General features: G+C 38.1%; 1 long non-coding RNA gene and 1 pseudogene across 1 annotated transcript; one reads left to right on the top strand and one right to left on the bottom strand.

Annotated features, from left to right (window-relative positions):
* Nucleotides 1-16118: 16118 nt before the first annotated feature.
* On the top strand, nt 16119-20790 carry LOC126727512 (probable disease resistance protein At5g66900; annotated as a pseudogene).
* An 18179-nt stretch (nt 20791-38969) lies between these two features.
* LOC126727511 (uncharacterized) lies at nt 38970-41167 on the bottom strand. Its single transcript, XR_007656257.1, has 3 exons — nt 40971-41167; nt 40309-40362; nt 38970-39266 (listed from the first exon to the last, which is right to left on the bottom strand). It is a non-coding gene; the product is annotated as an uncharacterized LOC126727511 (long non-coding RNA).
* Nucleotides 41168-60948: the final 19781 nt, after the last annotated feature.

Below are 60948 nucleotides of genomic sequence, written 5' to 3'. Positions count from 1 at the left end.
AGAGCATAGACGAGGGAAGCCATTTGGACGATCTACAGGAAACCTTGAAACACTTAGGCGATATAAGATGAAATTGAACCCAAGTAAGTGTGCATTCGGAGTATCGTCAGGAAAGTTTCTGGGGTTCATGGTTTCGCAAAGAGGAATTGAAGCGAATCTAGACAAGATCCAAGCCATATTGGACATGGAACCACCGAAGAATATCAAGGAAGTCCAATCCCTCACTAGGCGAGTTGCTGCTTTGAACAGGTTTGTTTCGAAAGCCACAGACAAATGTTTACCTTTCTTCAAAGTCCTCAGGAAGGCATTCGAATGGACGGACGAATGTCAAAAGGTCTTCCAAGATCTGAAAGACTATCTCACTACAGCTCCACTATTAAGTCCGTCCGTGCAAGGAGAGGAACTGTATCTGTACTTAGCGGTGTCTCCACATGCCGTAAGTTTAGCTCTAATCAGGGAGGAAGGAAAAGTGCAAAAACCCGTGTACTACACTAGCCGAGCACTTAGAGGAGCAAAAGGAAGGTGCCCACTGATAGAGAAACTGGCTTTTGCACTAATAATAGCTTCTAGAAAGTTAAGACAATACTTCCAAGTTCATGTCATCAATGTCATGACGGACCATCCGCTCAAGAAGGCAATGAACAAGCTGGAAGCTACAGGACGACTGATTCAATGGGCGGTGGAACTTAGTGAATTTGACATTTGGTACCAATCGAGAAATGCAATAAAGGCCCAAGCCTTAGCAGATTTCATTGCAGAGTTCACTCCAAGTTACGAGGATTTAGGTGAAAGAGAGTACAGTAAAAAATGGGTCGTCCATGTAGATGGATCGTCTACATTGCATGCTGGAGGTATAGGAGTTGTTCTACAGTCACCAGAAGGAGACAAATTAAAGTACAAGGCTCGTTTGCAATACCAAACCACTAATAATGAAGTGGAGTATGAAGCCCTTTTAAAGGGGCTGGAGTTGGCTAAATCTGTAGAAGCAGACTCAATACTTGTCTTGGGAGACTCTCAGTTGGTCATAGGCCAAGTAAATGGGATACGTGAAGCCAAGGAAGACAGAATGAAAAGATATTTAAAGAAGGTAGTATGCCTTGTGAAGAAATTCATAGAAGCTGATTTCATTCAAATCCCAAGGGAAGAGAATGTGGAAGTAGATACTCTGGCAAAGGAAGCCTCCGCAAATGAAGCAATGGACGAGTTGGATGCAGTACAGTACATGCTGAGTATAAACCTTCCAGAGATACTGCAGATAGAGGGTGATGAAAATTGGATGATCCCAATAGTGTCATACTTGAAGGACGAAGCCAGGAAGCTCAGGGTCAAATCAGCCAGGTACATACTTATGAAGTGTTATACAAAGGAGGTTTTTCCCACCCTCTCCTGAGGTGTTTGGCTCCGGACGAGGCAAATTACATATTGAGGGAGGTTCATGAAGGAGCATGTGGTAACCATTCAAGAGCCAGGTCACTCGTCCATAAAGTCATCTGTAGCGGATTCTATTGGCCAACCATCCAAGCTAACGCTAAGGCATATGTTAAGGTATGTGATCAATGTCAGCGCTTCAGTAACATTCCTAGACAGCCAACAAAGTATCTTACGCCAATGATGGCCCCTTGGCCTTTCGCGCAATGGGGACTGGGTATTTTGGGGCCCTTTCCAACTGGAACTCGGCAAATGAAATTTTTGGTGGTAGGAATAGATTACTTCACAAAATGGGTGGAAGCCGAACCCTTGGCAAAAATTACACAACAGAATGTCAATAACTTCGTCTGGAAGAACATTGTATGCATATTCGGGGTACCTAGGGTACTAGTGTCTAACAATGGACGACAGTTCGACAACACACCTTTCAGGGAATTTTGTGAACAGCTTGGAATCAGGAACCATTACAACTCACCCTCCCACCCACAGGCCAATGGCCAGGCAAAAGTAGCAAACCGATCCTTGTTGAAGATCATCAAGACTCGGCTTGAAGGGGCAAAGGGAGTATGACCAGATGAGTTACCAGGTGTTTTGTGGGCTTACAGAACGACAGTGAGAACTCCCACAAAGGAAACTCCTTTTAAACTAGCCTATGGAAATGAGGCAGTTATACCGGCAGAAGTATATATGGCCAGCCACAGGGTGAGGAAGTATCAGGCTGAAGAAAACAAAGAACAGCTCCGTCTTAACCTTGACCTTATGGACGAGGTCAGGATGGATGCAGAACAGAGAACAGCAAGGTACAAAAATCTTATGGCAAGACAATATGATGCCATGGTGAAGCCCAGGCGCTTCAACATTGGGGATCTCGTCCTAAAGAAGGTTACCTTGGCAACAAGAAACCCAACCTACAGGAAACTGAGGCCAAATTGGGAAAAACCTTATAGGGTTATCAACTGCAAGAGGCAAGGATCCTACTATTTGGAAGCTTTAGATGGACGGAGGCTAGAACACCCTTGGAATGTTGAGCACCTAAGGAAATACCATCAATAAATGCTAACTCTGGACCAAAGTGGCCACGGACAAGATACCTGGACGAGTGGAAGAATTCTCGTGTTTGTTTGTTTACTACTACTATGCGTTTTAAGTATTTCAATAATCCCCTAGAAAGTACATTAGTGTTTTCACTTTTGTACTATTCATGGATGAGTTGGTTTGTATTTTTAATTCCCTGAGGCACTAGCTCTCAAGCATGTGCCATGCCTGTGGACGAATCTTTGCATAAGTTTGGATTTTCAGATATATATATGATGTATTTTCAAGTATATTGTATAGGAATCCTTTATTTTTGTATATTCATTCAGAATGATCCACAAAGAAGCAAGCAAACATGGACGAATAAAATCCTTGGACGCAAGGATGTATCGTCCATAAGCTTTCCTTAAAGGAAAAATAGGAAAAATAAAACAAGGTATATCCGTCTAAAGCTTAAGACGAGATGAAACCTGAGAAATGATCGTCCAAAACATGGACGAACAAAGATTGTGCAAAAGCACAAGCCCATAAATGAATCTAACCAGCGTAACAATCCAATGCATGGACGAAAAATTGCTGGGAACAGTTTTATCAAGGACAGAAATATGATCGTCCCTAAATTTGAATAACGAATAAAAGCTAGCCAAGAAGAACGTCATTCATAGACGAACTGTACTTGATAGCTAAAGGATTCAATTTGCTCTATTTCGATGATGTAATAAGAAATTCACCCCTATACTCAAGATGAGGCAAGCTGATTTCCTGAGTGGACGAACCACATAGCCATAAAAGTGATATGAATAATGAAAATAAATTTCATATATAAAGCTGGAAATGTATGTATTCAAACACAATGGAAGGTGAAAATAGAAAATATTCATTTGTTTATGGAATTTAAAGAAGGGTGGATGACCCACGTCCAAAAAACCCTTAAAAGTTATGAAAGTATAACTGATTGTATATAAGACTCGTCCATAATCTTAGACGAGATAATTGTACTGGGATAAACTTGAATAAAAGGAGTAAGAACAAAGCCCAAAACAACGGGCACTTCCAAATAAAAGTAAAATAAAATTTTCTAAGGAAAATGTAATCACTTGGGCAAGCTAGTCTTGGGGTCGTCTTGGGTCACTTTAGTGTTAGCATCGTCCATTATGTTAACGTCCTCAGAACTCGTCTGCAACAAGGAACTTTCATTAGCGAGGGGAAGCTTGAAAGAATCGAAGTCCAAGTCAGGATATGTTTCCTTAGCATCAGCACGAAAGTCTTCATAGCTAGCAGCATAGTGGCTATCTAGACGATTCTTGTACTCGTCAGACTTCTTGAAGGCTGCTGTGGCTTCTTCACGTGCTTTCTCTAAGGACGAGACAAACTTAGAGACTTGTCATTCAAGATAGACGATACGAGTATCCTTTTCTATGTTATCAGCTTTAAGCTCTTCCACCTCATTCTTCAGCTTCGTTTCACTTCCTTGTAGACGATTAAAATCTTCAGTCAACCTAAGGACCTCCCCATTTTTTAGCAGAATTTCATTGTTCAGCTCCTTAGCTTTGTCCTTAGCCGTCTTAGCCTCTGTAGCAAGCTTCTTAGCCTGGCAGGTTGTTGTATAAAATTTTGACATAGCCTGCATATGGACGAAAGGGAGTTGGACATCCTATTCAAAAAAAAAAAAAAAAAAAATTACACGCAAGGACGAGGGAAAGACTTACCTTAAAAAGGTCATGGATGCCAGAACGCTCAAATTCTTTCACTGACATGTTGTAGCATTCATTAACTTCATGCTCAGTGATGATTCCTTTGAACGTCCTCTATGCGTAGCCCTCATCCAGAACCAGATTGGAAGGACGATCAGGGGGCTCTGACAAATTAGGCTTGCGAGAAGCTTTGGCTGGAGGGGGAGGAGGATCAGTCTGGATGGGATGGATTGTTTGGACGGGCTCCACATCCACCGGAGGGTCGTCCAGGTTCACCGTCGGAGGTGTAAACTTGGGAACCTTGGGATGAGAAGTCTTACCAGGCTTTTGCTTCTTGGGGCCTTGACGACTTGAAAGGTCGTCCAGGTCCACAGCACTAGATATCGACTTAGACTTCCTCTTCCCTACCTAGACGGAAGTCACTTGGACGACTGGTGGTGCAGTTGGAGGTGCAGTAACATCCTCGTCCCCACTAGTTATTGTTTTTTCTTTGTTTTCCCTCATTGTAGTTATCCCTCTGACGAGGAAAATCAAATTTTAAGAAAAAAAGAAAAGAAAAAGAAAAGAAATGAAATCAAGTGGACGATACTTACTTCGACGGGTAGTCTCTTCGTGACTGAGGTTTTCAGCAATAGGTACTAGGTCGAGCCCCCAAGCTGCTAGACGACTGAGAGTAACCAAATCATGAAAAGTTCTCCTAGGGAAGGTACGAACCTCGTCTATCCGATCCAAGTAAAATTTGTCCAAACGTGGACGGACAACAGCTGCATCACCAAGAGAAAGGGTTAGACGATTGAAAGATAAAAAACATGTAAGGAAAAACGAAATAAAATGGAAAGGAAACATACCCTCAGGACGAAAACGACCTAGAGGGCTGGTAAAAGGTGGGAAGGGGGGATTACCCACATCAGCTGGGTCCCCAGCCCAATTTCCAGAAATAATAAAAAATTCTTTTTTCCAGAGCCGGTCAGACGAGCTACGGCCCTTTATTAAACTGTAATAAGAGCCCCTGGACGAGAACTGGTAAAAACCAACAGATTTCTTTATCTTCGAGGGCTTATAACAGTAAAGGAACTCATCCACCGTAATTGGACGGTTCCCTTCCAGTGCCTCACGCCATAGCACTTGCATGGCAACTATCGTCCTCCAACCATTGGGGTTGAGCTGGTTAGGTCCAATACCCAACCTTTGGAAAAGGTCTCTGTAGAAGGAATTTAGAGGAAACCTAAGGCCAGCTAAAAGGTAGGAAGTGTATACCCCTAAACCAGAGGAAGGAGAACAACACCATTCTCTAGCCTTGGGTAGACGAGGGTTAAGCTCTCTAGGAATCTGGTATCTATCTACAAGAGTTTTTAACTTGGCAGCGTCTAAGGTGGATGCTACCTCTGGGGCACAACTATAAATGACATCCTCCTCGTCCTCTTCCTCGTCTTGAGGAGGGCTAGGTGGCAGTCTGGATGAGCTAGCCCCAGATCCAGAAGCCATCCTACGTTGTAGTTCCTGAAATTCCTCCAAGAGAATGCTAGGAACCCCAGACGAATAATGCTCGTCTGAGGAATCGCTACAGGACGAGCTATCTACACTACTCTCATCACTACCCTCACTCCTAGAAGAATCGTCCTGGTACTCGTCTATCTCCTTCTCTAAACTACTAGACGAAGACATGGTTGAAATGTAGAAAGATTTAAGATGAAAGCCTAAAAAGAAAGAGGAAATACCTGATAGAACTAGGAGGAGAGCTAGACGAGGCTCTTGGACGAGATGGTAGAAGGGAAAATGAGAAGAAAGTAAGGGGCATGAAAGAGAATGCACTATTTATAGGCCCCAGCAACAGGGTTAGTGAAACGACGCTCACCACTCAAAAATTGACACGTGGCGGTTCCTTTGGGAAACGAGATCGACACGAGTGGCCAACCAACAGCTTCGCGACACGTGGCTCACAAAAAAGTAAAATTTTGTTAAAATCACGACAATATCCTGGACGACCCTTTGAACAAAGGGGCAACTGATGGGGAATTGAAAAATTAGTCCAACTCCAGTTCGTCCAAAAGGATTGTCCAGAGCCAATAGAGCAAGCAAGATCAAGAATCATCCCAAAAGAAGAAAAGATGTTCATGGACGATAATATCGCTCTTGAACAATGAAGTCTCCCATGGACGATAAACACGTCCATAAAGGTCGTCCATGGACGATTATCAGATGTCCAGGGACGACCAAATCATCATACAATGGACGGACGAATGCGCAACACTTAGGAAACTTTCGACTCTTTGTAGCGGTTACTAAACCCGTAGCTATCGCCATGAATCCCTCGAATGAGTTAACTTCCGTTAGCGGTTACAACTTTAGTAGCCGTTGAGGAAGTTATCTTCGGACTTATTGGCTTCCACAAATCTTGAGGAGGTTATTTGACAAATAACCGTCCCCAGGGTCTCTATATAAAGGACCGGTCTAAACCAAATGAAGGTAAGAACATTCTGAGACTTGACTCCCAAAAAGTTGGAATTCCATTCCTATGAGAGACTAACTTTTCCATCGGAAGGGGTTTGGCCAGTCTTCTCCGGTCTCCTTTTTGACAGCGTGTTTGCTTTTGTAGGCCTTCCACCGCTCAGTAGCCCACCGAAGCCAGAGCGTTCAACCTATTGATTCTAAGTGATATCAAAGTTCACTTTCAAGTTCTTGGATTATTGACCGGTATCTCCTAATAATAGCTCCAAACTCTTATTGGCACGAGGGGAATGGATTGAGAATTCGTAGTGTGACCCTGCAGTATCATCTATCAATCCGTAGTTGCTGGGTCCTGGCCTTTTTGTTTAGTCTTTTCTTACTTTTATATAAAAAATTCTATCTTCTTTTTCAAAAGAAATAATAAAATAATAAGGTTATTAATCAAATATTGTGAATGGACCAAAACAAACACAATTTTAATGAGAGTTAACGGACAATTTAATGAAATGTTAACTAAGGTTTTAACTGAAAACTTTTGAAACTGAATGAAAGCAAAGTTAGAGAATTGAAATGAATTATAGTGAAACTTAGAGGACGCATTTTGTATTTTAGCCTAAATTATAATAAGGACTCTTTCTCCTAATCAATGTAGTTAAAATTCATTTAAATCATTTATATTACAGTCCAACGACAATAAGTGAAATTGTTTAAGTATGCTTATTCATTAATAAGATTGGTTATAAAACGTTGTCGCACTAGGTAGCAAGCTTTAATAGGCTTATGTGAAACGGTGTTGCGTTGGTTTCAAAGATCTATAATTACATTTTTGAAAATGCAAACAAATAAGGAATAAATAAAATAAAATAAAAAACTCAGTCATAGAAACCACAAAAATCAAAGATCAGAATCCAATCAGATTGCGAGACCTGCAAGAAAGAAACCGTGTATTCTGAATACATATGAATTCATAAGTGTGATATAACCAAAAGGATTTTAAAATTACACCAATTAGAACGTTATATTTATATTTAAAACTCAAAAATCTTGAGTCTTTCTAACAATCTTTTGAACACAATGGCTTTTTAGTGACGTTTTTAGTAATTTTGCTTGTAGTTACTTAACCAGGTTTGCTTTTTATTTTTTTTAATAATTTTTTTTATGAGTAAACTTAACCAGGTTTACTAATCATGATGATATCCCCAACACTCCAAAGACTCTTGTATAAGGCAGTCGGTATATTAGCAAATTAACTCCCGTTAACGAGTCTCTGAGTATGAACTCTTGGGACTCATCTTTGACACTTTCATCATTCCTTATCACTCAGTAACATATAGATGATACGTGGTGAAATCACTCAGTACGTTCTTGAGCGAAAACCTCAATGTGGAAAGTTAAGGCACTGACTGACTCATATTAATTGTTTAGGTAGTTGTTTGGAAGTTGGAAGTAAATAATGAGGATGTAGGCCTGCTCAGTCTTTGTCATTGCAGAATTGAATGTATAGTATTTCTTTAGGTTTCAATTTTCAAAAACGATCACTTTAAAGTTCTTGTATTACAGACTGGTATCTTCTAATAATAGTTCCAAACTCTTAATGACTTTAATTTAGGTAAGAAAACACATAATTTATCAGATATTATTGGCACTAGGGGGAATGGATTGAGAGTTCGACTTCTTAGGTTATTTGGTACACTTGTTCCTCAATTCATAGTGTGAACCTGCCGAATCATCTAGCAATTCGTTCAGCTTGTCATTCTCTCAATTCCTACTGAAAATAAAGAATCTTAAAACACTTATAAATTACAATAAGGACTCTTTCTCCTAATCAATGCAGTTTTTTTTTTTTTAATACACAAACACTCACTTCTTGTTTAAATTGATAATTTTTTTTAATTAATTCATTTTTTTATTAAAGAAAATGATAACTGGGGTGGAAGAATTTGAACCATGTTATCTTCATTAGAAGCACCAAGAAGTGTCATCAGAAAGTGCCAATTGACATATAAGGATCTTGATATTTAAAAAAAAAAATTTAATTAATTCCCCCAAAAGATGCCTCTGAATTATCCCTAGTTGATAAGAATAACTTGTTAAATGTATTATCAAATGTTGTGTGAAATTCATTAAAAAAAAAAAAAAAAAAAAAAGCTTTCAGAATATATACTTAATTGGTCTAAAATAAAAGGGAAGTAACATTCGTGGGGCTGCCACCTTTACTCCCAAATCTTCATTCTCCATTTTTCTGCTGCCATTGACTTGACTCAGTGAGTGTTTGGATTGCGTTGAAACAAAGAGCACGGCTGCGTTTGTGCATTTTGCTGTAAAAATGTGGGTCCCACAGCACTGTTCATGGACCCACAAAAGTCATCCAAACATAAATTTCAATATAAATTTGGGTCCCACAACACTATTCACACATTTAAAAATTATTTTACTATAGTGTTTTCAGTAATAAGTGATATCCAAACAGACCCTCATTGTCACTTGGTTTCCTAGAGTTTAATTCAATTTAAACAATGTAATTTTGACTTATGGATAATACTTAATTTTGCATAAGAATTAGCAATCAGTAGGTTGGATATTTACTTAAATCCACCCAAAATTGTTGCTAATCATTACTCAAAGGCCACAACTAGTCTTATAAGTCTATCTAAGTAATTATTCAATACTCATGAATTATAGAGATGTGATATTTCTTCGACTCACATAATAGATGGTTTTACACATTAAATTCTTGATGAGAGTCATCAATCATGTGAGAAATAGGAGTTTCCGTATACTTTGAGTACCAAGTAATTTTTCCTTGGCCTTAGGGATTTGCACAAAGTCTAGGCTGTCAAAGTGCTGTGAGAGTCGTTGGATGATTTTCAAGTACTTCTGCATCCTCTCTTCCTTGGCTTCATAATCTCCCTTCACTTGTCCAATTATTAGCTAAGAATCATCTTGGACGATAAGATTCTTTGCTCCTAGAGCTTTTGCTAGACTTAGTCCTGTTTATTCGTTGCTGAGAGTTGCAATCTAACTGCACATTTCAATGTTTCTCCTTCTGGAGATATGAGCATTACTCCTACTCCTCCCACTTTCTTCGTGGTAGACCCATCTATTTGGACAGTCCATGTTTCCATAGGGGGTTCTTCTTCCTTATAGGGTAAGTGAATTTGGCAATGAAGTCCGCTAGCACTTGGGTCCGCTAGCACTTGGGCTTTGATTGTTGCTCGTGGCCGATATTCTATGTCAAATTGGCCTAATTCAATTGCCCATTGAATTAGTTGTCTTGGCTGCATCTATCTTGTTCATCATCTTTCTTATGGGTTGGTCTGTCATAACGACGATTGAGTGTGCTTGGAAGTAAGGACGGAGTTTTCTGGAAGCGACCAATAATGTGAAAGCTATCTTTTCCATCCTTGGGCAACTTGCCTCTACTCCCTAAAATGCCTAGCTGGTATAATAGACTAGCTTCAAGACGTTCCCTTCTTCTCTGATCAGTGCCGAACTTACTGTAGTGTTGGATACTGCTAAGTAGAGGTATAGCTTCTCTCCCATCACCGAGGGGCTTAGCAGTGGTGGTTTCGTCAAGTACTCTTTTAACTTGGCAAAGGCTTCCTCGCATTCGTCAGTCCACTGAAAGGTCTTTTTCAATACCTTAAAGAATGGCATGCACTTGTTCATTGCCCTAGAGACGAATCTGTTTAAGGCTGCAACCTTTCCTGTTAAGCTTTGCACCTCCTTCACTGTTTTTGGTGATTTGACCTCGATTATTGTTTTTACTTTGTCTAGATTTGCCTCTATACCTTGTTGGGACACCACTTTGCAGGGTTTAATTTCATATTGTACTTATGTAGTGTATTGAAGGTTTCTTTTAGATCATCTAAGTGGTTGGCTTCGTCCATGCTTTTCACCAGCATATCATCTACATACACCTCCACATTCCTTCCAATCTAGTGAGAGAACATATGGTTTACCAATCTTTGGTATGTGGCTCCTGCATTCTTCAATCCAAATGGCATAACTTTGTAGTAGTACAACCCTTGGCTGGTCACAAATGAGGTCTTCTCTTGATCATCTTCGTCCATAAGAATCTAGTTATATCCAAAAAATGCGTCCATGAAACTTACGAGCTTGTGTCCAACAGTTGAGTCTACCAATTGATTAATCCTTGGCAAGGGGAAGCTATCCCTTGGGCATGCTTTGTTCAAGTCTATGAAATCGACGCACATTCTCCATTTGCCATTGCTCTTCTTTACCATGACCACATTTGCTAGCCAATCTGGATAAAAGCCTTCCCTGGTGAAATCAACTTCTAGCAGCTTCTCTACTTCTTCAGTTACAGCTTTGTTGCGCTCTGGTGCAAATACTCTCCGCTTCTGCTGTACAGGTTTGTATTTTGGGTTGACGTTGAGATGGTGCTAAATGATCCGAGCATATCCTCGTGTTTCCAGGCGAAAACATCTTGGTTTGCCCTTAAGAAGGAAATCATCTTTTCTTTCTCTAGAGTTGGGAGTGATGATCCTATCTTCAATACCTTCGTCGAATCTCCTAGGACGATCTCAACTTCTTGTGGTGTTTCATACAGTTCGAGAATGGGTTCCGGTTCATTGATCACCCATGTGTGGTTCTCCCCATATGCCAAGGCAGCTTGGTAGCACTCTCGTGCCAGAACTTGGTCTCCTCTTATTTCTCCTAGTCCATGGGCTGTTGGAAACTTCACCTTCAAGTAATATGTTGATGTCGTTGCTTTTAGCCTGTTGAGTGTAGGTCTTCCTAGGATGATGTTTTATGTTGAAAGGTAGTCAATTATGAGGAAATCAATTTCCTTGGTGAACTGTGCTGGATGCGTGCTTGCAATTACAGTCAGAGTGACGATGCCCCTAGGGACGATTTCGTCCCAAGTGAAGCTTACCAGAGGAAAGGTGAAAGGCCTAATCCTTTTCTTATCTAGTTTTGTCTGCTGAAATGCAAGCAAGTAGATGATATATGCTAAGCTTCCGTTATCAATGAGCACCCGGTGGATGTTAAATTCTTCTACTCTGAGCATGATTACTAGTGGATCGTCATGGGGTTACCTGATGCTGTGACCATCTCTCTCTAAGAAAACAATATTAGGCTTGTCATTCTTTGGCATCTTCATTGGAAGGAGCCGCGAATGGACACTATTTAATTCTTCCTATAGGCTTTTTTCCTATTAGTCCTCCTGAGATCATCTTTTTCTCTCCTGCAAGAGGTTTGCTATCTTTTTTCGGGGACTTTAGTGTAAAGTCAGTGAACTTTGGCTTCCTATCCGAAATTTCCTTCTTTTTCCCTGTGGTCTGCCCAATACTTCGGGTCTCTTTCTTCTTATCGTGACTGCTGCTTGTTCCTTCATCTCTCTTCCTTTTTCCTTTCATTTCTTTTGCGAGCACCGCGTCTTCTGCAATCATATACTTCTGAGCTTTTCGAAGCAACTCCACTACTGTTTTTGGTGGACTTTTAGTGATTAAGAAGAAGAAATCCTCAGGCAACAACCCTGCTTGGAAAGTTGTTAAGAAGACTTGATCTTCAGCTTCGTCTACCTATAGTATCTCCTTATTGAATCGGGTAACGTACTGTCTTAGTGATTCTCCTTCTACTTGTTGAATGTTAAGAAGATGGCCAGTTTGCTTTTTGTGACTTTACCCCCCAATGAAATGATGAACAAAACCCTTACTAAGTTGTTCGAAATCCGCAATAATTCCAGGGGGTATCTTGCTGAACCATACTCTGGCTGCTCCCTTTAGTGTTGTTGGGAATGCCCTACACATCACATCGTCTGGGGTCATCTGCAATAGCATCAGTATCTTAAATGATTCAATGTGATCCAAGGGATCCTTGGAACCGTCTTCTGACTCCAACTGTGGGAGATAGAATTTTGGTGGGAGGGGACGGTTCAGTACTTCAGTAGTGAATAGTGAGTTCGTCCTTCAAATCATCCTATCTAGATTCTCTTCGCCTTTGTCCTTCATAGCACTTTTTAGTTCGTCCATCTCCTTCCTCATGCTGCGAAGCTCATTCTCCATTCTAGTGGAATCTTCTCCTGAGGTCCTGTCTCGTCTGTTGGCTTAAGAGTTTGATTCTTCTTCATTTTGATTTTCACCTGTCCGCCAACGTTCTGAATTTTGGGATTCCATTGTCTTTCGTAGTTCTTCGTTTTGGTGAGTCAGCTCTTCCACATTAGCCAAGAGGGCTTGGATTTGTTATTGTTGAATAGCGTCTAGCTGAGGTACAGTTTATGCTTCCATCTCGTACTTCGAGGAACTCTTTTGTCACTGGGAAAGATAGCTTGAATGATTAGCATTCCCATAAATGGCGCCAAACTGATGATGCAAAAAAATCAGCAGTTGAGCTCCTCATCGTAGCAGATGGACGAAGCTGTGATTGGGGTCATCTATGTTGGAGGAAAACCTGCAAAATGAACTGGGTGGAAGAGTAACACAGCGGTGTGATGTTAGCCAAACTGTCTCTGATGCTTAAGTTAGTATGAGAGAAAGATTTTATAGAGAAATAGACTAGAGAGTGATTTTCGTAGAGTATTTGTGTGTCCTTTTCACTGTTGTTGCCTTCTCTTTTATAGTTGTGTGCCTAATCAATGGGCAATGAATTGCTGTATTTATGTTCAACGGCTAGTGTGTTACAAAATCTTTGTTTGAAATTTACAGCTCAGTCTATGACCATTGCTTCGTCCACTACAACAAGTAGCTCAACTGTTGATTTTTTTGCATCATTAGTGTCTATCCAAAGTGTTATTTTCCCTTAAGAGAAGTCTATCCAAAGAAGAGATTGATATATTATTAAATTATTAAGTTTTTGTGTTCATCAAACATTATCCAAAGAGGTGATAAAGTAGTAGACAAAATTCTGATAATAACAAATAATTTTCCCAAGATGTACACTTTAATTAAAAATCATATATAACTTAAACAAAAGATAACAACAATTAAGTTTTTGTATTTATCTAAAAAATTGATAGAGATGTATATTATTTATATTTAAAAATCTAATAAAATTTCTACAATTTGATGAAGTCATGTGGCGCAACTAAAGCCCAATTTGGTGAAGCCACATGGCGCAACCACGGCTTCTAAGCCTAACTTTTATTATATATAATACTAGTCGCTAACCCGTGCGATGCATGAAAAAACTATTGACTTTGGAAAAACAATTTATCAATGAGTAAATAGACATTTTGCTAGATAGTATTTGTTTTTTAAAAAAAATGAAGAAATATTTAACTTCTATACTTTTCCATAATTTAGAAGTGTTGTCTAACATTGAATGTTATTGAGTTGCAAGTGCATAGTTACCGAAACCTACAAAGTAATTTACAATTCTTAAATTAATAAAACAAAACTCTCAATAGTTATATATACACACAGACTCAAAACTAATATAAACTGTAAATATATAAACAAAGACTGTGATATGAGGAAGACACATAAAGTTTCAAATTTGAGTAGCAATATGACTTTCTCATAGTAAAAACAATATAAACAATTCAAAACATGGAACAATATCAAAATTATAATACCTAATTCCATTATCTTTTATATTGAATCCAAACAAATAATTAATCAACCAAAAATCATAAATTTTAATAGGAAAACAAAAAATCACATCAACGTAAATAAAAAGCATTTAAGGTTGTTAGGACATATGTGGAACTTGTTAGCACATATGTTATTGTAAATTGGCTAATCCTTTGACAAAACTCACTTTACTTATAATTGTGTAGATCTAGGTTGGGTTTAGTACTTCAAGGAACAAGAGTTCAAGTCTAGTATTGAAACCATGTAAAGCTGTCCAAGAAATAAGTGAAGAAGTGTTGTTCATTAAAACTCAACAGATAAATCTATCGAGGTTTAATGTTTAATTCTCGACAGCTCTCGATAAAAGCTGTATCTATCGAGAATTACAAAATTTAGATTTCCAAATCTGTTTTTCACTCTTATTTAAGTTATTTGTGTAGGGTTTCTTTTCTCACAACCCTAGACATATATAAGGATTATTTTAAGAGCTGTCTAAGGAGATGCAACTTGATGCAAAGTAATTATTCACTCAAATTGTGACCGGAGACAATCTGCCCTAGTTCATCTTTCTCTTGTAGAAGCTGTTGCATCTTTACACCAAGGGTTTTGTAACCAAGGAGCTTCTTAATCTTCATCGTCTTGATGAACTGAAGAACTTTGCAGCCAACATCTTTCTCAAGTTGGTGTGTTAGTCACCTATTGGGATCCGTGCATTGATTGGTTAGTCATGTACTTGGAGCCGTGTATTGAAAGGAGAGATTGTCACTACATTACAAGTCCAATTGTGTATTGGGTAAGGGTTCAACTGTAGGTTAGTATTAGGTACTGGGATTCCTTTTACTTGTAACCGCTTATTTTGATAATAATGGATTCTCGGGAGTGATGACCTTAAATTCACCCGGTGGGGTTTTGCCTCAGTGGTTTTCCCCATTTATAAACAAATCACCTGTGTCAAATTTACTTTCCGCTGTATTTAATTTAGTTGGTGATTTGTTTGTGCTACCACGCTTATTGCATGTAATTGAATTTAATTAATTTCACTTGGCCAATTAATTGATTAAGTTACCAAAGGGGTCAATACATTCTTGGCCTATCAAAGGTGAAGAATTAAGATCAAATTTCAAAATTTATAGAATCCTCAAATTCTACTTCAAAACCAAACCAAATTCAACAAATTTATATATAACATACCAAATAAAAATTTATCGTTCCCTAGGCTGGAAGACATAGGTTGCAGCTTTGATTTTTCTCCAAAAAATAGAGATGTTTTTTCTACCATATACAATATAAAAAAATAATTAGTAAAAATTTCAACCCAAAAACCAAACCCATGAAAACAATGTCAATATAAATATAGAAATTAACCCAAATACTTAAAAGAAAATCAATTCTAAACATAACAAAAGAATAAGATAGAAATAAAATCTTAAATATAAACAAATATCGACATATATTGAATTGAAATTTTATTAATAATAACAATATAAAAAAATTTGACATAAAATTCATTAGTCAAAGAAGAAAGTTGAATTAGATTGCTTGCATTTGTTTTTTTTTTTTTTTTTTTTTACATTAGTCTCTGTTATATATATATATATATATATATATATATATATATATATATATAGATTATCAACATTTAAGTTGGAGTTTAAGTTGGATTTATTAAAGAGATAGAGTTTTACTCGTTAAGTTTGGATTAAGCAAAAATAATTTTGTTTAAAAAAAATGATAATGATGAATTTGAGTTCAAGTTGGACTTGTTAAAAAGATAGAGTTTCACTTCTTGTTAAATTTGGACTAATAATTTTATTTAAATATTATGCTGATGTGGAAAATTATGAAAGTTTCAGAAGTTTCGGTTATATATATATATATATATATATATATTTCAGGCACCAACATATGAACAATATATATTTAATAGCTTAGCATCTTCCTATGGTTTATGCCTTGCTACCCTTTAAGTCAAGTTAAAAAAAACATTGAAGTCAATGTGCTCAAACTTGGAAACTTCTAGGTTTGTGCATGATTTGACTTGCGCATTGTGGATAGAAGTACAAATCTGTTACTTCAGATTTAAGTCTTTTATTCCCTTTTGATTGTTTTCCAGGATAGAAGCATATATTCTTCTTTCATCTCAAATGGCTTCAAGTTAATTCTCTGTCTCGTTTCCTTATCAGCATAAGGAAAATGATCAGGAGAGAGAGAGAAGAGTCAGACATCTAAATTGTTGTGCCATCTTTGGTTTCTTTTCTTTGATAGTATCCAGAGTCCTTGGTTTTTGTTTTTCTTTTATCATATGGCAGGCTTGGCAGCAGCAATTGTTGGACGGGCTGCTCTGGGAGCAGTGTTTGGAAAGACATTTGCAGAGTTGTATGAGACAGTTAAGGATGTGGGAAGCAAAGTCGTTATGTTCAAATCTATTCTTATAAGTTTCAAATCCAATCTAGATCTTTTAGCACCAGTGGTTGAAGAGATAAGACGATTAAACCAAGAACTTAATCGACCAGAAGAGGAAACAAAGAGCTTGATCAAAGATATGAATGATGCTGAGCATCTCATTCGCACTTGCTCAGAAATCCAAGATTGGAACTACCTTTTCCAAGCCTTTTATGTGAAGAAACTTACCGATTTGGATAAGGCCATTGTCAGGTTCTGTAAAGTTCATATGCAAGCACAGAACAGAAGGGATCTTTTGCAGATTTTGGAGCAGTTGAAATCTATTCGAGAGGAAAAGAAGTCACCCATCATGAAGATACATGGGTTGTCTTGCTCAGTTCCTGGACCCCCGGATTTTACTGTTGGGCTGGATGAGCCTCTGAAGGAGTTGAAGATGCAGCTGTTGAAGGAGAAGCAGCAGCAGCTTGTACTGACTGCTCCTGGTGGATGTGGGAAGACCACATTGGTGAAAATGCTTTGCCAGGATGAGCAAATTAAATGTCTGTAATCTCTCCTTTGTGTGTGTGAAATTTTAATTTATTATTGGCAAGTGCTTTAGGAAATATTGTTTGAATACTCTTTAAGTTATATATAGTTCTAGTATGTGCATCCTTTATATCAAAAGTAAACCCTTAGGTACCATAAGAATAAAGCAAAACTGAATTGAATCATTTCACTGCAAAATTGTACAAAAAGCATATTTATAGAGAGGCTACCCTAACCCTATTCTTATACTAGTAGGACTATCAACTATGTTGCTTGAACTGAAAGTACAAGTTTGGTCTTTGTAAAATGGTTGGGCCCAATAGGCTCTAATATATATCTAAGAGGTACTACCACAAAAAAAATATATAGAGAAGTTCATTGTTGAATATTGAATTGAAATTTTGCTTGAATATTATATGCATGATTGTATATGGAATGAATGGGATTGCATTGTTTAAATTTCTGAAAGTGAAATTGAACTGCAATTTGAAACAAATCTGTCTCTTTAGATAAGATATGATAGGCTGTTGCTACTTATGTTCATTATTTTGTTTTAGCCATTTCAACAGTGAAGCATTGTTTTCGGCACATTTCATCTTTTGGATTTACTGCCCTGGAAGAGTGGTAACAAAGACAATGTAACCAAAAAAAAAAAAAAAAATCTCTTTTCTTGATACTTGTTGGCATTTCTCAAAGAACTTTGTTTTTGCCTGGTTCTAAATAAGATATGATAGGCAGTTGCTAATTATATTGTTTTAGCCCTTTTAACAGTCTAGCAGTGTTTTTGGCATATTTCATCCTTTGGATTTATTACCTTAGAATAGTAGTAACAAAGACTATGTATATTTAAAATAAATAAAAATTCTCTTTTCTAAATAATTGGAGGTGTTTCTCAAAGAATACTCTTTTGCACGATTCTCAACCTTTGCAATGATTGAAATTTGTGTATTCACTTCATATGAGTTCACCATGATTATCTATGTTTTCTGTTTCCAGTGTTATAAGAAATGTAATGTGCCTTGTTGGCAATTTTCTAACTAGATTGCTTTTGGATAGGCAAATTTAAGGACAAAATTTTTTTTGTCACCATTTCCAAAACTCTCAACCTGATGATCATTGTGCAAAGACTATTTCATCATATAAGTGGTATGGTGCCTGAGTTCCAATGTGATGAAGATGCAATCAACCAGCTACGGGAACTGATGACACAAATTGGATCAAATCCTATATTATTGATCTTGGATGATGTGTGGTCTGTATCTGAACTTCGTCTTGAGAAGTTAAAGTTAAATGTGCCAAATTTCAATATTCTGGTGACCTCAAGAACTACATTTCCAGGATTTAGCTTTACGTATAACTTAAAACCATTAAATGATGAAGATGCAACGACTCTGCTTCGTCACTTTGCATCACTGCAAGATGGGAGTTCTCACATTCCAGATAAAGTTATCAAAAAGGTGCTTTGTCAATCTGTGATTATATATATATATATATATATATATATATGGATGCTTAATTTTTTTCATAATTTTCTCCATTGGGAAAGTACTTATGTATATGCATATGAATGAAAAGATAAAATCTAGTTTTGGTCCTGCTTATTACATAATACCATATGTACCTGCCAAAATCACGCTTTCATACTTATACTTAAATTTGAGCTTGCTTGTTTTGTTTTAAATCCATTGTCCCCAAAATCCTACAACTTCGTTATCATATTTCCAAACAATTAATGTGGTTTTAAACTTTTAATAACTTTAGCATTGGCTTATATTGACCCTGTACCCTCCAAACTAAAACTGATTTTATTTGCTTCCTTAAATTGCAGATAGTGAGAGGCTCTGGGGGGCACCCACTAGCCCTCACAGTGAATGGCAGATCACTCTGTAGGAAGCCTATAGAGGCTTGGTACAGTAGAGCTAGGAAATTTTCTATCGGTCATTCTATTTTCAATTATAGTTCTGATCTGCTTGAATGTCTCCAAAAAAGCCTAGAATTTTCAGATCATGAAGTCGTTCTCAAAGAGTGTTTCATGGATCTTGGTTCATTTCATGAAGACCAAAGGATACCTGTTCTTGCCCTCATTGATATGTGGGCAGAATTATATAAACTTGATGAAGATGGCATTGATGCCATTGCCAATTTATATGAACTCACCACCAGGAATTTGGCTAATCTTGTGATGATAAGGTATGTTGACTCTTAATTTTGATGGTCTAATATTCTTGTAGCGTGCACGGCCTAAGGCACAACTTATTTTAATGTCTTATAACTTAATTAGCTTCTTATGGAAATAATAGTTTATTATAGATTAGTTGAGATGTACTTTTTGCATTTGAAGAAAGAATTTGAATCTTCTAACTCCTAATTTTTGGCCATTCACCAGGAAAGATTCAAGTGAGATCAACAATTATTATAATGAAGACTATGTCTCACAGCATGATCTTCTTAGAGAGCTAGCTATATTTGAAAGCCGCCAGGGCCAGAAGGACAAAGGCAAAGATTGATAATGGACATAAGTGGAAACTCTCTACCAAGTTGGTGCACAGAACAGGATCAGCAACCCATCAATGCCCGCTTGTTATCAATCTCAACTGGTTTGTTTATGTTTCCCTCTATCACTCACATGCATAAACACGAGTGCAGACAATACATGTTGAGTGCCACCTCACATCGTATATAATACTTTTTTGCAGATGAATCGTTCTTGTCAACTTGGTGCAACATTCAAGCACCCAAAGTTGAGGTTCTAGTTCTGAACTTCCAGACAGAGAATTACAGCTTACCTGAGTTTGTGGATAAAATGGATAATCTCAAGGTTTTGATAGCCACTAACTATGGTTTCTTTCCTACTGAATTAAGAAATTTTCAACCACTCAAGTCTCTACCCAATTTAAAGACAATCAGATTGGAGAAGGTTTCAATCCCTTCCCTTTGCAAGGCCCCTGTACTGTTGAAGAGTTTGAAGAAAATATCCTTGTTCATGTGTAATATTGGTCAGGCTTTTGAAAATTGTACTGTCCAAGCTTCAGATGCATTGCCAAATCTAATGGAGATAAACATTGACTATTGCAAAGATCTTGTGGAATTGCCTGCAGTGCTGTGTGATGTTATCCTCCTAAAAAAACTCATTATCACCAATTGCCATGAACTGTCTACACTTCCCAAAGAGATTGGAAAACTAGTGAATTTAGAAGTGCTCAGGCTTAAGTCCTGTACTGATTTATCTGAGTTGCCAGAGTCTATCAGAAGCCTTAAAAAGTTAAAACTTCTCGACATATCTGATTGCCTAAGCATTAGACACTTGCCAAAAGAGATTGGTGAGTTATGTAAATTAGGGGAGATCCACATGGAAGGGTGCTTGAGCTTGCGTAATGAGTTGCCACCATCAACTACAAATCTTGAGCAATTGAAGCTTGTGATATGTGATAAAGAGAGGGCTAAGTTTTGGGAACCTATCAAGGAAATTCTTACCAATCTAGAGGTCAAGGTGGCTGAAAAAGATATCAACTTGACTTGGTTTTTCAAACCATGATTTTCTGAGAATTGTTTCTTTTTGGATTATTTTGTAGGCTTTGTCAAACTTATTATCATTATCTTCCACTCTGTTTCTTTTTTTCTTACATTTCGGTCATATTGAACACATGAAAAAATATGTGTCAATAGAAATTATGATTGTTTTAAATCCTAGAATTATGTAGATTTGTGTGTTTCCTTAATTTTATGATGGTTTTTTTTTGGGGGACAAAAATATAGGTTTTATATCTGAAGTTTGTTTGAAATCAGACAAACATGATAGAAAATCAACAGAAAGTAAAATTGTTTTTACTTTCTCTTTAGTAGATGAAAAAAATGAATATACAGTGCAAAGATTAATCAAAGCTACTGCCAGTGTTTGTAACATCTTCTGGAACCAATACATCAAAATCACTGACAGGCCATTCTGCAGTCACCACTGCGCCACTAACATATATCTCTGTACCTGCATTAATTGAAGACCATACATGCCTTGCCGGTTCAGTTTCTGGATCCTGTGCAATGGTGATATGGTTCCCATTAGCGCCCTATAATTATATTGTCCATTTTGAAGCCGAGGGACAAACTTAGCTGCACCAATCAAGTTAGACTAAACTAAGAAAGTTCACTATTGTTAATTAGGGAAGAAATTGCTCTAAATGTGAATCTAACTGCCCACTTTGACATTCTGGATTCAGATACTAGTCCTGACCTCGTTTGTCATTTGGAAACCAATATTGGTGGTGTGAGACCTCTTCATGGTTATCGCCTGACTAAAGAAAATCTCGTGATGCTACAGCAAGGTGGATGCATTTTGCTATCCTATAGAGGGCGAAATTGTCTGAATCAATTCAACTGCATTAAGGCTTCATTTACAACTGACTGCCCAGGTTTGAAGGTGGAGGTATGTGGCCTTCGTCTCTTGTACAATTATGAGTTGGAAGAGTTTGAGCAAACAATATTAAGCCATAGCATGAACTCCTCGTCTAATGATTGGGATCTCATCCATCAATTGCCCACTGAAGATGGAAATAGGGATACGCAAAAGCATGATTATGGTGAAGGAACCTCCAGCTCTAGGAAGGGGTCTATTTTTGGAAGTCTAGGGAGACCCATTGATCCAAAAGACAAGGGCAAGCGAGTTCTAGAAGAATAATATCTCTTATGGTGCACTTTTGAAATTATTGGTAAGTCATCCTCCCTCTGGTTTTCAATTTTAATCTTAGACCAAAGAACTGATAATCTTTTACTGCAGTGCACAGAAAGATAAGATGGAAGACATTTGGGTGGTTGTTTTTCAAAATAGAAAATCCATAGACACAATATATAAATATATGTAAGCACGTGCTCAGAGGCTCTTATATATATATATTTTTTTGTAAAGGTTAATAATTTGCATCAATTATAAATTTGGATTATTACATTTTTCAATCACAAAAATTCTTAGGAGTGTGATGAGTGTTATGCATAGAGAAAGGTTAATGATTTTAATATTTGGTACAAATGCATAACACTCATCACACTCTTAGGTATTTTTGTGATTGAAAAATATAGTAATCCTAAATTATAATGGATGCAAATTATTAACCTTTACCAAAAAAAATAGAAGAGCCTCATGCACGTGCTCAGAGGTTAGTTTTATTTAAGGAAGTCAATTAAAGCATTCAAAAATTATCAAAAGCATTCAAAATCAAACTCAACAATTTATTTTGATACAATATCAAAATCATATAACCTTTTACATGGCATTGAAAAACAACGTATGTTCAATATTCATATACATATTTATCAACAAAAAATAAAATATCCATATGCATACAAAAATAATAAAGAGAAATGAACAAAATATGTCAGCTGCATTCTAAACCATCAAAAGAACATTTGTGTGTAGCCTTCTTTATTTCACACACTCTATGCACATTTTTATACGCTTTTTAGTTTCTTTTTTTCCCCCTTTTCTTTTGGATTTCCTAATAATTTCTATTATCATATAGGTTCAGATTAAAAGAAAGTGTTCTAAAAAAAACTCACATATAACATGAAACTAATAGAAAATACTCCATGTAGTGAGCATATTTTATAAAAACTTTTTAAAGATTCAATAACTTGGGCACCTAGCATGCAGATGAAGAATTTAAATAGAAACTTTATGTTAATCTTGTGAGACATTTTGAAACAACATCATTCTAAACAGAAGGGAAACTAAAAAAAAAAAAAAAAAACTTTTCTAAACAACCATTAACAGAAGCCAAAATGAAGAAATATAAATAAAGGGAACCAAAAGAAAGATCTCATTCATCATATTAGATGCAAAATTATTGAATTAAAAAAAGAAAAAAGAAAAGAGAAAAAAAAAAGAACAGTTTGACATTAAAGAAGAGAAATAAATACCAAACAAATAGAAATTGTCATGTGGCAAGAGACAACCAAATACATATTCTGAAGTTAGGATTTCACCAAAAGTTAGGATTTCACCAAATAGGTGTTAATTGGTTGTTGGTGAGATATTGACAAAGCAGGAGGGGCCAATAGCTTGAAACATAATTGCAGCTATGTTGTGCCCTTCTTGATCTGGTGGAAGCATGATATCAAGAGCATGGCTGTAACAATAACATTTCATTATCACAAATACACGTTTGAGAGGCATTTAATATAAGAAACCAAAACAAATATTTAAAAACGGTAATTGAATATATGAGATAGGAAAACTTAAATAATAAAAAAAGAAGAAAATAATCGGATAAGTAAAAGAAAATTATTTGCTCATATATACTTTGTAACGACCCCGCCCCAACTGTGTAGATATTGTCCGCTTTGGAGCCCATACCCCTCACGGTTTTGTTTTTCCCCAGGTTGCGCTGGGGAAAAGGACTCTACACATTGAAGGGAGGTCATTCTTTATAAACACATTCCCATGTGCTTCCCTAGGCGATGTGGGATTCCATGGAATGCAAGACCCCCCTTTATGGGTCATTACAATCCACCCCCCTTACGGGCACACGCGTCCTCGCGTGTGGGGCCCACACTTCCGGCTAGGGCATGGCTCTGATACCATCTGTAACGACCCCGCCCCAACTGTGTAGATATTGTCCTCTTTGGGGCCCATACCCCTCACGGTTTTGTTTTTTCCCAGGTTGCGCTGGGGAAAAGGCATCTACACATTGAAGGGAGGTCATTCCTTATAAACACATTCCCATGTGCTTCCCTAGGCGATGTGGGATTCCATGGAATGCAAGACCCCCCTTTTTGGGTCATTACATACTTATCTGGTTAGGTAATCAAGTCTCTTTCCAGCAAAGCAATTTATACGTATCCGGATTTGTTTAGTTTGATATTTCCAGAAGAAGAAGAAGGATATAGCTTCAAACTCAAAAAATAAAAACCGGAAATGTAAAAGAAATTAATAAAAGTTGTTCTCAGGAAGTTAATAGAGCAGTTTAAAAACCAACGTGAGTGTATTGGGAGTGATGTCCTATTTTGTAAATAATGTTTTACGTAGAAGTTAAAAAGCATTTTTATTAAGTTTTACCCCTACTTAGACAGGGGTTGTAAGGATATTTTGGAACAAAAAAAAAAAAAAAAAAATCTAGTCCAAATAGGGGCAGCCCCTTATATAGTAGTATAGATATATATAATTTTCATACGGATTAATGTGTTAGTGATATTTAAAAAAATTGATGTCATGATTGGTACAATAAAAACTTGTTAATTTAATTGTTATGAAAAATATTGTGAAATTTTTTTGTTTCTTTAACATTGCTCTTCTCAAACCATGAATTGCTTGGCCTATGCAACGACAATGTTTTTTTTACTTATTTCCTTTTCTTTTTTTTTATAAATTATATTTCAAACCCTATTGTTTTGGAGTAATTTTAAACTAGTCCTACGCTTATCAAAAGTTTCAATTTAAACTTTGCAGTTCAAAAGGTTTTCAAATAACCCTTCGATTATTTTCCTAACATCATTGATGAAAAGGACGTTCTGATATGTAATTCAGAGAACTGGATGGACTTATTTGAAACCTTTTAAAATGATAAGAGTTAAATTTTGTCACTTGTACAGGGTTGAGCTTGGAGTGGAAGGGACTGTCCTAAGGCTAATCTAATTGACCCATCTGACCTGAAGCATGGAGGACTGTTTTGAATGAATGGGTCATTTGAAATTGGGTATGAAGGGTCAAAAAAATATTCAGGGTGGCTGGGCAGGTGGCAAGTTTAATAGAGTTTCTAGGTTCTTGATTATGTAAATTTGTTGGTAGATGTGTAATATTGGTAGTATATTTATGTTTTTAGTTGATGTAAATTTGTGTAATTTTATGGCTTTTTGATGAGATTTATAAATTTTAATTATTTATTTATTTATTTATTTTTTGTTAAGAGTAAATTTGTAGCGAAGTGAAGGTGAGCTTTCTAGAAGCATTGATATTAAATAGACCTGTTAATATCATAAAAAGCCTCAGTTTTTTATCTTTATGTTGTCGAGCATAAAGTGCACAACCTAGCCCATTAGGTTATGCCAATTATTTATTTATTTTTTCAATCCTTCTGTTCAATTTGAATTTCTATTATATAACATTTGGGTTTTATTTATGTTCAATCAATTTCAAATTGTGAGTTAAGAATGGCAGAGAGGAAATTTTATATAAGCTGAGATTGAGCATTTCCCACTGCCATCAGGAGTACTTGTCCACTCTGTCTTGGTTAGTGATCAATCCTCCATGTTTTGGCCAGAGATTTTAATTTTATAGATATTGTTGATTGCAAGTGCATAACAAACTGTTATAGATTCAATGAGCTTAGTATTCATACTTTGCAGTTTCTATAGTAATTATTGTAATTGGTTTCCCTTCCCAATTTCGGGCAGTGACACCAATACTACTTACATAAAGAGAATTATTGAATATAGCTTCTTCCATGTTCATTGAGCTTATTTGAAACGTGTTCTCTTGCAGATTTTCCCAATTCATGTGAAGGAGGCTGCTAGTAGCTTGATGGTGCTGGTTACTGGTTTAGTGCTTGGGCAATATCATCTTCATTTGGTGCTTTCAAGTTCAAACACGGCAAGAAGAATTTAAACCATCTGCTTTATTAACAAATTCTTTGGCCACCAAGTGGATTAAATTTATTGGCAAAAGAAGGAAGATGAAATGAAAATTATTTGTGGGTTGGACAATAGATAGCAGAGCCAATTTTTAACAAGCATAAATATGCATTCTTGTGCTCATGTAAAAGAACGCAAGGATTACTACCTCTATCCAATTTTTGCCGAGTTTTCTGTTATACTTTCGCATTGAAAGCCAGAGATAAATATTTTAATCTAAGTTATTTCTAAATGCTAATGCCATTGATTCAAAAACTCATGCAACAGTAAAAGGCTTTTATCAAAAGCCTAAGGGCTATTCATTTGGATAATCTTTTTATCGAGGGGGTCCTAGAAATAGAATATAAACACATTCTCTCCCAAATCTTTGGCCTGTACAGAGACATAGTAGGCTTCCATCTATTTATCATGGCAATCTTGAATGCCTCCCAGTTAAAAGATTTGTTTGTGAATAGCTTTGCTACTAATAATTTAGATTTCCTCCAACTCTCAATCCATCATCGATTAACCTTTAGATAGCTAATTCATATTAAGACCTCACCTCAAGAGGTATTAGGTTTTCAACTAAGTATATGGTTAATAAATATTCTTAAAAAAATGTAAACAAAGGAAAATGCCAAAAAGGACAAGAAAAGTGTCTCATAGTATAGGCTTCCTTTTTCTTTTTTTTCCATTTTTTTTTTAAGGAAAAAAATATTTTGCTATATCAAAAATATTCATTTGGACTTTGGATTAGATGATTAAAAAAAAAAAAATCAAGGGATTTTGAAGAATGACTATTAGTATAAATTACTTTATATATATTTAACAACATGTTTTATACAAAATAAAAAACCAATATATGTATATGATGAAGTGAATTTTGGATATTTACTCAAATAAAAACACACAATAATTAGTTAATTCAATGCTACATTTTAATAAAGCTCAAATATTTCCATAATTTTTTATCAATTAAAATAATTGAAATTTCATTCTCTATTCAAATTATAATTCAATCTAAATTTAAAAACTAAAATTTTCTAATTTATTTAAATTAACCATAGGAATTGAATAATACATTCACAAGTTAGGACTAGAATGACAGACCAAAAATATTTTAATTCAATGACATTGTCCGATCTCTTTTAAGAAAATCAAGGATCAAATTTCTTTGTCCAAATGATTGTAAACAATTAATTAAAAAAAATTAAAAAGAAAAAAGAAAAGAAAAGGGAAGAGGGGCTAGAAGACATGACCAGTTAAAACAACACTAAACACACCCTATTCAAGGCCCACTTGTGCAGGAATGGGCTCCATCATACGCTTCTCTAGAGGCCCAACTAAAACGGCAGTGAGAGAATCTCTGGTGATATGATCTGTAGCAACTATAAACAACTGGTCTCCGAGCATAGCTTCATTGAAGTAAGGACTAATGGGAAAATCAATTTTCTTTCTTTTTGAATAGCAAAGACTGTAGTCAAAAGAGGCATAAAAAATGGTTCAGAAAATGTTTGTACATTGATAGTGCTTGGATGGGACTGTTTCTAAGTGCTTCTTTTGCTGTCGACGTGAATCTGACTGCTCACCTTGACATTCTGTATTTGGAATATTCTTATCACCTTGCTTATCGATTGGAAACCAATGTTGCTACTGCAACCCCTCTCGATGGCTATCACCTGACTAAAGAAAATCACAAAAACTGATAAAGGAAAAAATTCTTTGTCATGAATCTCATGATATAGGACTTTTTATTTTTATTGGACATGATATAAGACTTCAATTGGGTGATGAAACTACGAGTTCCTTGAACTGCCAATTATAGCGTAATTTATTTATTTCTTATTGGTTATGTGATTATAATAGCTTTAACTTGGACATACCTTAACCTTTAAGAAAAATAATAACAATAAATCGTGTTTTAAACCGTATGGAATAGTAGTAGTTTTAAACTAATCATACTCATTTTAAAATTATCAATTTAAATCCTATATTTTTTCAAAAGGTTTTGAGTAAAACCTTTCATTAATTTCCCTAAGATCGTTGACAAAATTGACGTCGTTTTAAATTTGTAGTTCAGCAAAATGGTGCCGTTTTCTATCAACGGCAATATGGCATTACCTCATATCATACAGGATTTTTCTCCTTTGAATTTTACAATAGGCCAAATTTTCAAAAGTGGCATATATTTTCCAGTTTTTGTTTTCAAATTTTATTTTTAGCTGAATGTGTAAGATACCTATTATTATCTTCGTATTCCAGTAGCACCTCATCTCTCATCTTTATTAGTATTTCTCCCCTTTCTCTCACTTAGTAGTTTTGTGTGGTTGAGGATACGGTTTAATGAACAGTCCGGGTTTGAAAACCTTACTTTTCAGTTGTTGATGTAAAAAAAAAAAAAAAAATTTACATATATGTAAATTTTTTTTTTTTTTTTTTGATGAGATTTATAAATTTAGATGTCTTTTTTTGTTAAGAGTAAATTTGGTAGAGAAGTGAAGGTAAGCTTATTAGAAGCATTGATGTCTCCTAGTATTGTTTTATTTATTTATTATTTTTTCTTTTTCTTGGGAAACAAAATTTTGTTAATAAAAAATGCTTTGTTTTGATTAGATGATTTTAAAAATTAAGGGATTTTCAAGAATGACCGTTAGTATAAATTACTTTATATAAATTTAGCAGCACATTTTATCCAAAATAAAAACCAACATATCAATACGATGAAGTGAATTTTGGAGATTTACTTAAATAAAAGCACATGATATTAGTTAATTCAAAGTGTAAGGACTCGATTCGTAACGAACCATAACAATGTTGGGCTCGCTCGTAAAAAGGCCCAAACAATATCATTTGTAGAGCATGGGTTTGAAAAGCTAGGCCTTGGTCACCAGGCGGAGGGTTTTTCGTGATATCCATACATGGTTAAGTCGTCTTCGCCCCTGGAGTCTTTCTCCTGGAGGCGGGCTGGGAGGCTCTGGTTTTTGGCCATTTTTCCCAGCCTCCCTTATGAATTACTTACTTTTCCTTTTATACTAGCCTATGTTTTTTATCCTTCGTCCACATGTAGGATCAACATTCCAAGACTGATACTTGTCCCATCAGCCCATACCCGGAGTGGTTGGGGGTGGTTGTAAAAGCTGGAGAGTATGGCTCTGTCAGGTGCAAAGTATTGAATGGCAGTAAGGGCAGCTTTCCCTGGTCGTTACACTTTCCAGCATACCCTTTTCTATTGGCACAGATATTTTAGATTTTTTCCCAAGTTGTTTCTATACCATTTTTGCCCTTTCTTCTTGTGAGATCTCAGACATGTCGAGGACTGAGTCGTCCTCGGCTGTGTCCCGAGGCTATTTCGTACTTGTATTGCCGAGTCCGGGTCATCACCTTCCTCGGCTTGGGCCTTTGGACCCCAACGAATAAATGGACCTGGCCCACAAATTATTGGGCCTCACAATAGCCCCTCAAAACCCTGCTGTCCAACCTCTTGGTTGGAGATGAGGATTTTGGTAATACCAAGCCTTTACTATAGCTCGTTTAACTCAGCCCTATATTAATGTTGGCGCCTCCTCATCTGCTCAGGAAATGTACCGGTCTACGAGACATTCCTCTAAATTTATTCACAACGCGTTCATGCCGTTTGGCTATCCAAAACGTGCCTTTAATAGTTTCCCTTTACGAGACCATTCAAATTTAATGGTTATTGATGGTGTGGGGAAGTGGAGCGGGCATTTTCTCGTTTACAGATTTTCTTGGAGGTCTGAACATATTAAATACCTTCCATTTCGCCCCTCATATAAAAAGAAAAAGCAAGAGGTTATTTCTCCTATACATGAACCCTTTTAATCCCCCCGAAATCTGAAACCCTTAGTGAAAGTTCAAAAACGTGTACAAAACACTTTTGAACGTTTAGACCCCCAAAAATTAACTTAACCAACACAAGCAATATGTTAAACAACAAGTGTGCGGAAACTTAACATATGCTATAATGTGAAATAGGTTAAAAACTATCTAAGCCATAACATAATAAAATCACAGCAGATAATATAAAGGCAAAGATAGAGAGGAAGGAAGATGCAAACACAAAGACAACACGCGATGTGTTATCGAAGAGGAAACCGAAGACTTCGGCGAAAAACCTCTCCGCCGCCCTCCAAGCGGTAATCAATCCACTAGAAAATACAGTTGGGATACAAGGACAGCAATAGACCCTCCAAGCCTAATCTACCCAGTGCACCTAAGCCCTCCAAGCTTCTTGCTCCAACGAGGTTGCGCCGAACCTTTTTCTTTTCTAGCTTCCCGGATTCCGCTACTAGACCGTAGCATCAACCAATGAAGATTGGCTCCTTCCTAACTGCTTCCCAGAAATCCAAACAACTGTCTCACAGTGATGATGATGGTGAGAACCAGGTTTGGTATAATGCCTCTCAAGGATTTGACAATGGAGAGGAAGAGAGTTGAGGAATATGATGAGACTCTAAGGTAGGGATTGTGTGTGAAACAATCTTGTTTTTCTTTAGGGTTTCTCTCTCAAAATTCTCTCTGGAAGCTCTCTTTCAATCGTGGGTTAAAGGGGTATTTATACTGGAGTGGAGAGGAATGTGAAACGTCAGGTTTTAGCAAAACAGGGGTGGCTCGCGGCTTGACCTCGCGGCTTGACCAAGTCGCGAGATCCAGTCGCGAGTTAACCATATGGCCAGTTGTCCTGTTTTGTCCTGTAGTGCTCCAGCTAGCATGACTGTTCATCTTCCAGCATGCTTGGCACGTGTGCAGCTTCTGGCGGCTTGCAGCCGCGAGTCCACCCGCGAGTCCCAGCCGCGACACTCTGTTTTCTTGCACACTCTTGAGCAATCTTCACTCTATCTCACTCACTACCCTTACAACAAACCCACCTAGATACAGGGTTACTAAATGCTGAATTACAAGCAAATTTGGCACGGAATAAAGCCAATTAGATGGTTGAATAAATTCAACCTTACACTTAGACTTCTCCAGAGTCTACTTTTACCCGCTGGTTATACTTTGAGTTGTAATTCGTTCAAAACAGGAGCAAGTAATGAAGGAGCCATTCCCTTCTCAGAAATTCCATGTTCTTATGAAGCTAAAAATGGCTCGGTCGGGGCAGGGATGGCAAAGACTCAAGATACTTCTCTCCCTCCCTTCAGCCAAAATCCGAAGCAGGGGCTCGTCGCGTCAGACTTTTGGCGCGACTGAGCTGGGGTCACCCATTATCAGTACCAGCCACTCTCTTATGAGCATAGCTAACATGGCACCAGCGTGTTAGAGTCAGGACTGACGCAGGGACAAAATATCCCTGCTTCTTCCTCTCTTCCTCCACTGGTGCCTCTCTTTTTCTCTCTTTCTTCTTCTTTCCACCGCCAGATCCATCCTGGCGTTTTTCCTTCTTCCTCTTCTTCTCCTCCTTCTTTCTTTTCATCTCCTCCCTCTTCTTCTCCTCCTTCTTTCTTTTCATCTCCTCCATCTTCTTCTGAAGAAGGTCCTCCTTTCAATATGGGCGCTACTGGGGCAGAGTTTGGAAGGATTTTGGAGACGAGTTTAAGAAGACATTTGACCGTTTATTTGTTATATTGTTGTTGTTTTCCTTTTATTATTTTTGTAATCCACTTTCTGTATAGGCTTGTTTAAGCCCTTCTTTGTACGTTGTAATACCTCTTTATATTAATAAAAGTTGTTATTGCTTTATTTCACACACTCTATCTCTTCATTTCTGAAATGGTTACGCCGTGAATAGACATACTATCTTGTGAATTCTTTTTATTTTTACACTTTGACCGATGTCTAAGACCGAAATCCCAGTTAATAAAAAGATCTTACTCTGTGTTTATAGACACTATCCGACTTAATACTACTGAATCGAATTAGTGATACTTAGGGTTGAAATCCCTATTGAAGAAAAAGAAAGGAACATTATGGTGAACTTATTAAGGCGGCCTGGCACAATACCGCCGACCTTAGAGCACAATACGTAGGGCCGAAATCCCTTATCAAAGAAAAATGCGCTATTATGAACTTACGAGTGCTGTTTGGCACAATAATACAGACTTGAACTAATGACACTTAGGGTCAAAATTCTTGCTAAGGAAAAGATATTATCACGACTTTAATAGAATTGTTTGGCACAATCAATGCCGACCTGCGAAAACAACACTTACCCCAAAATAGCCGAGACGACAACTGAATGCTCGGTGCGGTGTAGGAAGTAATCATCCGAAGACATACAACCCACAAAATGAACAGCCCCTCCAGGTTGCTGAGAAGTAGGGCATTTCACCATCTTCTTAACAACTTTAATAGCTTTAACCTTTTATGGTATTTGAGCCGAAGATTGAGTAACTTAAAATTTTTGTTAAGTAGCCGACCTTACAATACCTTGGTTCTGTCCCAAAACTCAGTTTTCTCATCTAAGTAGTTGGTTTCCCCATAGGTTTGAGGCCGAGGACCATACAATACCTTGGTTCTGTCCAAAACTCAGTTTTCTCATCTAAGTAGTTGGTTTCCCCATAGGTTTGAGTCCGAGGACCATACAATACCTTGGTTCCGTCCTAAACTCAGTTTTCTCATCTAAGTAGTTGGTTTCCCCATAGGTTTGAGTCCGAGGACCATACAATACCTTGGTTTTGTCCAAAACTCAGTTTTCTCATCTAAGTAGTTGGTTTCCCCATAGGTTTGAGTCCGAGGACCTTACAATACTTTGGTTCTGTCCAAAACTCAGTTTTCTCATCTAAGTAGTTGGTTTCTCCATAGGTTTGAGTTCGAGGACCATACAATACCTTGGTTTTGTCTGAAACTCAGTTTTCTCATCTAAGTAGTTGATTTCCCCATAGGTTTGAGTCCGAGGACCATACAATACCTTGGTTCTGTCCAAAACTCAGTTTTCTCATCTAAGTAGTTGGTTTCCCCATAGGTTTGAGTCCGAGGACCATACAATACCTTGGTTCCGTCCTAAACTCAGTTTTCTCATCTAAGTAGTTGGTTTCCCCATAGGTTTGAGTCCGAGAACCATACAATACCTTGGTTCTGTCAAAAACTCAGTTTTCTCATCTAAGTAGTTGGTTTCCCCATAGGTTTGAGTCCAAGGACCATACAATACCTTGGTTCTGTCCGAAACTCAGTTTTCTCATCTAAGTAGTTGGTTTCCCCATAGGTTTGAGTCTGAAAACCATACAATACCTTGGTTCCATCCTAAACTCAGTTTTCTCATCTAAGTAGTTGGTTTCCCCATAAGTTTAAGTCCGAGGACCATACAATACCTTGATTCTGTCCAAAACTCAGTTTTCTCATCTAAGTAGTTGGTTTCCCCATAGGTTTGAGTCTGAGGACCATACAATACCTTGGTTCTGTCCAAAACTCAGTTTTCGGCGCGGAATCTTGGTTTTAGGGGAATTAGCCTCTCGGCCAAGCCCTAAGAACCATCCATGTGATTGACGCTACCAAGCGTAGCCCCTAGTCAAGAATCATAGCCCCTAGTGGAACTTTACACTAGAACTCTATAACCAGCTGTTAGAAATGACAAGGGAACTCTCTCGACCTACCGCCTATGCCAACACACAAGCCTTTCCCACAGACGGCGCCAATTGTAAGGACTCGATTCGTAACGAACCATAACAGTGTTGGGCTCGCTCGTAAAAAGGCCCAAACAATATCATTTGTAGAGCATGGGTTTGAAAGGCTAGGCCTTGGTCACCAGGCGAAGGGTTTTTCGTGATATCCATACATGGTTAAGTCGTCTTCGCCCTTGGAGTCTTTCTCCTGGAGGCGGGCTGGGAGGCTCTGGTTTTTGGCCATTTTTCCCAGCCTCCCCTATGAATTACTTACTTTTCCTTTTATACTAGTCTGTATTTTTTATCCTTCGTCCACGTGTAAGATCAACATTCCAAGACTGATACTTGTCCCATCAGCCCATACCCGGAGTGGTTGGAGGTGGTTGAAAAGCTGGAGAGTATGGCTCTGTCAGGTGCAGAGTATTGAATGGCAGTAAGGGCAGCTTTCCCTGGTCGTTACACTTTCCAGCATACCATTTTCTATTGGCACAGATATTTTAGATTTTTTCCCAAGTTGTTTCTATACCATTTTTGCCCTTTCTTCTTGTGAGATCTCGGACATGCCGAGGACTGAGTCGTCCTCGGCTGTGTCCCGAGGCTATTTCGTACTTGTATTGCCGAGCCCGGGCCATCACCTTCCTCGGCTTGGGCCTTTGGACCCCAACGAATAAATGGGCCTGGCCCACGAATTATTGGGCCCCACACAAAGCTAAATTAATAAAGCTCAAATCTTTCCATAAATTTTATCAATTAAAATAATTGACATTTCATTCTCTATTCCAATTATTTAATCTAAATTTAAAATCCAAAAGTTTCTAATTTATTTAAAGCAACCACATGAATTGAATTTATTTATTTATTTTTATTTTTTGAGAAACCATGAATTGAATATTATATTACACAAGTTAGGACTAGAATGACAGACCAAAAATCTTTTAATTCAACGAAATTTTCTGATCTGGAATTTCTTTGTCCAAATTATTGTAACAATTATTAAAAGAAAAAAAAAAGAAAAAAGGGGAATGGGGGCTAGAGACTAGAGGACATGAGCAGTTAAAACAACACTAATCACAGTATCACACCCTATTCAAGGCCCACTTGCCGCATAAATGGGCTGCATCATACTCTTCTCCAAAGGCCCAACTAAAATTGCAGTGAGAGAATCTCTAGTAATTAAGGGTGTGCAGAAAACCCATTGACCCGCCAAATCCAACCCGACCCGTCGGGATGGGTTTGGGTCATAAAATTACAAACCCACCAAACTCGACCCAACCCATCTATATTTAATATATATTTAAAATATATTATATATTTAATAATTTTTTAAAAAAAAATCAGCACTTATATATATTTAAATATATATTATATATTTAATAATTAAAAAAAAACCACTTGTAGAGTAGTATTCCTCGGTTCCTCCTACTAATACTAATTTAATATATATATATATATAGATATATATAATTTTATATAATTAATAAATTGTTTTAAATAACCAGTTCTTCCTATCCTATATAAAAACTAATTAGTTTACACAAATCCTAATAAATTACTATTGTTGTTTAGTCATTAGTGTTATTTGCCTTTAAGGAATTACATTGATACTAATCTTTAGGTTTTTTTTAATATATTAATATTTATATATTTTTTAATCAATTTAATAATAATAATAATAAAAATTTGTTAAACTCATGGGTTCAACAAGACCCAACCTGACTCATGTGGGTTGGGTTGGGTTGGACTTATGTAATGGGTTGGGTTGAGTTGAATTTTTTTTGTATCCACCATGGTGGGTTGAGTCAAAAAATCCCCTAAACCCGACCCATACACCCCTATACTGGTAATATTTGTAGCACCTATTCATTGCAAGAAGGACTAATGGGAAAATCAATTTTCTTTCTTTTTCAATGGCAAAGGAAGGTAATAAACAGAGGCCTAAAACAATGGTTCAGAAAAAGTTTTCTTAATATATAATAAACCAGATTAGAAATGAGCAATTCATTACTTTCCATGAAAAAAAAAAAAAAAAAAAAAACAAAAACAAAACAAAACAACAATGAAAATATTTTGAATGCAGGTTGTTTTCTGGACAAAACTTTTGCTTCCACGCAACATTCACGTACAGGTCTGAGCAGCGCAACGTGAAAATTTACTGCATTCATGCTTCCATGGTTGATTCGCTGCTTATGCTTGAGATGTAATACCTTCAACTTGATTTCCTTTTCCAGACTTTTTCGTATACTCTGCATAAACTACTAGAGGGGGAGAAGGCTACAACATAATTGAATGGACAATAGCTGGAAATCCTAGACATTTTTTATCTTATATTGGCTCAAATATCATCTTTTTATTTTTTGGTGCTGAGAATTTAAAATTATCCAAAAAATAAAACCCGAAAGATCATGAAGTGAATTTTGGAGATTTACTCAAATAAAAACACAACATTATGGGTTTGTAATGACATCTTAGATTTAGTTATTTTAGAGTTCCATTTTAATAAAGCTCAAATCATTACATAAATTTTCTCAATAAAAATAATTGACATTTCATTTTTCTATTCAAATTAGCCACAGAAATTGAATATTATTTACACAATTTAGGACTAGAATGTTTTAATTTAATAATATTAAGTCTCAGCCCCATTTATTGTAACAAAAAGAAAAAAAGAAAAAAGAAATAAAAGAGAGGACTAGGAAAAATGTCATGTCCCAAACATTTTTACAACAAATTTTAAATAGCAGGTTGTTACTAGTTGAGGAAAAAAAAGTCATTTTAGTTATAAATTTAAATTAGAACTATTAATAACTTAATACATAAGATTTGTTATGAAAATGTATAATGCACATAAAATCAAAGGTGTTCGACTTTTTCTGACTTTTTCTTGTTTCTTTTAATGTTGACACATAGCTTATTGAAAGTCCATATTTTTATACATCATAGCTTATTGAAAGTCCATATTTTTATACATCATTATTTTAATGTATATTTATAATTAAGCTAATTTCAAATCACACTCTTTAAGTTTGGGGCAACCCCTAAAGTATAAAATTTTAGATAGTTGCATTATATTTTGATAACAAGGGACTTTAAATTTTAAATGCATTTTTTTCTTCCAATTATACTCTAACTTTATGTCAATTATATTTAGGTTAAATTGCAAATTACACCCCTAAAGTTTTGAAGTGTTTGGATTTTACATTTTAGAGTTTCAGAATTTGGATTACCTCTTAATATTTTAGGGTGTTTGAATTTTACATCCTGATGTTTTAAAATTTAGATTTTATCCTCTAAAAATTGTCGGTGCTTAGATTTTATACCCCAAAAATTTGATTTTTTTTTTCTTTTTTCCTTTTTGGAGAAACCTGCTGCTTTCATTCAAAACATTAAAAGGCTATATCAGCCTGAGCAACATGGACTATATCTGGTGGTACATCAGTATGTAAAATCCAAATACTTTCAAACTTTAAGAATAAATTCCAAACATCTCTATATTTTAGAGGGGTACAATCCAAATTCTGAAATGTCATGGTGTAAAATCCAAACACTCCTAAACTTTAGAGAGTAAAATCCAAATTTTAAAACATGAGGGTGTAAAATCCAAACATTTCTAAACTTTGGGGATAAAATCTAAATTCTAAAATGTCAAGATCTAAAATCTAAACAACCCCAACCTTCAAAGGGTAAAATCTAAATTTTGAAACTTCAGAGTGTAAAATTCAAATATCCTTAAACTTTAAGGGTGTAATTTGCAATTTACCCTTATATTTATATACAAACTTATGCATTATTTATTATCTTTAAATATTGATTCATTGCCTTAATCATATGCAAAATCCTAAAAAATTATTTAATTAATCAAAATATTAAAAGTAAAAAATCATCATCACGGGAAAATCAATTTATAAAAACTGTTGTGGCATGAAACGATTCTATAAATCTTTTTTTTTTTTTTTGGTGGGGGGGGGGGGGGGTCAGTAAACAATTTCTTTTGGATACATACTTTTTTTTTTTTTTAATTGATTAATAACTATCATGTTGTGCAAGATAAAAAAATAAATTAATTTGTATGTGACTAGGGCCAAGTAAACCACTAACCATTTTTTTTTTTTTTCCTTTTCCCCTTTTGCTTTGAAGATGCCATGAATACACTGAGAATTTTATTCCTTTCTGAGTGTTTCGTGTTAAGTAGGTAGTGCAAAACGTGGACATTGTTTTATGAGTGTGGGCCGTTGCTGCGGAAAAAACAATCTGATTTTGAAAGGAAATGACATCTTGGAACTGTCCCGTGTAAGATTCGGTATGTTCAAAGCTCTAACTCATTTGGACAAGTAAAACAATTTGTGCCATGCAAATATGATGGACCCCCTCAAACTTTGAGAATGGTCTTCGATTTTTTTTTTTTTTTTTTTTTTTTTTTTTTTTGGGATTCGTATGTGGATTCAGATTATTTTGAGGCTGTGCCGGTGTATGTTGAATTCACACCTAGTGCTTATTAAAATGTTTCGGTTTCTCCCAAAAAAAAAAAAAAAAAAAAAATTGTAGCTTACTCCTTTCAAAGTATAATAAATGCATAGTTATTAAACTTGGTCCGAAAATCGATGACCTATCATTTAAACCAGTTTTATTGTTTTTTTTTTTTTTGATAAGAAATACTGAAACTTGTATTCAAGTGTTAAGAAAAGTAGTTACATCAATATCCTGAGCACAGGCCTGCTCAATATGGCTCGGGCAGCATTCTACCCAAGCAACGTAACTAACTAAAGACTTAGAATACTGTGCTAACATGTGGGCAGGGACATTCCCCTACCTTTTTGTATGGGCGAAACAACATGACCTGAACCAACGAGATTGCTGGAGGATGCTGTCCACGATGAAGAGGATCGAAGAGCATGGAGACGCTAAACCTTGGACTACATTGAAGACAGCCAGCACATCACACTTAACCACCACATCACGGATGTTTAAGTCAAGAGCGAAACGCATGCCATCCTCCATTGCTTTGGCTTCCGTCTCAAGGGCGCCAAGGGGACCCACTGTGGGGCTGCTTAGAGCAGCAATCACATTCCCATTGCTATCACGGATCATCACGCCCAGCCCCCCCTTCCTCTGGTTCGCAAACACAGCCCCATCAGAGTTTACCTTGTACTGTCCAGGTGGTGGAGGCACCCAGCGAACAACCAGTTTTATTGTTTAAATAGACTATTTGTACACAAGACCTAGTCAAGTCTTGTTAAATCTGACGGGTTTGTGACGACCTATGTATATACTAGATGAGTTTTTATCACTTGGTTGGGTTTGTAAAATTTGTAAAATTACATATATATAAGTCTACTTTATTGACTTCTTTTTTGTTTTATGAATTTTAATATGGTAATATAAATAGAAGACAACATAATTTTTATTATTATCAAATAAATGCACTTTTTATTAGTATGCCTACTTCCCAGACTTCTATCTCATCAAAAGGCTACTCCATTATCGTGAAATCTTAATTGCGAATTATAATGATTAGTTTAATTTAGCTATTTGTCTATTTTTTAATTTAAATATTTATATTATGATTTTTCAAACTTTTGTGTATATGTATGTGTTTATATATATATATATATATATATATACACATATTGTCACGCCCCAAACCCCAAAGGGTCTAAAGCATGAGAGAGACGTCTCAAGTACCTGTAAATTTTTTTTTTCTTTTTTGACAATTCAATCCACATAATTATTATCAAGTGCCACAACAAGAATTATCATAATCATCCCATAGAATATACTTTCAGAGTAAGTCAGAGCTCTAAGCATTAATTACAAGGACCATAGGCCACAAAAGAATAGAGGTCTGAAAACAACAATTACATAACCACAGCTTGTCCCATCAATGGAAATACAGTCATAACCACTATAATATACAAAAGAATGAGTCAAGCCTAGTCTAAGATGTACACCATCTAATATATCCATTACACAAAAATTCAGCCTCCGTCAGTAGTTAGTCTAACTACTATTAGCCACCAAAAAGCTGTCTCAAAAGATTGTTGCCTACTCTGAAAAGTTATAAAATAATAGAATGAGACAAAGCCCAGTAAGTAGCACAATAATGGGGGTGGGGGAAATGTAAGTTTCATCTTCAATAATAATAATATGACAAGAATGATTACATAATGAAGCACAAAGTTTCTCAAAGTAAATACCTTGAAACTATATACCATAATCTGTGAGTATCAACAGTATAATTTCTAAAACCATAATATCTAACATAAGATAAATTATCACAAATCTACCACACTACCACATAGACCAGTCAGGGGATCCACCCATTCACAACTGGCATGATATTATCCTCTCTGGTATGCAGACTCTTGGCCCCATGGACAGCAGCCTCACCCATACCCTCAAGGTTTTTCTCTCCCCCCATGGGCAGCAGAGAGAGCGCGTCAAATAGGACCTCTCTTGCATGTGGTCTCTTGGCCCCATGGACAGCAGCCTCACCCACACACAATCAAGGAACCTTTTCCCCCCATGGACAGCAGGGAAGAACGCGTCATCCAAAGTGAAAGGGCACTGACCTAAATTTGATTCCATTGTCACAAAGACTACGGAAATCAAATCGGGTGATCACCGGGAAATCACACATGGCATAGGGCTAAAATCACATAAACTCACAGGTTACCTTACTTTGAAACACATAGTTCATATCCAAATAGTTTCAGAAAACCTTAAATAATCTAACTTCTACAAAGTTTGTAAGGTTTTCAAACTTCATTCTTGTCAAAAGATTTTCTAACAATTTCTCAAATAATACAAGACAAGATAAGCATCTTTAACTTTTCAATACACCATAAAATCAATGATTTTCTTATCAAAGATTAAATAAAAGATGCTCATTTTTCCATATCAACAATTCATGCATTTCCCCAAATGTAATATCAAATATGATGCATTTTTCATATATAGTAGGGGTCACAACACAATACTTTTAAGAAAGCATATATCCATATATATCATTTTCCAAAATGTGTTTGACTCAAAGACAATATTTATAAGATATGGTTATTTTTCAAAAATACCCATTAAAAAGCTACTTACCTCGCAACCGCAAAATCCTAATACTCCAAGCTCCAAGGGGAGATTAGCTAGAACCTAAACAATATCAAGCAAATCTATCACAATGAGCACAAAGCTTGAAATTGTATCTAACTACAAATTAGGAATTGCCAAGTAAGAACTCAATTAGGCAAGCCTAGTATTCAACCTCACATGTAATGTATTCTACTTCCAAAACTTCTCAAAACACTTTAATTTGCAAGGCATAGATTCCCATTTATACTCATAAATCTTTCAAGGTGTCATATCTAACATCAAAACCTCCACACTTTACAAGTGCTTCCCACAAGATTTTTATAACATCATCAAGTGACCCATGACACCAAATTCATAATTTTCTCCAAGACAAACAATTTAAATCTTTAACTAGCTCCAAATAATCAATAAAAATTATATTCATCATCTATCACAAATTCTAACTCAAAACCTCTAAATTTTCACCACAACAAGCCTTAGATAACCATCATTGTAAAAATCATGAACTCACTCATCAAATACATCCACCAAGACCAAAATCCATACATATAAACACATGAATATCATTTCCAAAGCTCTTAAATCACATGAATAACATTATTAAAGCTTGAGTAAAATAACCTCAAACAAGAACATAATACTCATCAAAAAAAGATTTGAACTTTTACCTCAAATAAAATAATGAAGATGCTTTGGAGTTCCTAAGTATTTTTCCGGTGATCTTGCTGGAAAAATGATGGTGAGATAGTGTATTTTGGAGTGGAGGCTGGCGGGTGAGTGTGTGTGTGTTTCAGCAAAATGAAAAGAAAAGAGAGAAAATGAAAGAAAGAAAGAAAGGAGAGAGCCGGCCAAAGAAAGAAGAGGTGTGGGTGAAATTGAGTGGATGAGAATGATGGGTAGTGGGGTTAGGTGGGGGCACACGTGTCCACAAAATGCTAACTTACTTTTTTTTTTTTTTAACTCACGGGATGTTACACATATATTCTTTTAAAAAAAAAAAAAAAATATATATATATATATATATATATATATATATATACGTACGTATATAATTTTTTTATTTGACCTTATGGTTTGACCAATGACTCACTAGTTAAATCAGTAACCTAGTGACCTGGTTCATAAGTAGGTCAATGTTCGGTCGGGTTTAATAACTATAATGTTTGCAATTGTTGAAAAGTAACTCAAACTTTTTTGTATATGTATGTGTTTGTGTATATATACATACATATATTCTTTTCAAAAAAAAAAAAAAAAAAATATATATATATATATATATATATATATATGTAGTTGCACGATTTTTCTGGCCCAAACCCTTTTGATCAGGCCCTGGCCCAAAACGCAACACACAATAAATATTTGTAGAGGATGGGTGAAAGAACTTAGCCTCAGTGAACCTAGTCGGCCTTGGGTATGGAGAAGGTCGTAGCAGGGATAGAAACACCAGAATGAATATTCCCCAGAAGATTTTATTTCCTAAGTCATGAATACAGATTTTTCCGTCCCCCTCTTTGAGGGATTCTATTACATTATATAGCTCTATTATTCTTATCTGAACCTTACACTTGTTGATCATCTAAGCCCCCACTTGAGCACCTGTCCTATCAGACACCTTTATCATCCCCTTGTGAGTTGCAGTGGCCAAGGCAGTACTGTTCAGGGGTCTTTTCCTCATTAATGCGGCCAAGAGGGTGGTTGTGACACATTTAATGTGGCGGTAGCAGCTTTCCATGAGATATTTTGGGTTTTATTCTTTTTATATGCTTGGAGGATGAGCTGCAGTGGTAGGGGCGAGCTCTTGGTCTGGACTTCGTAGCGTCCGAGGAGATGTTACTCCTCGGACAGGTTTCTTTTACCGTAATTGGGCTTGAATAACGTTTTGGCTATGACTTCTCCTCGGACGTGATGCTTTTCGGACGGGCCTGTGTTTAGGTGGCCCATTGTTTTGGGCCGGGCCCCACAATATATATATACACACACGTACATATATAATTTTTTTTATTTGACCTTATGGTTTGACCAATGACTCACTAGTTAAACCAGTAACCTAGTGACCTGACTCATAAGTAGCTCAATGTTCGGTTGGGTTTAATAGCTATAATGTTTGCAATTGTTGAAAAGTATATTTCACATATTTTCTTGTCTGCTAAGTTTTACAAAGTCCTTATATAAGTCTCTAAGTCTGTATATATTTTTTATAGACAATTATTAATAAAATATAGACTTTTTGTCGAATTCTTTCTCTAGAGAATTCTAGTTAATCCATAGACTTTGTTGTTTTGGTTAAGCTTTGGTCCAATGCATCAATATACGGACACATGTTCAAAACTAGACTTAAGTCGTATCATTTGTGAACAAAAGACATCAATTCAAACTTAGCGATTTTAGTCTTTCTGACAATTTTACATGGAGCTTAAAGTGCACAAAAGAAAAGAAAGTAAACTAAAAGAAGTTTGAGTTTTATGGAAAAGCAGTGGCAGTGCCACATTGTATCCAGAAGGTTCAAGTCAACCCTTGGCTTATGAAAAAATACATCATGTATCGGGTACAATGTGGTACGGCTGAGATGCTCTCTAATTTTTAGATTTTTGTAAATGAAACTTCATGAAGTTAGAAACTAAAGTGGTTAACTTATTTTTGTGTATTAGTTTTTTTTTTTTTTTTAAAGGAATAATCATTAGAGATACTGTTGCATTCACTTCCAAAATTAATAAAGCTCAATACTCTAAATTAAAAAATTAACGATGACAAATTAACAAGACAAATGTTGTTTATATATATTAACATGTGAATAAACATAAGCATATGAATAAACTTAAGTTTGTACATTTAGTGCTTCTTCATCAAAGTATTATCTGAGGTCAATTTTGAAATGTAAACACATATTCTAATACAATGTGGTCGCAAAAGTAAGATAAAGGTTGTAGTTCAAATAAGTTAAAATGCTTTTTTAAAAAATAAAATAAAAAGAAATTAACAAAGAAAAATAAGTTATTCTATGTTATACCAAATGGCAGGTGTAGTAAGGCAAGTTTTGAATAATAGCTAGAAGACATAACTTTTTTTTCTTTTTTCTGTAAATTCATTTAGGTGAGTAATCTATTATTCTTCTTTACTCAATTAATACTACAAATTGCAAAGGCATTTGCAAACTTCTTCTAGTTGGAAAGACAATTTGTGTTTAATTTTGAAAGTGGATTGGAAACTCTTTGAAGATGTTGAGGACTATGTTTGCACTCCTATCTCATTTTATGATGTACCTAATTTAAAAGAGGAAACATAGAAATAAGAGGTGATTATGGATTTCAAAAAATTTCATCAAACCCAACCCAAGTTAATTAACCTCTCTATAAAAATATCACTCAAAAACTAAACCTATAAAATTAAACCCAATTCCAAACCCAAAATCTTTTTTTTTTTTTTTTTAATTTAAAAATCTCATTATTCCACTTAAAAGCCCGAGTAACTACATCTTTCATAAGGTCAAGACAAGAAAAGTGAGTTTTCTAATGCGATCTCTGCAATTCATTCCATTCCTTATGTCCTAAAAGGTTGTGCGCTTTATCATGAGGGTTTTGAATTTCAAATAACCAATATATAGGTAAAAATGACATTGTATCCAATGTATGTTTACATTTCATATATTTGGCATGAATTAATGCTTTAATGTATAAGATATAATACATAAACATATGTTTATTCATATGCTAATAAGTTTAATACTTATCTTATCAGTATGCCATCCTTAAATTTAAACTTATTCATTTCAATTTTAATTAGTTTAGAATATTAATGTTAAAACTATATTAAAAATTATATTTTTAAAATGAAACATCATGAAGTTAAATACCAAAGTTGTAACTAATTTCTATAAATTGTAATTTTTTAGATAAATAATTTTTCGTTAAAGTGTTGTGTTACATTTCCAACACTATGTAATCGCATTAATGAGAGATTGCAGTTTTGATAAGTCAAAATTTCTTTTAATTTTAAATTAACTTGAGCAATGAGAAAAAGTAAATGTAAACATGCAAACTATAAACATTGTATCGAATTTATGTTTAAATTTAGCATGGAATAAGTTTTAACGTAGAAGATATAAACGCATTAACATATGTTTATTCAGATGTTAATAAGTTTAATATTTATCCAAGAAGGACGTCATTCTAAAATATAAATTTACCCCATTCAATTTTAATTAGTTTAGAATACTAATATAAAGATATATCAAATTATTAGATTTTTGAAACCATAGTAGTTAACAAATTTTTGTAAATTGGAAACTTTTGGATGAATAATTATTCATTAGTTATCTTAATATTTAAATAAAATTATTTTATACACCTATATCTTCTTCATCAAAACATTATCTGGGACCAATTTTTGAAATGAAAACACATGATCCAACACTATGAAATAGAAAAAATAAGATAAAGATCATAGTTTTGATAAATTAAAATGTTTGATAAAAAATATATATATATATATATATATATATATATATATATATATATATATATATATATATATATAGTTTGAGCAAGGGAAAAAATACATGTAAACACATGGAGACTAAAGTTGCAGAAACTATTGCAAAATGAGGGAATTGGAATATAATAGGTGTTAAATGTATATCTAAAGAGATTTAAAAAATAAAAATAAAAAAAAAATAAAAAAAAGAAGAAAAGCTACCCTGCTAAAAGGTAAAAGGATAATGAATAGTTGAGCTTTCTTAGAGAGGAAATGAAGTAATCAATCTGAAAATATTACTTATTCACTTAAAGTTAATTATATTATGGTTATTTTGAATCTGATATAGGAGAACAAGAATAACAACTTAAAAAGAAAATATTATGAAATTTATTTGGACATATGAATTTTGATGATTGGATCTCACAAATTGTCACTTGAAATTGTACATATAGCTCCTACGTGTGAAGCTTAATGGCAGCTCAACCAATCCTTGAGAAGGGATGTTGGAGAGTGGGGAATGGATCTTCCATTAGTGTGATCCATGATCGGTGGATCCCAAACAATCCTACAGATAAGGTTTTGCATCCACCATTGGAGGAAGAAGGGGAGTGGAGAGTTAATGAGCTTATTGATTGGAATGTGTGGGGGTGGGATCGTGAACTCATTACTGCCAAGTTTCAAAAAGAGGATGCCGAAGCAATTCTTCGTATTCTACTATGCAGGAGGTATGCACTAGATTTTTTGTTCTGGTTTCACACTAAGAGTGGTGAGTATACGGCGAGATCGGGCTAATACATTGCTAGGCAAGTTGCTAAAGAGAAGGATGAGGTGGGGGAGTGTTCAAGGACGGGGATGAGTGGTCTGATCTAGAATAAGCTGTGGAAGCTCAAGAATAAAATAAAGATTTTTGGGTGGCGGGCTTGGCATAATACCCTGCCAACCCGAGAGAACTTATTCAAGAGGAGAGTGGTGAACGATGCTAGATGTGAACTCTGTCAACAAGCTACAGAAACGGTGGTCCATGTGCTTTGGGAGTGTGGAGTTGCTCAGGACATTTGGGCTGATTGCCGAGGTATATTGTAGAAGAGTGTGTGATCAGGTGGATTTTTTCCAGCTAATGGAGGACATGAGGGATAGATTAAGCAGGGATGAACTGGAGCTATTTTGGGTGCAATGCTGGCTGATTTGGAATCAGAGGAACACGGTGGTACATGATGATAAGATACAGCATCCCTCGGGTCTGACTAAGAGAGCTACGGATTACATTGATGAGTTCAAAGATTCACAGGTTCACTTGGCCATACCGGTGTCTGTTGGGGCTGTTCAACGGTGGAGACCTCCATCGGGTTCAGTTTACAAGGTGAACTTTGATGCCTCTGTTTTTGCAAGCACTGATTCCTCTGGCGGGCCCTTCGGTGTCTACAAGCGAGGAAGCAGAAGTTTTAGCTTGCAGGAAGGCTCTAGAGTTTGCTGTTGATGCGGGTTTCAGAGATGTTGTTGTTGAGGGAGATAATAGTGCGGTGATGAAGGCTATTCTTTCTCAACGAGCTCACTGGTCCAGACTCGGTCACCTTTATGAGGACACTAGCTGTCTTGCTGCGGGGTTTCGGTGTATAAAGTTTGAATGTGTTAGAGGAAGTGCCAATAATGTTGCACACATGTTAGCCCGCTTTGCTAAGTCTGTTGATGTTGAAAATTCTGTATGGCTTGAAGAGCCTCCATGTCCAGCCCTTGAGGCTTTGTCCTTGGATTTGAATTTTTTGAATGAATGAATGCAGTTTGAGTCGGTTTCGGAGAAAAAAAAAAAAAAAAAATCACGTCGGATCATAATAACAATTGTGAAAACAAATCGTAAAGGTTATTTTGTTCCTGGCGAACATGCTTGGAAAATGTTATTTTGCGCTCTTTTTTATTTATTTTTTTTAACAACAAAATCCGACACTTGGTCAGACCGACTGGCCTTTCCTTTTCAATCCTTATGACTTGACTTAATGAGAATCAGCTCAGCTGTCAATGAAGCAATGCGTCTGGGTAATAGTATGAAGGCCATTTGTTAACAATTTTTTATTATAAAAATAATAATAATATATAGAAAGAGAAAAAAAAAAAAAAAAAAAAAAAAAAAAAAAAAAAAAAAAACCCTATGGCAGTGCCACACAAATTTTTATTTTTATTTTTTATATTTATAATACCATCACTTTCATATATATCAACATATAGGGATAATATGAATGACAACGGAGTGAATCAGTGACAGACTCAGGATTTTAAGCTAATGTGAATCTAAGTATAAGCAAAAGAAAAAAAAAAAAAAAAAAAAAAAACACTTCTAATTAGACATCTACGTAGTATTAACAAATTATAAATACATAAAATCATTATTTCTTAATATATTAAGATGTAATCATTTATAGTAATATTTTTTTTTCTTTAATAATTTTTAGTTTCAAAGTTAGAATAAGTTCCCATCTGATTTAGGATGACCCTTAAGATCAATAATTTATGATTTTGCATTTTACTCAATTTTATTATTTTTGCTAAAATTCGGTATTTTGCCACCTAATCTCGTAATTAGTGTGATTTAGGATTTCAAACGTTTCCTAATCGTTCTAGGATTTTACTTCCTACGTATTTATATGTTTTGTAGCAGTCAAAGACAAATCAAATTATTATAAATAAAATTGCAAAGTTTTCTCAAACTTTTCTTTGGTGTGTTAAATATTAGCTATGATGCACCATATTGAATATGCTAGTATGGATGCGGAAGCAAAAGCATAAAGTATAGAAGACAATAAAGCAATCTAACATTTAAGTATTACAAATTTTGACTCTTTTAGCGTAGAAATTCTTCCATTTTTGTCTTTTTTTTTAAATTTTTATTTTTTAAGTTCATCACTTTATCACCTGCATCTATAATTTTATCACTATCTCTTTATCTCTTTTGGTCTCATCACTATCTCTTAATCTCTTTTGTAGGGGGGGTTTTTGGGGCTTAGGCCCAATAGGCAGGCGATTCTGGCCCAATAGTCCCTCCACAATGAATTTATAGAGAGTAGGTTACAGAACTAGGTCTTGACAGAGTGAACGTAGTTATCAGCAAGCCATGCAACCATATGGACGTGTGGATATTCCTTTAAGCCTCCTGGGATAACAGTCCGCGGGGCTGTATCTTATGCTTTGTTCCTCCAACTCCTTTTCCCTCTCTCTCTCTCTTTCTCCTTCCTTTCTTCGATCCCCTGGCCATGGGGATTTTCTTCTCTTATATAGCATCCTTCCTACGATAATAACCCTACACTTGTTAATCATCTGGGCCTCTACTCGAGTGCCTGTCCCATAGGACATCCTCCTTCTTTTCTGTGAGTTGCACTGGCCAAGATAATTCTATTCTCCTGTCCTTTCCACATTAATGCGGCTGGAAAAGTAGCTTCCTTGCATTTAATGCGGCAGTTGTGGTTGCCCCCCCCCCCCCCTGAACGTCCTGCATTCTTCCTTGATTTTGGATGACCTTTCACCATGTAAAGGGTGTGAATCGGACTCCCATTTGGTGCGTCCGAGGAGGTACTCCTCCTCGGACGCCCCTAAGCAAGCCCGACCCAACATGATTGGGCTGGGGGGTCCTCTGCCCGTGTCTTTGCTTCTTATTGTGGTTGGGCTTAGTACAAGTACTATGGCCCAACGTTGACTGGCGAATTTTACCCCCACAATAGCCCCTCAAAATTCCGGCTTTTTCTTCTGGGTCCGAGGAGGAAAGACGGGATTTTGATGCCTACTGGACAGTTCGTTGTGGATTCCTGCTTCACACGTGTAAGGGGGGGGGGGGTGCGCCCTCACGTGCCTCATTAATGCTGAGGGCGTTTAATGACCCGGGGGAAAGTAATTGCAGCTTTTGGGGTTTTACACTCATCCAATCCAACGGTTGGAGACCGGATCTACGGTGGACAGCGTTTCACTTGCTCTAGACGTAAGTATGTCTGTCCAACTTCTTCTGAGTATATAAGGTTTCGAAGGCGTTCGTCACTCACTTTTGACGAACACTCCAGTATTCAGAACGTCTCAGAGCCTTCTCCTTCAGTCCGCTCTCACTTTCGCCGCCATTCTCTTGAAGACTCCGTCGAGCTTCTTACCCGTAAGTGCGCGCTTCTTCTTCGTTATTCTTCATTAATCAAACTGCCTTCAAGTTGTTTAGGATTAGAGGGGATGGGTAGGCTTGAGAAAATGGTAGATTCTCCGGCCAGTATGGTGGGCTTCAGGGCGAAGTATCGTATTCTACCGGAGGTAGGTTTAGAGTATTGCCATCAGGAGGACATTTTGTTCAAGAGGAAAATAGGGGAAGTCGCAATTCCAATGATAGCCTTCGTGGAAGGAGGAATGACGATTCCAATGGGGAGAATAACTAGGGATTACCTACGTGGTCATAGATTGGCCCCCCATCAATGCACCGCTAACCTGTTCCGGATCCTGGGGTGTGCCGACGCCCTAAACGATCAGATGAACCTCGGCCTTTCATGGCACGACGTGGTTCATCTTTATGAATGCCATAAGCTCGGCGACTCATACTACCTAAAGTCCAGGACTGACGAAGTGAGGTTGATATCCTGCCTTCCAAAGTCCAGCAAAGGCTTGAAGGACGACCATTTGATCGTCTCCGGACCATGGCATGACGGCCTACACTGTCCGACTAGGGCGGGAACGCCGGGTGGGGTGTCATAGAACTAGATTCCGTGGGGAGGACCTTAGTTTTGAGCTCCTCTCCCCCCTTTTTTCTTTTTATTTTAAACTTGTTGGTTTGGTTGCATGTCTCCTCGGACTAACATAAACCTTTTAACGGCCTTTGCAGACAAGGAGCGAACATCCCCTCGGCTGAGCTTGGTCAACATCCAGGCTCTAAATTACCTCCTGAGGTCCGAGATCTTCGTTAGCGAGGACGGACAACTACGGTCGGCTCCTTTGATTTTGGACTACGTTCCCCTCACTCGATCCCTGGTGGACGCCGGACAAGCTATAAGGGCTGGCAGTCCGAGATTGGCACGCATTGACGTATCCGTACCAGGGTTCCTCGCTGCAACAGACTTACCTCCTATTCAGCTACCTCCCCAACGTGCCTTTCCCCCAGTAGTTATCCCGGAGGAGGAAGCTAGTTCTTCGCATTCATCCTTGGAGGAACAAATAGACCAGTTCCAATTTACCGAGGAAGGAGAGGTGTCGGTTAGAGTAGTAGAGCTCTCGGATTCTGACGCCGATCTAGACCGCGCCTCAGCGGCTCCTGATACTGGTTTAGTCATCGCACAACCTGATATCAGCGAAGAGACAGAAGAAGAAGGAATGGATCTGCAGCCAAGGACTGGCCTAAGGGGCCTTCTATCTAACAGGACCAAGGGGCAAACCTCCAAGGACGTCTCGAAGGGACAAACTATCCCTAAAGCTCTTGTTCCTCCTCTCCCTCCCTCGTCGGATGCGGCGCTGCAGCCTATGCCTAACTTAAGGCGAAAAAGGCCTGTAGAAGAGACGGAGGAGGGAGAGATTGCCCGTGAAAAGGCCGGGCCTAAAAAGAAGGGCAAGGAAACGAAAGAGCCCCGAGAGAAGAGGACTAGGTCCACTGATAGCCGAGACGAGGCGGCCATTCTTAGGGAACAACGAACATGGTAACCTCGGATCGAGTTAGACGGCTCCCCAATCCCCTGGGATGCAACCCTATGGGAATCCCAACGAGGGCAGGCATCATTCTTGGCCGAGGCCCTGCAGCAGCCTCTTCTCTTGCCTCGTGATATGGAGGGTCTCAGGAAGACTCGTCAGCCAGAACTTTTCATGTCACTGAAGAGGGACATGGCCATGGTAAGTGGAATCTTCTATCTCGTCTCTATTATGTGTACCCTCTTATCGTCATGTTTTAATAGTGTTTTTATTTTCGTCCGAGCGCAGGTCACCCAACAAATTTTTGTTGCTGAGGAGTGGGCCAAGAAGGCTCGTGAGGACATGCATAGGGAGGCTCAGTCCCGTTCTGCAGCTGAGAAGGCCGTTGGCGATCTCAAAAGGGATTTTGATCGTCAGAGTAATGAACTAAAGGAGGTGAAGAAGGCTAATGCGAGTGCAGAAGCTGGCCTTAAAAATGCTGAAAAGTAAGCTGACGAGCTGCGCATACAGCTCCGCCACTCTGAGGAGAAGCTGACAGCGGAGCAGCAGGCGGTTTCAAAGCTTAAGGCTGAGCTTGCAAGGACCAAGGAGGAGGCTCGCTTGTCCAGGGAAGCTGCCGAGAAGGCCGTGGCGGCTTCATATGAACGTGGAGTCCACGATACTGAGGTTAGACTGGCCGAGGAAGTTGCCACCGTCTGCAGGGAATACGTCACCATGTCCTGGGGTGTAGCCCTGGATCGGGCAACCATCCCAGCAGATTCTGATCTCAGGAAGGCTGAGAACATCTTTTTCCCGGAGGACATACGCGAGGTTCCTGACGAGGTTGCCTCCACCGAGCCTCTTCCAACAGACTCCTCTGTTCCCGAGGCTGGGGGCACGGAGCAAGCCGCGCAGGGCAAGTCACCCGAGGACAGTCTTCGCATCAGCGAGATCCTTGCACAGGCCAAGGAGATTGCCCCGGAGAACCAAGCAACAGATGATCAGCCTACTCTGAATCAGGGCTCTTAGGAACGTAGTATAGGAATTTATTTGTTTTGCTTTTCGTGTTTCGTTTTGTTTTGCATTGCTAATGTTTGTGAACCGAACTACTTTGAAGATTAAATGATAAAAGTTATTTCCTTTCAGATATCGTTGCTTTATTCCATTTTGTTTTCATCATGAATGGATATCGGTTTTGTCATTTACTACTGAAAGTTAAGTATAAATGAATGAGTACGTTAGAATAACGATAATTCATAATTAGGCAAAAACGGCTGCGAAGCTAATTTCCCCCAAGTCCGTGGCCGAGAATCCGTGCAGGACTTGGGCTCCATTTAACACTTAGTGAGAATCGCATAACGGTTAATTTCCCCCAAGTCTGTGGTCCGGGGAGCCATGCAGGACTTGGGTTCTGTTTAACACTTAGTGAGAATCGCATAACGGTTAATTTCCCCCAAGTCTGTAGTCCGAGGAGCCATGCAGGACTTGGGTTCTGTTTAACACTTAGTGAGAATCGTGGTGTGGTTAATTTCCCCCAAGTCTGTGGTCCGAGGAGCCATGCAGGACTTGGATTCTGTTTAACACTTAGTGAGAATCGCATAACGGTTAATTTCCCCCAAGTCTGTGGTCCGGGGAGCCATGCAGGACTTGGGTTCTGTTTAACACTTATTGAGAATCGTGGTGTGGTTAATTTCCCCCAAGTCCGAGGAGCCATGCAGGACTTGGGTTCTCTTTAACACTTAGTGAGAATCGCATAACGGTTAATTTCCCCCAAGTCTGTGGTCCGAGGAGCCATGCAGGACTTGGGTTCTGTTTAACACTTATTGAGAATCGTGGTGTGGTTAATTTCCCCCAAGTCTGTGGTCCGAGGAGCCATGCAGGACTTGGGTTCTGTTTAACACTTATTGAGAATCGTGGTGTGGTTAATTTCCCCCAAGTCTGTGGTCCGAGGAGCCATGCAGGACTTGGGTTCTGTTTAACACTTAGTGAGAATCGCATAACGGTTAATTTCCCCCAAGTCTGTGGTCCGAGGAGCCATGCAGGACTTGGGTTCTGTTTAACACTTATTGAGAATCGTACAACGGTTAATTTCCCCCAAGTCTGTGGTCTGAGGAGCCATGCAGGACTTGGGTTCTGTTTAACACTTATTGAGAATCGTACAACGGTTAATTTCCCCCAAGTCTGTGGTCCGAGGAGCCATGCAGGCCTTGGGTTCTGTTTAACACTCATCCCAAATAGTTGTACAGTAACACGGCATCAAGTATGGTGTCTTTCATTAATAAAAGTACCTTTTCAGGTTATTTACATTCCACGGACGTGGCACTACACGTTCGTCCAAGTCTTCCAAAAAGTACGCTCCAATGCCGGCCACGGATGTGATACGGTATGGGCCCTCCCAGTTTGGTCCAAGCTTTCCCCATGCAGGGTTCCTCGCGGTGCCCAGGACTTTCCTTAGCACTAGATCCCCGGGCGTCAAGGGCCTTGACTTCACCTTAGCGTCATAGCCCTGTTTGAGCTTTTGCTGATAATAAGCTAGGTGCACCATCGCGCTTTCCCTTCTCTCTTTGAGGAGGTCCAGGCTTTTCTCTAGAAGTCTGTTTTTAGCAATGGGGTTGAAAGCAGTAGTCCTCTGGGAGGGAAATTTTATCTCTAATGGGATGACGGCCTCGGCCCCATAGGTCAATGAGAAGGGAGTTTCTCCCGTGGACCTGCGAGGCGTGGTGCGGTACGTCCACAAGACATGGGCTAGCTCTTCAACCCACCTCCCTTTCGCGTCGTCCAATCTCTTCTTCAGTCCATTCACTATGGTTTTGTTGATGGCTTCCGCCTGTCCGTTACTCTGCGGGTAGGCTGGTGTGGAGTATCGGTTGACAATCCCTAGTTCATTGCAATATTCTCTAAAAGCCTTGCTGTCAAATTGGAGGCCGTTGTCCGAGATCAGGGTGTGCGGGGTCCCGAACCTGGTGACAATATTTTTCCAGATAAATTTCTTGACATCGACATCCCTAATGTTTGCCAGCGCTTCAGCTTTGACCCATTTCGTGAAGTAATCGGTGCCGACGAGAAGAAACTTCTTGTTCCCGGCAGCTTTGGGGAACGGCCCTAGTATGTCTAGGCCCCATTGTGCGAATGGCCAAGGGCTAGACAATGGGTTAAGTACTCCGCCCGGCTGATGTATGTTCGAGGCGAACCTTTGGCATTGGTCACACTTCTTCACATATTCCAGAGCCTCCTTATGCATGCTCGGCCACCAGTAACCCAGCGTCATCGCCCTGTGGGAGAGGGACCGGCCCCCCGTATGGCTTCCACAAATCCCTTCATGCAACTCCTCCAGGATGAGTTCCGTAGCCCTTGGGTGCACACACAGCAAGTATGGCCCTGAGAATGAGCGTCTGTAAAGTTTGGAATCCTCGGACAGCCAGAATCGAGAAGCTCTCCTCCTGATTTTGTCAGCCTCAACCTTATCGTCCGGTAAGGAGTCGTGCTTTAAGAACCGGACCAGAGGGTCCATCCAGCTTGGTCCCTCCCCGACGTTGTGTACTCGAATACCGTTGGGCTCCTCTTCCGTTGGGCGGCAGAGGTCTTCAACTAAAATAACCCACGGAAAAGGCTGAGCCGAGGAGGTGGCCAATGTCGCGAGAGAATCAGCATGGGTATTCCCACTTCTGGGTATATGCGTTAAACAGAAGTCGTCGAAATGGGCCTGCATGTGTTTAGCCCGGGCAAGGTACCCTCGCATTCTTTCATCCTTCGCCTCCAATTCCCCATTTACTTGTCCCACTATGAGTCTCGAATCCGAGGATATGCTCGCGCATTTCCCACCCAATTTCCGGATCATAGACATCCCCTCCAACAGTGCCTCATACTCGGCTTCGTTATTCGTTGCCGAGAATCCGAGCCTCAACGACTTTTCTAAGGTTATACCTTCGGGAGAGATTAGAACGAGTCCCACCCCGGAGCCCCTTAGGTTTGCTGCACCATCGATGTATGCTCTCCACTTATCGTGTTCTTGCTGAGAGATCGTGCCGACCAATTTCCTATCGGCACTCAGTGATCCCGACACTTCCACCCCTTCCAAGGTGGGCTCCGCGAATTCAGCTACCAGATCGGCGAGGACCTGACCCTTTATGGCGGTGCGAGGCATGTATCTAATGTCGAAGGCGCCCAAGATGGTTCCCCATTTAGCTATTCTTCCTGTGTAGTCGGCGCAACGGAGGACTGATTTCAGTGGAAGTTGGATTAGCACAACTACTGTATGTGCCTGAAAATAGTGGGGGAGCTTCCGCGTAGCTTACACGACGGCCAATATTGCCTTTTCGAGGGGGAGGTACCGGGTCTCCGCATCCTGTAGTGATTTGCTTACGTAATACACGGGCCGCTGCGTGCCGTTGTCCTCTCTGATTAGCACTAGGCTCACCGCATGAGCGGCGACTGCAATGTATGCGTACAACACCTCGTCGGCGTCGGGACTGGACATGATCGGTGGTCGGGCGAGGTATTCCTTGAGCTGTTGGAAGGCTAAATCACACTCTTCAGTCCACTCGAAACCCTTCCACTTGTGCAATAGGAGGAAAAAAGGCCTGCATCTGTTGGCTGAGCGGGAGATGAAACGGTTTAAAGCAGCTATCATGTCGGTAAGCTTCTGGACCTCTTTGGGATTCCGAGGAGGCTGCATGCTATGAATGGCTCTTATTTGGTCAGGGTTAACCTCGATTCCTCGATGGGTTACCATATAGCCCAAGAATTTCCCCGATCCCACCCCAAATGAGCATTTGGATGCGTTCAGTCGCAGCTTGTACCTTCTCAGGATTTGAAACACCTCGCCGAGGTCTCTGATGTGGTCGGCCACCAATTTACTCTTTACTACCATGTCGTCTATATACACTTCGATGGTTTTGCCCATCTGCTGCTCAAACATCCTAGTCATCATCCTTTGATAGGTCGACCCGGCATTCTTCAGGCCAAAGGGCATCACCTTGTAATGATAGTTGCCAACTGGGGTGACGAAAGCAGTTTTTTCTTGGTCTTCGGCAGCCAAGGATATCTGATGGTAGCCCTGGAAAGCGTCCAAAAAACTCATTCGGGGATGCCCGACAGTCGCATCTACCAGTCGGTCTATCCGCGGCATCGGGAAAGGATCCTTCGGGCAGGCCTTGTTTAAGTCTGTGAAGTCCACGCAGACCCGCCATTTCCCGTTCTTCTTCTTCACCACGACTGTGTTTGCCAACCATTCGGGGTAGAATACTTCCTTGATAGCCCCAGCTCTCTTCAATTTTGCGACTTCCTCTCTCACAGCGTCCGCATGCTCCTTTGACGGGCGCCGGGGAGGCTGCTTCTTCGGTGTAATAGCTGGATTAACATTAAGGTGATGGCGTATGAGGTCTGAGTCAACCCCGGGGGCTTCGTAAGGATCCCAAGCGAATACGTCATCATTCCGTCGAAGAAAATTAATTAGCGCTGACTTCTCCTGTGCTGGTAATTCTAAGCCGATTTGAAAAAACTTCTCGGGGTCTGATCCGACGAGCACTTTCTCCAGCTCCTCACAGCTCACCTCCATGGCCGGTCCTCCATTACCCGTAGTTAGGACCGGGGTCCTTGATTGCTATAAGCTATTCCCGGCTGAAGTGGAAGGTTCGCTGCTTGATCGTCGAGAAATTGCCGACACCATGCATTGTCTGGCCATTCCTTGGTCCCCTACTATCTCTTTGATTCGACCTTCTGACGGATATTTCACTTTCTGGTGCAGGGTTGACGACACAGCCCCTAGTGCATGAAGCCATGGCCGGGCCATAATAGCTGTGTAGGGGGAGTATGCATCTACCACGATGAAGTCCACTTCCACTACCTCTGAGTCTGTTTGCACAGGTAGCCTAATCATGCCTTTCGGGATGACGATTTTTCCTTCAAAGCTAAGCAGGGGTGAATCGTATGGCGATAGGTCTTCCTGCTTCAAGTTCAGCTCCTTATACAAATCTAGGTACATTATCTCCACGACGCTACCCTGATCAACTAACACCCTCTTCACGTCATAGCCTCCTATTCTGAGCGTCACGACTAGGGCATCTTCATGGGGTTGAATAGTTCCTTCCTTATCCTCCTCCGTGAACCCGATTAATGGCGGGGCCCTCACTCTGGCTCTCTTGGATCCTCTTTCGCCTGGCTCTGTCGGGAACCTACCCACTGACATTACTCTGAACGGGCCGGAACCGGTTCTCCCAAGTGCGGCAAGAATGACATTTATCATGCCTATGGGTGGCCTCAATGCGCCTTGTCTGGTTCCGACATTCGATTGCTCAGGGCGGTGCAATAGATGCCTTAGCTTTCCTTCTCGGACAAGCCGATCCAAATAGTTTTTCAGGTTCCTGCACTCGTCGGTGGTGTGACCGGGCTCTTGATGGTACGCACAGTATAGATTCTGATTGCGTTTTGAGGGGTCGCCTGCCATCCTATTCGGCCATTGAAAGAAGGGTTTGCACTTCACTTTCTCCAGGATCTCGTGCAATGATTCTCGATACACAGCGTGGACTACCTGAGCCCTAGTAGGTCCGGACTATTCCATGTAATCTCTCCTCGGCTTATTACTGCTGCTAAAGCGGTCCGACCTGAAGTCCCTCCTCTCCTGAGGGACAACCTTCGCCTTTCCCTTCCCAATCTGCTGGTCCTCCTCGACCCTTTTGTACTTGTCTATTCTGTCCATGAGTTGTCGCACGCTGGTGACTGGCTTCCCAGTGAGAGACTTTCTCAAGCCATGCTCTGTCGGCAGGCCCCTTTTGAATGTACTAATGGCGACGTCATCGTAGTTTCCTTCTATCTCGTTGTATGTTTCCCAATATCTGTCCGAGTAGGCCTTCAGCGTTTCTCCTTCTCGTATGGATAAGGATAAGAGGGAATCGAGGGGCCGAGGGACTCTAGTGCTGGTGATGAAACGAGAACCAAAAGCCTGTGTCAGCTGTTTAAAGGAATCTATGGAATTCGGCGGGAGGGCATCAAACCATCTCATTGCCAGGGGTCCCAAGCTGGATGGAAACACCTTACACATTAACGCCTTGTCCTTGGAGTGGACGGCCATCCTCTAGTTGAATTGGCTCACGTGCTCCACTGGGTCAGTTCGACCATTGTATATGGCAAACGTTGGCTGATTGAACCGCCGAGGAAGCATCGCCCTCTCTATTCTACGTGTGAATGGCGACTGGGAGATGCGATCCAGGGCCTTGCTCATGGCGTCATTGGCCAGGCCTTGGTAAGACGGGCTTTTGCGGCCGCGTTTGCGAGGCCGTTCTTCCTCATAGGAAAACGTCTCGCTCGGAGGGGTTCTCGACCTTCGTCTATATTCACCGTCCTCACCACTGCTAGTGTCCGAGACGGGTGAAGGACGTTTTCGCTGGGCTCGACGCAGCTTCTTCTTCAAATCGTCAATCTCTTGCTGTAGAGCCTTTCGCTCGTTGTGCTGGTGGGATGCGTGATCCTTCCCTTTTGAGCGGCTTCTATTCGTGTGAAAGGTGTTCACACTGTCCTCTCGTTGATTATCTTGGTCCTTCGCTCGTTCGAGATTTAGAAAGTTGTCCTGTCGTTGAGATTCTGCACGTCCGGTTTGGCGCGGACCTGATCCTTCCATCCCTTACTGTTTCACTTGTCGAGACACAAGTTCTCCCCACAGACAGCGCCAATTGTAGGGGGGGTTTTTGGGGCTCAGGCCCAATAGGCAGGCGATTCTGGCCCAATAGTCCCTCCACAATGAATTTATAGAGAGTAGGTTACAGAACTAGGTCTTGACAGAGTGAACGTAGTTATCAGCAAGCCATGCAACCATATGGACGTGGGAATATTCCTTTAAGCCTCCTAGGATAACAGTCTGCGGGGCTGTATCTTATGCTTTGTTCCTCCAACTCCTTTTCCCTCTCTCTCTCTCTTTCTCCTTCCTTTCTTCGATCCCCTGGCCATGGGGATTTTCTTCTCTTATATAGCATCCTTCCTACGATAATGACCCTACACTTGTTAATCATCTGGGCCTCTACTCGAGTGCCTGTCCCATAGGACATCCTCCTTCTTTTCTGTGAGTTGCACTGGCCAAGATAATTCTGTTCTCCTGTCCTTTCCACATTAATGCGGCTGGAAAAGTAGCTTCCTTGCATTTAATGCGGCAGTTGTGGTTGCCCCCCCCCCCCCCCGAACGTCTTGCATTCTTCCTTGATTTTGGATGACCTTTCACCATGTAAAGGGTGTGAATCGAACTCCCATTTGGTGCGTTCGAGGAGGTACTCCTCCTCGGACGCCCCTAAGCAAGCCCGACCCAACATGATTAGGCTGGGGGGTCCTCTGCCCGTGTCTTTGCTTCTTATTGTGGTTGGGCTTAGTACAAGTACTATGGCCCAACGTTGACTGGCGAATTTTACCCCCACATCTTTAATCTCAACTCTCATCTCATGGATTAACTCTTACTTTATCTCTTTAGTCTTTTAGTCTTTATCACTTTATGTCTTTATCGGATTATCTTTTCAATCTTTAGTATTTTAGTAAATACACAAGGTATTTTTTTGGTTTTATCCGCGGGTTAAAAAGATTAACCCGTGCAGTCTGTCAGTTTACCCAGTTTGATAATATGTCATTGCATATTTGGTATTTTACATCAAACCATTTTGGATAATGTTTGGTTCATAGTTTTAGTGGTGGATAATGTTTTTATAACTATGGTTTGTGTGGCTAGCCATCACCTTGAGCTATAGGTAATATAATATTTAAAGTAATCAAATGTTGGGCAACAAGAACCATTATATCCAAAAGAATTGTTGGTGTTTAAAAATAATTCATGTGGTAGAAAAATTATAAACAACAGCGGTTTCTTTGTGTTATCATGACGGTGTTGAATTTCTAATACCACTTTCATAATTAAAACCTTATTACTCTAAATGTAAGAAACCAATATATATATATATATATATATATATATATATATATATATATAATTAAAAAGGACAATGTATTAGATGTATCTATACATTTCAGGAATTTGACATGAGATAATGTTTTAATGAAGAAGGTGTAAATGTATAAACATATTTTTACTCATATGTTAATAGCTTTAATATTTATCTTGTCATTATGTCATCCTTAAATTTGAATCTAGTGCTTTCAGTTTTAGTTATTTAGAATATTAATGCAACACTATATCACATAACTAGATTTTTGTAAATGAAACTTCATGAAGTTGGAAACCTTAGTGGTTAACTTATTTTTGTGAACTAGATTTTTTTTTTTTTTTTTTTTTTTTTTTTTTTTTTTTTTATGAATAATCATTTGAGTTGTTGTTGTATTACACTTAAAAATTAATAAAACTCAATACACTAAATTCAAAAGTAATGATGATGAATTGACAACAAAAATGTTATTTATCTTAAAATGTGAATAAACATAAGTACGTGAATAAACATACCTTTATACATATAGTTTTCTTCATCAAAATATTATCTACGGCTAGTACATTGTTGAAATGTAAACACATTCCGAAACTATGTGGTTGCAATAGTGAGATAATGATCGCAGTTTTGATAAGTCAAAATGAATTTTATTTTAAAATTAAGAAAGAAAAATAAACCATTCTATGTTGTTAAGGGGAGAGGCAAGCAATGAATAATAGAAGACAAACTTTTTTGTAATTGCAAACCTTCCTTCTTCTAATTGGAAAAAAAAAAATTGTACTTATTTCTGAAAATGGATTAGAAGTTTTCTTTGGATGCAATTGAAAATGGGTTTGTTCATGTGCCTTATGCATGGGGTGTACCTCGTTTAATGAAAAATTGAAATAAATGGAATAAGCGCCTTCCGTAATAGTGAAATTAACTTGTTGAATTCCTACGCTATTGAAAATATTTAAGAATGATATTTTTTTGATATGAAACTAAACAATTTCGACCCCAATATCCTTTCTTAAACTTGAAACACAAAATAAGTAAAAAAAAAATCACATCAGACAAGTATGAAAACACTTCATCAAACCTAACCAAAATTAAGCTCACAATAAAAATAAACCCATATTATTAAACCCAATTCCAGTTCCAAACCCAAAATCATATGTACATATATGTAAAACTTAATATGAAATTGTTTCAAATGCATGTTTACATTTCATGACTTTGTCATGAGTTAATGTTTTAATGGAAATATATAAATGTGTAAACATATGTGTCTTTATATTTTATTAAGTTTAATATTTATTTTATCATTATGTCATCCTTGAATTTAAATTTAGTCCTTTCAATTTTAATTAGTTTAGAATATTAATGTAAAACTTTATCCAATTATTGAATTAATGAAACTACATGAAATTAAATACCAAAGTGGCTAACTAACTTCTATAAATTGGAATTTTTGGATGAATAATTTTTCATTATTGTATTGTGTTATTCTTCCAAATCAATAAAGCTAAAGATTCTAAATAAATTCAAAAGTAATGATTACAAATTTACAAGAAATATGATAGTTATCTTAATATGTGAATAAACATTATTATATACATTTATGTCTACTTCATCAAAACATTATTTGGGACCAATTTTTGAAATG

The sequence above is a fragment of the Quercus robur genome, chromosome 5 (genome assembly GCF_932294415.1).
Source record: "Quercus robur chromosome 5, dhQueRobu3.1, whole genome shotgun sequence".
NCBI classification, from domain to species: domain Eukaryota; kingdom Viridiplantae; phylum Streptophyta; class Magnoliopsida; order Fagales; family Fagaceae; genus Quercus; species Quercus robur.
This window is presented reverse-complemented; position numbering and strand designations above follow the sequence as displayed.